This window comes from Lutjanus erythropterus, chromosome 13, assembly GCF_056507025.1.
Source record: "Lutjanus erythropterus isolate fLutEry1 chromosome 13, fLutEry1.hap2, whole genome shotgun sequence".
In the NCBI taxonomy this organism is placed as follows: domain Eukaryota; kingdom Metazoa; phylum Chordata; class Actinopteri; order Lutjaniformes; family Lutjanidae; genus Lutjanus; species Lutjanus erythropterus.
Genome location: NC_139329.1, coordinates 34,775,087 through 34,846,719, shown reverse-complemented (window position 1 = coordinate 34,846,719; position 71,633 = coordinate 34,775,087). Strand labels below are relative to the sequence as shown.

Below are 71,633 nucleotides of genomic sequence, written 5' to 3'. Positions count from 1 at the left end.
CTTATTACATTTAAACATGATTAGATTTCCTAAGAGCACATTTTTTGCTGTTAAACCAGATATTTGTAGAGTTGTTAGAGGTAGGACAGACTTGATAATGTTTATAGTGTGACATTGGTGCTCTTTGTTTGGGCTTGGTTGAAAAAAAAGTTTGGGGTTCTTAACTTATGAAATGCAGAGTTTGAAGTTCTCTTAACTGTATCTGCTCTTACTTGAAAGGTAAAAAAAAAAGAACAATTAAGACATGAGATGTATTTAAGGCCACAGGTGGAGCTATTTTATAAAACACAACTGTATTTTTCAGTTGCGTTTGTGTTTTTAAAATGTCTGTTCACATGAGAATATGAAAATGCACAAGTGGCTGCTATGAGCGCAAACAAAAGTGGAATGAGTTGCCGATTTTAAAATGTTTTTCACAATTTTAAAACATAAGCTTTGGTTTAAACTGTTGCATTTTCATGTTTACCTCCATGTATATGTGGCCTTGGTGTTGAATTGTGATGATGTTATTTAATTACCTCTCATTGTAAGCTGCTCTTAAATGTCCTAATAAAACGGCATCATGTTAAAATGAAACATTGTCACTTTCTGTGAATGGATGTGGAAACTACAAGCATATTAACAATGGTCTTAATTGTTGTGCCTCTTTTAAAAAGTCTTCTTCTCTGGCTTAAAACCTCCCCGTTCTGTAAATTGAAGCTTGTTCTTGAACTATTTGGAGAACATAATTTACATAATTTCCCTGTTCTGACTTCATATTACATATAAATCTGCATTTTATGTCATTGGTGTGAATGCATCAGCACAAGCTTGATAAAACTAGAGGTTGATTTAATCCCTGAATGGCACTGGACTAATTATAAAGTGGTCAATAATTATAGCAGATGAGATTTTTTATAATAAAACCTCAAATGACTTTTTCAAACCCTTTGTTAGCATCTTTCAGTTCATTGTTTTGTTTTCCAGCCTGCAACTTCAGTGTTTTGGATCCTTCTCACTGCTCATGTTGTTTTCCACCACAGCAGGCAGCTATTTTCAGTGAAAACCCACTGCCCACTACCTACTCAGCACCAAACAACAGACAGACACTAGCTGGTGAACAGTGTAGCATTTAGCAGCTGAAGCAACAGATATTTAGTGCGGAGCAGAGTGCGGCTGTTATTTTCATCACTAACAGATATTTTCCAGATTAATTGTTTAAAAAATGCTAGAAGTGTTCAAATTGTTTCTTTAGTCAAACCAGCAGTCTAAAATTCAGACTTCTTGACATTTTTGCTTGAAAAATGACTGAAACAATTAATTGATCATTAGAACAGTTGCTGAGTCTCAATCACTAATTGATTCATCAATAATCAAAAAAGTTGGCTTTTTATTTCATAATCGAGTCATAACTGATTAACTGTTGCAGCTCTAATGATATTTAATAATATATCAATGCTGTGTTTGCAGTGTCCGCTGGTCCCAAGTAGACAAAAAGCAACAAAACAGATATGTTATTAATAGATAAACCAAATTTGCTTTTAATTAATTAATGTGTTTGAAACTGTGCGGCCATTGTAGTCAGTTGTGTTATTATTTTACCACGTTCTTTCTAATACATCTTGTTACTTCTGTGAGCTTGGATCATTAAATGAAAGGTCACGTTAATTGCGGAGGAAAAATTCCAACCATGGCGTCACTGTCGTCCAGTGCCAGATCAGCATTAACAGCAGCGTTGTTGGCACCGGCAGAATTAACGGGTGAAACCACGGCTCTGTTGCTGTTGGGAAACATGTTCGAGATCATCCAGAGCAGCGGGTCAAAGTCTGTCACAAACACTGGATCAGCATGTGAAATCATCTAATGGCACTTTGTCCAAATAGGTTACAAAACCCACCGCAGTAAATCCACTCCAAAAAAGAAAAAAATCACACCGCAGTGGGAAGGTGTCAAACAAAAGCACCATGTCCACTTTTAACAGCTGTGGTTGTTCTTCTTCTCTAATCTTTCCAATTAAATCCCAGTGACTGAAATACTTCCATCCACACGAGTTACTGAGCTGAAATGCTGTACAGCTGTTTGTGGTTGTTTACTGTTAGTTTGCATGTGAGATTATGATGCATCGTGGTTTATATTTTAACTGACATTAACAAAACATGAAGCACAGTGAGCTGCAGATGGAGCTGTACATTTTGCTATGGCTCTGAGAATGGCTTTGTCTTTGTGCCTCAGCTTCTTTCTCTCTTACTCAAACCCATGAACACATATTTAAAGCCTGAACTTGGCCCCCAAAGCTCAGGCTATAAGGAGACAGAGAACAGAGAGAAGCATTGTTTGCCCAATCCATCTAATTTTGTTCCCCAAATCGCTTTATTGAGCAGATCAGGCCTGACTTAGCAGATTACTAGTCGGCTGCCTGCTCCTTCATCATCGCATCAGGAGGAAAACGTGTGTTGGTGACGTTAGTGCTGCCAGGGTCACAGAGAGGAAAATGGACGACTTCCAAACATCACAAGTCACCACGCGAAGTAACAACCAACTGCAGGGATGTTCAGTGTACAGAAGAGACAAGTGAAGGCTCATTTCTGCTCAACGTTGGACACGTATGGATACAGATGGAGCCTCCTGGCCTTTAATTTCGTCCATACTTGTGCACATTTTCTGAAAATCAAAGTTCATTTATCAACCCTTAATGTACGAAAATAAATGGATGTTACGCAATACATCGACTAGAGGGCGCCACTCAGAGTCAAAAGTTACCCCAAAGAAGAAGAGTCAAAAGTTTCTGACAACAAACACAGTAAAGCTGGAGGAGTTTGTAATAATGAACCTCTTGAGAAAGACGCAGAAGCGGAAGTAACGTTTTATGGCGGCAGTGCGATCGTTAAATACATCGCAACATGTGAATTTCTTCGTCGTGTCCCGTGGTTGTGTCTCGCTTGTGTCTCACTAATCAGGTTCAGCTGTGGACCTTTGTCGCAAAGAAGAATCTTTTTAAAACAAATCAGCATTTGTTTTGTCCTGATGGCTTAAAAGGTGCAATGCTGATGAGAGAGACCCGACGTGTTTGAACTCATTTCCTTCTGTGGTTCTCTGCATTTCATAATTTTGTATAACAGTTTAAAACTGTTAAAATATATAATATATAACTACTGGTGCATCATCGTCTTCTACCAGGGGTGCCCAAACCTTTTACTTTGGAGGGCCAAAAGCTGTGAAGCCCATTTCCACCAATGTGAAAAAAAACCTGTAAGTCATTATGATGAGAAACTTTCTATCACATATTATTGGCAGAAATGGGCTTCGGTAACAAGCAGATATCTATCATATTGTATTGCTAAGCTAAGATGCAAAATGTTACCAGGATCCCTCGTTCCTTTAACTGACTGACTTCCTGCGTAAAGTGTCAAACTTTATTGAAGGCCAGTATTTGCCTGCAAGCCCCACTTTGGGCAGTCCTGTCTTAGACATACTGGAGGACATAAAAGTCATAATAGGACATAAAATTGTGCAAAATTGTCCTCTCTAAAATAAATTTAAATGGGATCTAAGGAAATGTGTTCAGTTGATTGGTGGCACCTGAACGCCATGACTGCGACTCAGGCTGTGTTTGAGGATTACTCAGTAAATTAAAGCACGGAGGTTTAACTGAACTGTGAACAGATCAACCACGTCTGTTACTGATAAAACAACAGGAGATAAATGGGGCCACCTCATCTCTTACACACAGGCCCTATAAGTCCGATTTAAGGCCCTGCTAATGTTTCCACTGTTTTTGAAAACATTTCTTCAACCCAAAGGCAGAAAGATCATTTTTGTTTAGCAGCCTGAAGCAAAAACCACAGCAATTACTACGATGACAGTATCCTGCTGTATTTACTGTCCAGCGGCTCTTTGTTAATTTGTTTTCACGCACGCCTCTCTGTTGCTCAATTACTTGAGATTAAATCTAGACATTTTTTTGCTAAACCTCACTCAATTCAGATTAGGCACATGTGTGTCCGATTAGATGAAGTGCTCATAGAATTTACCACATTGTATAAACCTTTGCTCTCAGCTCCTAATGCTCGCTATAACACACAGTCCACACAGCACAGCTATCAAGGTGACGGGCATGTGCACAGTATCATTATGTTGTGTGTGTTTATGTGTGTGAGAACTAATCTGATCACAGGGAATTGTGGATAGGTTAGGGTCCATGTTAACTGATATGAATGCACCTAAGTCTAAATCCAAATCCTTGCGGTGAAGGTGGTGGTTATGGGCTTGTGTGTGTGCATGTGTAGGTATTTCTGGCTTATGAACACATGACAGATGTTGAGTTGAGATGTTTTGAAGCTTTCCTCCTCAGTCAGACGGGTGGGTTTCCAGTTTCATAATGTGTGTACATTTTAAAAACCCTTTAAACATATTTTTTAAATTTGCACCGTGTATATTCAGTGAACTGCTAAATTGCTGATTCTTTGTTCCTACTGTTGTATTTTTTAATTATTTCCCTTGGAGAAGTTTTGGGTTAGAATTAATGAGTCCAATCTGATGTCTTCAAACTGGTTGTTTTGTCCCACCAACAGTCCAAAACATTTGCAACAATACAGAAAAATAAAAGCAGTAAATCCTCAATTTTTTTGCTTAAAAGTACAGGTGACATAATTATCCAATTGTTGCATGTAAGTTTTCTGACAACTGATTTATCGACCAATTGCTGAGTGAATATAAGCCTGTCCATGTTGCAGAAGTTAGAGCACATGGACTCGCATCGCTCCAGATCTGATGGCGGCTACAGACCAAACTAGAACCAGCTTGCGGCGCCCGTCAACATGTCAATGACACGACCAGTGAATTGCATCAATACTCACGGGTCTGAACACGGCCATCTTCAAACCTTCATTTTAATCTCAACTACACACTTGTAAACTTTTGTTGCTGCATCTTACTTTTGTAACAGTATCGTGTTGAAAAATAATCTGTTGACAGAAAGATAAACAGACTCTGTGTCAGTTCCTGGTAGAGTAGGTGTCTGCTGGACCACATTTTGCCATGTTGACTCACAAGGTGAAATTCAATGTTTCGGAGAGGACGGGAATTATTGAAAGTTGATACAGTGATCTGTGACTTAAAACAAATGTGAGCCAGGGGTGTAAACCGGGGGTCCCCTGACCGCTTCCCTAGGTCCTACCCACCTGCGTCCAGCGCCCTTGCTTGGACCACACCCACCTTCAAACTTTGCCTTCATTTAAATCTCAACTACACTTTTGTAAAGTTTCATCACTGCGTGTGTGATGCTATCTGAGAGAATCTGTCCACAGACATACAAACACCTGGCAAATACACAAAACCACCTCTGCAGGTGTCTTCAGGACGACATTTTGCCATGATGAAATATTACCTTGATATCTTTAACCAGCCTCAGCTGACAGAGCTCATGCGTGCTTGTCACATGTACATCCTGATTAAAATGCATTGATATGAGGATTTTTGCCCCTGTTGTTGTTCAAAAAACGTACAAGAGGTCCATGAATTTGGTGGATTAGATTATTTTATTACATTTTGCTGCTAATCAATATCTTTTTATTTATTTTTTTCACATAGAGTCAGAGACAATATCATAAATACCAGGCCAGATTAAAGAAATCAGCTACACTTTGAAAAAAAATTAAAGTAATTCCTATTGTAATTGAGATAATATTGCTGCTGGTCCTGTTAGAGATGTCACAACATGAGAAGCGGACTGAACTCCCATTCATCCCTCCAAACATGTGAAACAGACCATTAGCACTCAGGCTCCCGTCTCGTCTCACGTTGCAGAAATCAAACTGGGAACCCTCAGTCACAATGGTCACTTTTCACTCCATCCAAGTCTCCTTGGAATGCAATCAAATCCTTCCACCCCCTCAAAGCACCTCTTACCTAAAGTTTATACTCAACATTACATCATACAGAGTGTGCACTGGCCCTGCCGTTCATTATGGAAACCCCTCCACCGTCACCTCCTCCCCCTTCTTTCCCACCCTCTGCCACTTTTATGCTGATTGAAAAGAAAAAGAAATCTGGCGGATGTAATCTGGTGTGACGCCACTAATCCCAACGCTACAAAACGTTGGTCCCGTCCGCATCGCTCCACACAGACCCCTGCGACTCCCCACCAGCGACTTCACATCTGCCTCAGGTAAGACTCGGCCTCCTCCTCTGACGGGCCACTTCACGCTTCCTCGGATGTCGTACAACTCTCAGACTCTGCAGCTCTTCTTGGTCCCACTGAAGTGGAATTGTTGTTATTGGAGCAGTTATTTTTACCAGGAACGTTCACGTTCTCTTAAGAAGTGGCATGAAATTTAAAAAAACGTGGATATTTGGCTGCTTTAGACTCCCAAACAAAATTTTCCTCTTGTATTTTGAGGTATTTGGGTGCTAAATCTAATTAAGTAAAGACTCTTGCTGGACATATCTTGCTCAGTAGGTGCATCATGGGACTAACTGGCAAGGTTCAGGGCTGCATTCCCACTGAGACCACCAATCCGAAAAATACAAGTGCTCTTTGCACTGCAGCTTTGGATTTAAGTGTCTACTGACGAGCAAATATTGAGTTATAATACAAAAGATATCTGTAAATGTGATGCAGGGGTCTTAAGAAATATACTACAGAGACACAGAATTGTAGGTGAAACATCGTAGTTTCTCCAAAGCTCAGCCTGCAAAATATCAGAGTGTAGGAAACTCAGAAATGAAGTAGCACTTTCCTTTATATCAGTCTGTTAATAACTTCATTTGTCCCCAGTGGGGCAGTTGGTTTTGTGGGCTGCATACATTTATCAAACATAAAGCACGTAAGTAAGACAAAAATACTTAGAAACATGGTAAAAGTACTCGATTAAAAAGTTGATGAGTTTGATATATAGCTGTGGATGTTTGTCTGGACAGCAAACCCATGAGAAAAATATGTAATATGTATAATGTTATGCACAAGCCATTTAAGAATTTCCTAACTATTATTTTCATTATTTATTAATCAAATTGTGATCTATAAAATTCAAATTTAGTGTGATGAAAATATTCAAATATGTACATCACAGTTTATTGAAGCACTGAAGTCTTCAAATTGCTTCTTTTTGTTTAAAACACAAATGTTTTCAATTTACTGTCACATATCCTGATATAATTAATCAATCAATGTTACTTATCTAATCCTTTACCTAAACAGGTAGTCTCACAGAGATCAGGAACTGTTCAAGTGAGATCTGTACAAGTACAAAGTTTTAAAATGTTCAAATGAAATAAGCAACCATATATATTCCATTTGTGTGCAACATGGTATTTCAACCCACATTTTCCAAATTAAGTGTGAACAAGGTTTACAGTTGCAGATATCTATCAGATATCTTATCTACTTTAAATCTACTTTATAGGGGTTTGAAGGAACATTAAGGTTAAGTTGTACTTATACTGGTTTCACAAATTATACAAATGGTTCTAAATTGTTCTATAGAGTTTATCTGCATGATAATAAAGAGTTTAAACCTCGACAACAAATGTTAGCTCATTGATTATGAAACCAAAAGACTCTCTACCTTCAATCTCATAGTAATTCATCCAGGAATGGACGAGTGCTAAATATAGCTGAATCAAGGTACCCTGTGATTGCAGAGAGGGTGGGATGAAGGGGATTAATGCGGAGTACAGTGTGTCAATTGTTTTTTTTTTTTTTTCATGTGAATCACAAACACCCTTTCATTTTCTTCCAGACAGTACAAAGCTGACCTAAAGAGCAGGAGCTATGGCTGTGGTTGTAAGTACACTTTTTTTTAACTGCCCTGGTCTGATTCTACATGGATTTCTGAGCTGTAACGGGGGGCATCGAAGCAGAAAAGGCTCACAGATAAAAAAGCAGCTACCGAGACAAACACCTATTCATCTTCCTGTAACTCAGCTGCAGCTCAACATTTCTCAACACCAAAGCCCATTGTTACAGATGCCGTCAACAGCTACAGTACTCTGAGCTACTAATCTCTGATCCCTGCTCCGGGTCCACTCGTAGTCCTGACCGTGTATTTACAGGTTTTACCGGGGCTCATGTGAGGCAGATTAATCAAACACTGAGGCCTATTGATAACGCTGCTGCAGGACTGGTGGACAGGCACTGTGGATTAGACATGTTTTAAACCTCTCACAGCACACCCAGGTCTTGTGAGAGCATTATATTGACACAGTAAGACATTCAGCTTTTGTCCAAAGCGACATTTAAGAGCAGAAAGCCGCCAGGTTCCCTGTTGACACATCGAGTCGTACTGCTCTTCCAAGCAATCAAAGTTTCTGTGTGCAGAAACACCTGCTGTCACATCATTAACTGTCATTAATGCATTAATGATGGATCTGTTTCATTTAAAGAACCAGCGTATTATAAAATGTAGTGGGATCTATTGAAGGGCTGCCTGTTGGCAAGAATGTGGTGATACAAGATATCAAGGCATGATACGGTATCAGGTGTTGCAATTTAGTATAATGTGATAAATTGCAATCTTGGGCACACATCCCAGGGGGACGAACGGGACGTGACCACCTCAACTTCATCGGTTCCTTGTGACTTCAGCAAAAAAATTATATGGACATGAATAACAATTATCTTGATTGTTGTAAGTCTAAAGTGATTCTTACATCTCCATCTCTAAAAATGTGTAACCTATACATCAAATTTAAGAAAGTTTTAATATTTTGTCCACTAAAAATACACGTGATAAGACTACGTCTATGGCTCCATGCCTTTTCCATTTAGATGGTAGCCAGTCATGAGTCTTCATAAGGCAGCTATAGGTGCTGAAATCCAAAGAAAAAGAAAAGTCTCAGCGGAAAAGAGAGAATATAATTGCAGCTCCAGACAAATTTCTTTTCTTTTTTTGGCCAAAAATGGCTCTTTTGATGTTGCAGACCACTTTTCTAAGTGGTATGAACACATACGCAACTTTTGTCTGGTGAACATGAGCACTGCAGCGTCACGTCAGTCAGTAGGTGTGGAGTCATCACAGGTTAATGATGTAAATCACATGGATGCGGATTGTGCCTGTAGACGGATGTGACTCAGATGCTTAGTGATGGTAATGATGATAGTTACTGAGAAAAAATATGTCCTTATTCGAAAACACCTGAACTTGAAAGACCGCTGGGAGGAGAGGGTATTTTAATACAATACAATCAATACAAAGACAGATTAAAACACTGTCATGAATATTTGCATTCAAATTACTTATTAAAAATATGGTGTTTTTGAGAATCAGTGCAGAGAGTAGTTCAGAATGGACAAACCAAACACTGGCTCTAGATACGGCCTGTCGTGTTTTACGCAGTCACCGTAGGTTGGAAAGGGAGGGTGAGGCGAGTCAGTTGCAGTCTGCAATCCCACTGCTAGATAGCACTAATCCTACACACTGGTCCTTTAATTGTTTTACTGAGTGAGTATCCACAGTACCAACTGGCCCTGGAACAACTGGCACAACTTAATAGAATGCATCCATTATTGATGTTATTAATAACATCCATCCTTTTCCTGCTATGATGAACTGTCCACCGTGGAAATTACCTATTCAGGTGTGGCCAACAGGGCAGCGGCCCGCAGAGACAATCATCCACAGCATGTGATTCAGCACAGTGTGACTCTTACTTCAGTTATCTGCTGGTAGAACAAGAGAGAAACAGTCTGGGCTCTAACAACCAGGACTCAGAGCCACCTTCTACTCATCACCATGACTCATATTTACAGGACTTTTTTGGTATCAGATTATGTTGGAGTCAAACACCTGCTCAGACGTGAAGTCTTTTTAATTACTTAATCAGAAATTTATGGATTTAAAAATAATTTTGCAGCCATTTATCAATGCAAATTGTTATGTTGCTGGTTGTGTTTAGACAGCACTAAATATTTAATAAGTGTGGCTTCTTAAATTACATGAACTATGTAGTGCCCAAAAAATCTGTACTCTAATCTGCACTCTAGATAACAGGCTGCTTTTTCCAAAAATAAAGTGACTCATAACACACATTTTAACTTAGTTATCACAAGTAAAGGGTATAACCAGCTGTGCCAGCTGTAAGGCCCTGGCAGCAGTGAGTGCAGACTGGTGAGCTACTTGGGACACACTTAAAATTATAATTCTAGCAAGATGTGTATTTATATTAATACCGACCCCTGTCTTTTCAGAGTGGAACTTACCGTATGGTGTCAGAGGAGGAGCAGGCTCTCAGGGCCAAGCTGGAACGTCTCACCGTCAAGGACCACGGACCAGTGTTTGGACCCTGCGCCAGCCTGCCAGACCACACCAAACAGAAGGTCTTGAACATCCATGATCTCTGATTATCAGGCAGATTAGAGATCAGATAGCTTTGCAAAACAGTAATTCATTGCACCTCTCCCTGCAGACTCTTATAACCCAACTGTACATCACAACTGTATCAAACCAAATATACCCAGAACATGTGCTAACTGTCTGGTGTGGCTCCCCCTGCAGGCCAAGGACGAGCTGAACGAGACAGATGAGAAGCGGGTGGCGGCCGTGAAGGAGCTGCGAGGAATGATTAAGGAGAAGGCAGATGCGGGAGACGACCTGGCAAAGGGGGTGCAGGACACGTTCGGAGAGAAACCAGACAGTTTGCTGGTCCGCTTCATCCGTGCCAGGAAGTTTGACGTGCCCAGAGCTTTTGAGCTTATGAAGGGTATGTCAGCAGAGGGACAGCAGGTTTTTTCCTCCACCAGAAAATCTCAATCTCTCAATCAAATCACATGAATAAAAAAGGCAATTATCAATATGTTAATCTGTAGTGTCTGAAATATTATCCTTAGTTTTTCAACAATATCTAACTTGCAAAAACAGACCTCACATGACATGTTTTGTTTTTTGAAGGCTATTATCAATGAATACATATTTGCACTGAGAAAATAATGTGTCAAAATTTACAGCTGATCATTTTCTTGCTGTAAATTTGCAGTGATTTAGTGTTTTCGCCACACATTTATCATTATTGTCAGGGTGAAAATAGCCTTTTAAAGCAACATTTAGACCATCATGAGGCACTAAAATCCACACTGATTAAAGTGCATTACCAGAAGAAGACAGCGTGACCCAACATAGCTTTTCACTGATTGGAAAAAAAACAAAAATGTGTCAGGGCAAACTATGCAGGGTTTTCCCACAAAAAACAGTACAACAGTATGTCTGCAGTTGACATCCTGATAAAGAGACTGAACAGTCAACTTTTCTGGTGTTTTTACAAACAGCAACTTGCAAATCCTACTTATTCTACCTTTAAATGATAAATTAATATTCTAAAGTGTTGGAAATTAAAATGAAAACTAGAGCTGCAACAGTTAGTCGAGTAATCAATTAATCGATAGATGGAAATTTTGTTCTTTTTCAAACAAAAACAAAGAAACAAAGTCAAACATTTGCTGGCTCCAGCTTCAATTCTTTGTCATTTCTGGCAGTTGGTGGGACAAAAGAAACAATCTGAAGATGTCACTTTGGGCTCTGGGAAACTGCTGTGCATTTTTCACAGTTTTTGACATTTTACAAACTAAAAGATTATGGAAATAGCTGAAAAAGTTGTCAATGGATGGCTAAAGGTGTGTATGTGTTCTCTGTGTTTCCACCCAGGCTACGTGCGTTTCAGGAAGGATTACCCCGAGCTGTTTGAGAATCTGACCCCGGAGGCCGTGCGCAGCACCATCGAGGCCGGCTACCCCGGCATCCTGCCCAGCAGAGACAAATACGGCCGCGTGGTTCTGCTCTTCAACATCGAGAACTGGGACTACGAGGAGATCACCTTCGATGAGGTGAGCGACTCATTCTCAGTGACCGCATATCCCACGATGCACCTGGGGAAGCACATTTCCAAACTTAAGTTAATCTCCTCATATAAATAAAATTACACAGATCCTTCGTGCCTACTGCGTGATCCTGGAGAAGCTGCTGGAGAACGAGGAGACTCAGATCAACGGGTTCTGCATCATTGAGAACTTCAAGGGCTTCACCATGCAGCAGGCGTCAGGAATCAAACCCACCGAGCTCAAGAAGATGGTGGACATGTTGCAGGTGGGAAAAATCTGAACTCATGTCATGGACTGTTTTATTACTATAGACAAATTACTGAGTGGGAGAGATGGATGTACTAGAGACAAAAACTCCAGATCAGAAGTCAAGTTTTCCTTTAAGTTTTCACATTGCTTAAGTATTTATATCCACACTTTTAAAGATTGTAATGGTAGAGCAGAGGTTCTCAAAGTTTTTATCACTGAGTTCCAATTTCAGGAGCCACCATGTGACTGAAATCTGTCGCAGGATTTGTCATTGGTCTCATAACAGTGTTTAACATTAAAATCTTTGAGCACCAAATTCACCTGTTTGCGGATCACTTTATCTGTCCCCGGAGGTCCAATGCTGTAAAACCTGGTCCATTTTTCCTGAAACCTCCTTTTCTCCTTAATCATAGAGCTTATTTCTCTACGGTGGCTTTTCTATCTGACTTCTACATTAAACTGCTGAAATGTCCACCTGAAAAAAAAGCACTGGCACTGATGACAGAGCATAATTCCTGCAAGAGTGGCAAGGTGCCACTAGTTGCCATGCAACCAGAAGCTGTCTACAAGTTATCATGAGAAAACGCTCATTTGACGCAGTAGCGGAGTGTTGTATTAAATGTAGGCTTTTGAAAGTGAAAGTATTAAAATGGAATGATTAAAATTCAATGCATGCATTTCATGTTACATTTCAGAGCCACACAGAATGTTTCTGAGGTCTGGAAAACATGTTTTTGTTTTCTTACTCTCTTATAATTCCACACAGAAGATCGTGTAAATTATTCCTCATGTGTGATTGCAGCTTGCAGATTTTCTCCACGTTTAGATTGGACAAAAGTGAAGAAAAATGCTTCCCCCTGCTAACACCAGGTGCAACTTGGCACAACATTTAACTTTTAAATGTAACAGTAGTCAAAAGTTTCACAGATCCTTGGTATGAGAAACGTCCAGCAGCCACAAATCAAACCAGTACAGCAGAAATCGGAATAATCAAGAGAGGTCTTAATACTTTTTCTTTTATTTTCTACAGGATGTGAGAATTTTATCAACTAAACCATCTTTCTTCTTCTTCTTCCTCCAGGATTCATTCCCCGCCCGTTTCAAGGCTGTGCACTTCATCCACCAGCCCTGGTACTTCACCACCACCTACAACGTGGTCAAACCCCTCATGAAGAGCAAGCTGCTAGAGAGAGTGAGTTAGAAAACTGTGAGACAGCGTTTCTTATTGGTGGAGCCTGGAGACCGGTTTCTTCTGATTCATGGAGCTGACTGTTGGCTGCTGACCACAGTAACACTCAAATATTCAGAATATCCCAATGTCCCAATTTCATGCCATGTTTAAGTAATTAAAGCTGGGGCAGGCAGTTTTTTTTTGGCATTACTGGACAAAAGTTCCATAATAACCTTTATGCATAATCTAATTCAAAATCTAGCCCCTGATGGGAGACTTTGGCCAATCACAGGTCGGTAAGGTAAACCTGGGAATGTCCGACTTGGGAATGAGTATCTTTCTCCAGAATCGGCTACTGCACCTTTAATGTTTCATCAGTTTTTCTGATATTTGATTCTGTTGCACTGAGTTTATGAAGACTTCTCAATTCAGTGTTATTATATTTCCACTCATTGACATGTTGGATAGTCCTGCGCTGAAAATTCCCACAGTCTCAAATGCCTCTAACAGCTGCTGCTCTTGCTCTAGGTTTTCGTCCATGGAGACGAGCTGGAAAACTACTACAAGGAGTTCGACGCTGACATCCTTCCCTCTGAGTTCGACGGAAAAGGCAGCAAGTACGACGGCAAGGCCACGGCAGCCAAGCTGTTCGACTAAACGTCCGCCCTCCTTCTGCGCCGACCAGGCGAGGAGCCATTATGTATTACACAACCCCCACAGACTGTGGAGACTCAAACCCAAACTAGCTGTGTGGTTGTAGGAAAAAAAAATATGAATGAAAGTGATTTTGTTTTCCAGAAGTCCTGACAAAGCACAGTCGAACAGGAACCACCCTCACTCTCTACTCTACAATATTCTGTTTAAGCCATTTATTTGACACTAAAGCAACTTACAGTTCCTCATTTTTAGCATTAATGACCAAAGCCAGATCTCTACCCATGGGAGGACTGGAGGCACAGATGGTTTTCCAACTTTTTCTTTTACCTTTGAGGCAACCATTGACTTCACCTCAAGCCAGATAAATGTGAAAATCCACTTGCTTAATCTGAAGACGGGTTTGAAATAGGAAGTTTATCATGATAAACATTTAGGTGACTTTATTTTTTGCCAGTTCTGTTATTTTTGCACAGTAAAGCAGTTTTGAAATTTCCTTGCTGGTGTGTTCAAACAAGCTCCACTATTCAGTTGGAGAGTTTGCTGGCAAACAGCAATGCTTTAATTACACATAAAGACTAAATTCACAATATTCTTCTCAATGCCCATTCTTTTACTGATTGATTCACAAACTAAGAGACCTCAGTACTCACTGAAAGTCCCCAACAAGGAAATGTTTTTGCTCACAACTGCACCACTGTGACTTAAAAAAAAAATAATGGTGACCAAATGTCCTCATGGTGGTGGATTGTCCATTTTAAGCAGATTTCAAGGTTTTGCAAGTTGATTTTCATGACAAACTCAAATGACTGGAAGCCAGAGGCAGTATTTAATCTAAAATGTCATAACTTGGAAAATATTCAGCATTACTGTGAAGTTTACATGGTTTCTTCACCACTCAAGTACATTTAAGTCAAAGTTGCAGTGGTTACCACCTGACTGAGATGTTCTGTCTCTCACTTCTGTTTTATTGTGCTTTGTTTGGACCGTTGTTCACCCACACAGCTTGTTTTAACACTGGCAGGCCCCAGCTCTCTGTCTCCACCCTCTGTCCCCCCGTCTCTCCTTGAAGTGCAAGGCTGATATTCCAACAAGTGCCTGTCTATCTTGTGTGTTTTAGTTTGTTCTTCAGAATGAGTATTATGAGGTTTACCCACTGTGCTACCTGGTGCACCAATAAGAATGTCAATAAATGTACAATAAACTGTATATAAATATGAGATGTTGTCTTTGCATCAATGTTTAGAAGCTGCACAGCGGTGCTTTGAGCTAAACGTTTCTGCATGCTAACATACAAAATGGTTCTCTTCAGAGGCTGAGGTTCTACACAGAACTCGAAGGGTTCTTTGAAAGACTAATGGTTCTATTAAGAACTCCTTTGGAAAAAGAAGTTCTTCAAGGATTGCTGAAATCAGTAAAGGGGTTCTTCTTTTGAATCTCTCATAGTGGGTTCTGGCTGAAACCTTTCATTCTTTATGTTGGGTTCTAAATAGAACTCTCTGAGAAGGTTCCAAGTAGAACAACTATAAATGGTTTAAACAGGAACCAAAAGTGCTTTTATGTAGACAAGCTAAAGAACACTTTATGGTTCTAGTTAGTAAATTTATTTCTAAAAGTTACTATTAAGGTCATGTTCCATTTCAGTCAAAACAGACCGAGGTTGCTGCTCCTGTCCACTGGAAAAGCTCTGCTACACTAAATGGAACAGGGCCCTTTAACATCCTGCTCAGCTGTTTTGAGCGCATGTTGAGTCACTAAGTCTTAATGAGAAATGTGTGGAACTTAACCTGACTGAGGCATCTCTACCGCTCAGTTCAGGCATGTTATGCTAAAGAAATCCACTAGGTGTCGCTGTGTCTTTAAATGGCACGACTCCTGACAGGAAGTTCAAAACAAAAGTCTCTCCTGAGTTGTGGAATCTGTTTGGTGTGATTTTCAAAGGTAAGCATGTTTTTTTTTTTTAACATATTATAGTGTCAGAGGTCTCACTGAACAGCCTGAAGCCTGAAACATTTACCAGCCAAGCCTCAGCTGCTTTTATTTCCAGGAAAATAAAAAAAAGATCAGATTGGTGCTCGGTATCAGTACACAAAGTTCAGGCACTGGTATCAGGAAAGAAAGATGGTATTGAAACATGTCTAGACATGATCAAACAGCAAACAACATGGCCAGGAAAGGAAAAGGTTGCATAGGAAACGATAAACAGAAAAAAAAAACAAAGTCTTTGTGAAAAATATTTATTAATCAGTGAGTTCAAATATGACTAATCAGTCATGGCTGCACAACATCAGAACAAAACACACGATTAGATTACAAATGTTACACCCAAAAGCTGACACGGTACACATACCATAGTGTCATTAAAGAACAATAGTGACTGTAAAAACAGTAAAGTGCTGGCAAAACAGTCCATGTCTGAAACAGTCAGGACATATTGCACATACAGACACAGTAGCTGCAGCTTGTATTCGGCTTTTAAAGGGCAGACAGAGAATTAAAGTTGCCTTAAATGTGGTGGCTGAAGTGATGATTAATAAGACGAGCGTGGACTTGGGTGGAGTCCACTGACAGGATGTTACTCACAGGAAACTATGATTGATTTCAAACATTCACACCACAGTGTAGGCACTTTTTTTTAAGAATAGTAATGAAAAAAGGCCAAAAATAAACCACAGAAAGCAAAAACAACTCTTGCACATAAACATCAACTCCGATTTTGTCCATGTTTGAGACATTAATCTGTGCGTTTCTCATGAAAATCACGAGGCAAGTTTTGTGTGGTAATTCTTATGTCTTCTGTGTTTTCATGTAACAAATTTTTACTTAACTCCTCTTGAGTTCGCTGTATTTATTCATCTGTTTTATGTCGCAAACTCCACCCGTCCTGTATGTAGCAATAAGCAGGTTAAAATAAATCCCTCAGAACCATGATCAGGTGTGAAACTTATCAGTTAGTCCTTGTTCAAAGTAATATCTAATATGAGATGTTAGTTGTATTTGACCCATGTGTCTTTTTTTAGGTGACATGCGGCCAAATTGCCTCAAAAAGTACAAACTTCATACTGAAAAGTGAAATGTGCTTTGGTCCATTTGTTCGGTAAGTGCATAATTTGAGAATCAATTGGATTTTATATTTCATACACTTACTGTTTGTGTCCCATTTGCACTTTCTTCTCTCCTTTCTGTTCAAAGTGTCTGTAAACAGTCTGACCCAGCAGCTCTGCCCCTCGGTCGGGTATATAGTCGTGTCCTGGATTGTCAAATTCTAAAAGGACCTTTTCTGTGGTGAAAATCAGAGCAGCATTTTAGGAAAATTAAACCGTCCAACCGTCCTCACGCTATAGCGGGAGGCATCAGTAATGACCGCTGTTAGCGGCTGGTTTCAAGGTACTGCAGAGCATTTCATAGAACAGGACAAGCTGACCTGGAACTGTAGTGAAAGGACACTCACAGAAAAACATCACTAAACCAATGATTAAAAAAACTCTGCATGTCTGCGTTTTTATAACTCCTCAAGGTCAGCAGCAACAATGCAGGCTGATGGTCCACTGCACACAATGGAAATGCAAAGTGAAAAACTGGAGAGTGGTGTCAAAATGAACAAAATGATGCCTCGATATATATAAATAAACCCAACTAGGTCTTATTTAACACATTTTTCCTGCAATAAAAATGCAAAATTCTCTTAATTGAGACAAAAAGGACCATATTTTATCATATTAAGAAAATCAGAAGCACAGTTTGACCTTAAATCACGTCATGCTGCTGCTTATCAGAGGTAGCTCAATGATTCATAAGAAGCCAAAACCAAACCTTTTTCTATATGAAGGCACTTAAATTTCACCGTGAAAGATTTTTCTTGCTTGCTTGCTTCTTTTAAAGTATATTTTGGTTATAGTTTTAAAGGGTAACTTCAGGGAATTTATTTAGACCAGACCACTAGAGATGGTGACTGATAGAGTCTGGTGGTTTTAGGAAGAGCGATAAATCTGCCGTTTCTGGTTAAACAAAAATGATCTTACTCTTTAAAAAATGTCTTTCCATGTTGGTGGCGGACACAAAAGTCTGAGCCTGTCAGTGGCAAAACAAGCTCTTTTAATAGATGTATGTTTTTACCTACATGTGGCTGACCAGCTGCAGCGGTCTCAATCAACACTGGACCAACTTCTAAAACTGTTGTCCCCACTAGTCACTCAGACAGAAGAAAACATGAGAAAATTGGGTCCATGTTAAAAAATACCAAAGTTACCCTTTAAGGCTTCAGACTGCTAAAAAAAGAGCTGTGTCCTTCACACTTCACGAAGATAATTTTCCAGTTTTTAGTGTGATTTATACTAGACATCTAATTTGTATGTAAGTTGACTTGTGTTCATTTGCAAAAACAGATAAATGCCTTTCTCAACCAGCACCACTTAAGTGCACACAAACTTGAAGAAACATGATTTATGAAAACTAAAAGTTTTTGAGATATCTTCTCAAAACAACCCAGCACCACTTTGACTGATATTCTCTGGAGTGCACAAAAAAAAGACATGACTTAGGAAAATAAATAAGAATATAGATGTCTGTTTTTGCAAATGAAGCCTTTGTTTAAGTATTTTAGAAGGTCTACAGTGGTAATTTATCACGCAGAAAAACACTTTTCTTTCTGCATGCAGGTCAAAGGTCACCCCACTGTATCAGCCTGCCGTTCAGACTCAAGAAGCAGCAGCTGCCAAAAACCAGCAGAGGGTGAACTTGTGTTACACTGGAGGTTAACTGAGAACAGTTCACCATGGAGTCAGATTACATTTTCCAGTATTATTATCTCATGTGAGTTTCAATTTAGGACTTTGTGTACCCATTTCCACTCAGCCTTGCTTCTCTAATCCATTTAGTGATGTCCTGCATTTCCCAGAATTATTTAGTAAACTGTAAGGCCATTAGTACAGAAGGCAGACAGAGTATGTACCTGTGTGTTTTTATAGATTTAGTCTATTGTTTCCTCTCTGTATGCTACCCTCTGAGTGTTGCCCCTGCGCTCTGCAGGTTCGCGTCCTTGTGGCTGCTCCTCTGGCAGGCCGGCCGGTCCTTCTCCCACTGGCAGATGGCGTCGGTGTACTCGACTATGACCTTATCCATCCAGGTGAGGGGCTGAGGGAACAGCACGGCGCCCTCAAAGAAGCCCAGGTGGCCTCCATGCTGGGTAAGGGCAAATATCACGTTGGGCATCTTTTCTACAGATAGAAGAAGAAGGAGTCTTATTCAGCAGTGTTTCTGTTTAATCATGACAAACAGCTAATTCAGGGCGAGACCGGGAAAATAAGTTGGGGCTGATTTGTCTGTGTACCAGCCTTATAAACTACTCATGCCATGGACCGATCATCAGAGACAAACATGACATCAGTTCAAACTGCACAGTCACTTGTATAATAAATATACAAACCCTCCCTGATTTCATAGCGCTATAATTGGCCCCGGATTTAAGTGCAACAAAGATTAATTTTTTTGCACTTTTTGCACTTCGTTGTCTCGCCTTGGTTTTCGGGTCAACCACCCCCAGTTATCTGGTAATTAAAGGCAGCCTGATCGTGTCGATGTGAAGGTAAATAATTAAGCTCTCTGCCGTGTGGGCGTAACGTTAAAATGGCTCAGTGACTGACTGTCAGGTCAGTGGCCAAAGACGTCCGGTTTCCGCACAGAAATGCGCCTGCCTCTTTCACTTTCTGTTACTCGACACCACCCTACACACTCTCTCCTGTTTATGTGTGGAACTACAAATGCACACCATTAAAGTGTGTGTTTGCAGGTGTGCATGCACATAAACACTCTGAAATTTAACTAAATATTTGTCGTTACGCTAGGCACTAAATCCAGGGCTATGTCTCTAACTCTTGTCTCCAGTGTTGCACAGAATGATGAATACTGTCAACAAAACTTCTAAATATGATCTCTGAAAAGGCACATTTTCAAGAGCTAAGAAATAATTTATGCAGTAGGCTTTAAGTGGGTTTTCCTCTATGCAAGAGGTCTATACAGTTAAGTGTAATCACTAAGTTCAATCTAAAAAAAACAAAACTGGAGATGATAACACCGTTCAAACTTAACTGACCTTATATAAATAATTACAACCCAGTTACTGTGAGTAAAAATTAAAAGAAAAAACTGTCATTCTGTGCATTGCTGTTTCTTTGAAGTAGAGGACAAGTTTAGAATTTCACTTGTCAGGGTCTAAGTCATTATTCACAGTGATTTACACATGCAGGGGCCAGTGCATGTGACCTGCTGAGGCAAGACCAGGCCACAGCCCCACACACACACACACACACACACACACACACACACACACACACACACACACACACACACACACACACACACACACACACACACTGCTCTATATATATAATCCAACAGCCCAGGCGGATCACATGGCCCTGAAAAATTCAACAAGACTGTCTGTGCTGGGCGGCGTTGAGCAGATCGCTGCAACAAGACTTTATCAACACTTAAGACTCCGGCTCCAGTGTCCACCTCCAGAGGACGGAGGACAGCGGGTTCATTTGCTCGACACTAGTCTGAGCTTGTCTCACTGCAAGGACAAGGTTTTACTGTTGAGTGCGTCGTTCTCTGGGAAACGCACAAAATATTCAAAACAAACAACGTATGAGCCGCGATAGCAGCAGTTTAGTTAACCCTTGCACACTGCTGCATAAAAACAAGACGCGTAGAGGAGGAGATCATGCTTGCATACTTAGATGAGACTGTTTTTATAACATGGAAATGATGATGTTTTATTTTCATAGGTTGCTTTAATATGTGACCTATTTTCTGATTGGTCTACCAAGGCAGGTTTGAAACTTATGCTGCATTCCATTTATTTTGGACGTGGGAAGTCAGAGCTGGGAATGACGTTACACCCAAGTTGACCATGTTCCAGTACAAGTCAGAAAACAAAGATGAAAGCCTCCATGAAAACCTTTGTTGTGCTTGATAACAATGTTTTGTGCATACAAGTCCTGCACCATCATGTCCACAGCTAGAAGTTGGACAGAACTGTGTTTACAATAAATAGTGTAATAGTGCATTAGTGCTCTGACTTTCTGATTTGGAAATCTGACTTCTGGGGGCATTCCAGTTAAAATTTCCAACTGGGAACTTGGATTTGATATTACTGAAACCTATGAATAACTATACATCATGATGAATGCTATATGTGATATGCACCCTTGCATAATACTCCAAATACTTCTATTGATGAGTAAAATCTTGTCAGCACAAACCTGCTAGTGTGCGTGGGATAGCCAGCAGTGACTGATGAACTAGTGGGTCGTCTGAGGAGTTAACCAGGAGCAGAGGAACGGTGACCTGGAGATGAAACCACAGTTAGTTTCTAAATGACTTTGGTCACACCCTGCTTCTGGAAGGAGCAACAGGCCGTGGTTACAGTAGCGGTGCAACAGTACTATAGTGGTACCAGTGGGAATAGCAACAGTAACAGTAGAAGTAATGGCGTGAGAAGCAGTAGTAGTAAGCCTGGTAACTTCAGCTGTTTTAAATTTTCATTTATTTAATTCAGTCATTCATAAAAAGACTTTTGAAATCAATGCTAATACAGCTTCTTCTGAGAGTTAGATGAAAAGATCAATACCACTCTTGTGTCTGTGCTTTTGGTGCAGAGTTACCAGTCTAATTAGTTTAGCTTAGCTTAGCATCAAGACTGAAGACAGCCTGGATCGGCACTGGTGGACGGTGAGGAAATGCCACGAAAGCGCCCTCTTGGATGCCCCTATGGTCGATAAAACATGATAAAGTGCCCTTTATTGTGCCCTTCCAGTAGCTAAAACATGGTAACCTGAACATGATTCACCAAAATGGTGCCACACTGCATACAGCTGGTGCCTTTTTTATTTTTCCACCACTGTGGCTCAAGATGTCAGTTTGTGGTTTTAAGGAAGCTGCAGAGGAAGTCAGGTTGCCAAGCAACCAGCAGAAACACACTGGTATGTCAGTAAATAATTACACCACATAACTTCCTGTAAAACCAGATACGGTGTAATGTGTGAACTGCTGAGTATTTGAGGCACTGGGATGTCATTTTTTGAGCTTTGGACAGACAGACTAACTGTGCCCCATGCTTTCAGTCTTTATGCTAAGCTAAGCTAATAGCCTCCCAGTTCTAGCAACATACTTAATAGGGGAATAAATCTGTTTCATCACAATACAGTATTATATAGATTCTCTGGACAAAAAGTCTGCCACGATACGATTTTAATGTGAATCAATTCAGGGGTCTTGATCAATATCAGACAATATTATAATGTCCATTACTTTTATGTCAGCTCACAAAAAGTAACTACATTATGATTCAACAATTTTATGCCTGAACTCTTCCAGACATTAGTGACACAGGCGTGCCATGGGAATTTCAAAATAAAGTCATGTCTTAAAGATAAATCTTCTCACCTAACTCTCAAAGAGAAAGCGTATAAGAGATTTTCCCAAAATGTCAAACTATTCTGAGCTATAGTAACTGTACACACATTCTAGTTGTAGCTGTAGTAATAGTAGAGGACTAGCAAGAGTAATATCAGACTTAGCACCACTTGTAGTCCTGAAAGTTGTAGAAAGGTTGGTCCAATGGTAGAAATGTAGTAGAGTGGCACTACCGCTAAAATACTGTATGTAGTACTGTATTGTCTGCAGCAGCAATAGCAGTTGAAGTGGTATTGACAAAGTAAAGCGCTCAAGCTTTCGGTGTACAAACATCACTTACGTTGTGCATGTAGTGCACACAGCTCTCCTTCTCGTAGTACTCCTTCACCGAGCTGTAGCCGTGAAATTTTCTGCAGTGCAAATCATGTGAGATCATCAGTAACAGAGATAAGAGCTGTCGAGTTTGGAGCAGCCATTAGCAGCCGAATCTAAATGAAAATGCATGTGACCTTCACCTCATGATGCTGTCATCGATTTGCATCAGGGACGTGGCTGCGTACAGTCTGCCCAGGTCTGCATCACCAATGTTGCTGGAGTTCATGCCAAGCAAACTGCTCCTGTTGAACAAAACAATAATTAGGGCAAGAAGGTAAATCTTTGTTACACTCATCCAAATCACAGCTGATGGAATTCACACTATTAGCCTAGTTTTTCAGCATGTGACCGACATCTTGGAATGATTTCTTTTCTAAACTAGAACAACAGACAGCAACTTTCCTGCTGTAGAAATCCACTCCAACAACTGACCCTTCCTAAGTCTCCTTTGTGCTCCGTGCTCCAATAACAGCTTAGTAAGCTTTAAATCCAGCGGAACCTCTGTCAAAACAGCAAACAGGAAAGAAGAAAGTTGACTGAGGTTCTGCTGGGTACCAAGCTTGCTCAGCTGCTATTGGAGCACAGAGCAAAAAAGGTCAGGACTTGGGAAGCGTTAATTAATTTTGAGAAACAACCCAATAAATCTGGAAAAAAGCAAGATCGCAGCTTTATCTTGTTACTTGTTGGCAGTCAGACTGTAATAAAACAATGCTGCAGTGTATTTATGATGAATGGCACTGTCGTAAACTTAAAGGGGTTTAGTGCATCTGTAGCTGCAGAAACTGTTGTTGTGCTTCTCACCTGTGTGACAGGATGAGCTTCTTCATGTTATCCGCCAACACAAAGTTGTAGAGCCTCCGACACTGATCCCACTGTAGGAATGTTTCCTGGGCTCTGCGCATGCACAAACACAAACTTTAAATTTAAATACCACTCAGGGGTCCTAATCAATGCGTTTTTAGTCACATCCAGTAGTGGCTCTGTTCATTTGTCCTCCATTCTACTAACCTGAGGGCGCTGTAACCCTGACAGACGCTAACACAGCAGAGCACTCGGTCCTGGTTCGATCTGTTCTCACCCAGGAACTTACAGACGATGTTTCCCCCGAGACTGAAGCCCACAACCACCAGCTGCGTCTGGGGAAAAGCGCGTTTGATGTAGCCCACCATGGCCGCAAACTCCCAGGTACAACCTGAACGAAAGCGAAACACTTAAAATGACTTAATCATTAAAAAAATCAGGATTTTATTTAAAGAACCACCCCTTCCCAGTGAAAATCTTTGATACTTCCTCCATTTATCATCTCCTTAATTTAGCGTTTCTCAGTGTGTTTCTATGTTGCAGCTTTGAGGCTGTTTACACTATTAACATGCATCCTGAGTGATCTTTTAGTACAGGCGTCCGTGCACCCAGCACACATTGAGGCAGCACTGACTCAGACCACATTCAGAGGTGGTCTTGGCTGCATTTGGCCACATTCTTTTAGCAGTGTGTACACAGTGTGTCCTGGGCCACAATGAATGACTGCCTACTCAACTGTAAGTAAACAAAACACAGCTTTCTGATTTCCATTTGGTCCACTGACATGCAAATTGTGTCTCTGGGATCTCTCACCTGCCAAGACAGGCAGGAGATTTTTGTGAACACACAGTTTGTAACTGATTTTATTATTGTGCTTAGTGTAGCAGGTGATTCTTCAACGTGATTGACGTCATTGATTACGAAAATGTTTAGGTTTGAACTGCTGCGTCCAGTCAGACTCATCTGGAGAATGAGCTGCAGAGAGCAAGCTTTGCTGCAATCATCTTAAGTGTGGGAGTATTTTAGACACAGACGCAACAGTTTGGCTCAGCAAACTGGATATGAGAAATGATCACAGCAGTACAACTGCTCTGCACCACTGACCGCTCTGTCCTCCTGCAGCAGCAGTGAGACAGCAGCATACTGTCTGTCCTTACTGTCAGGACTGTCGTGATACATCAAAGTTATCATCATGTGGAACATGTTTCTGTTAGTGGAAGTCACTTAAGAAGGATTTTCCAGATGTTTCTTCATCGCCTCCTTTTTAAAAGTGAGTCTGCACCGCTGCTGTTAACATCATGCGTCATCTCACATCATCTAATATTACAGACAGTCTGTAATTCACTTTAATTATTTTCTTTGTCGCACACTGATGCAAAACTACACTGCCACTGTGGCTCCTGAAGTCTAATGTAGTTGTTTACTGTGGTGCTGAACTGAAAAAAGGGACAAATAGTTCAGTCTTTGGACTGAACAGTCAAATGGACAGTAATGGACATTCAACTGACAAAACAGCCCTAGTGTTTATTTGCATACAGAGCAGGGAAGTGAAATCCAACCAAATGTGGTCCCTCAAAATGCACCTGGAGATGCCTTCTAATGCCAGATGTGGACTGATGTCCTTAGTACTGTCCACTTGTGGTCAGGTCACTCAAGACGCATGTTAATATCAGGTGTAAACAGCCTATTTGACTCCACGCTCAACATAACTGAAACCTCTGTTTTGTTTCATTTTGCATTGCTTCCCCTAACATTAGTTCCCCTGAATGAACCCACATCAAAAATGCAATGAAGTGAACTTCCCCTCCATGGTTTGGACTTGAACATGTAATCACACCCATATGTCACTGACTACCATGTGACGATTCCCCTGGTTACCGTAGGTGAACATGCGTGGCGAGGTGAGCTCCATGTTGGGCAGGGCTCCCAGGTGGTTGAGGACGGCGCAGCGGTAACCCTGCCGCTGGGAATAATCCACAAAGGTCCGAATGTAGTTCTTCTCGCTATGGTTACCGATCCCAGGGCAGATTACCATGGTAATGTCATCTGACACACACACACATGCACAGACAAACAAGAGGGAACACATGCATAAAGATACAAAGTGGAGTCATGTGTGGGTGTAAAATTGATGTTGTGTGTGTGTGTCTGCGCAACTTGATTTAATTGCCTGCTGAAATGCATGGCATTCACGCTCGGGGGAGTTCATTAGTGGTCTTCCTGTTCATGCATACTGTACTATCATCTGATTGTGACTTCTGATCCAAGCAAGCACTTAAAACTCAGGAGGAAAGACAGGTAAATAAAAAAACGTCTTCATGAAAAAACAAAAAAAAAACATGATAAGTAGTTGTGTGATTAAATCCTACACGTGCAGAAAATCCAATTGCAGCTGCTTTGGGACTTTACCAGATCATTTAGTATTTAGAGCTGCGACAATTAAAAAAATTATTCAATTAGTTGACAACTACTCCATTAATCACCAACTATTTTGAGGCGTGATTGATCATTTTATGTGATTTCTTAAAAATCCCCCAAATCTCTCATTCAAGCTTCTCAAATGTGTAAATTTTCTGGTTTCTTTTTATGTCAGTCAATTCAAATATCTTTGGGTTGGGGACAAAACAAGACATTTGAAGACGTCACCTTGGGCCTTGAGAAACAGTGTTCAACATTTTTTGCTATTTTCAGGCATTTTTCTGGACCAAACCAGGGTTCTACATTAATGTGTTTTTTAGTAGCCCGGTCAGGCAAGTGGGCTGGACATCTACTTGCCTAAAAAAAACTTTTACTTGCCTCTATACAAATTATTTCATTTATTAGCAGTTGTCAAATAACAACAAGGACTAAACTGAATTGTCATGTTCAATCTTGACCTGCAACCTGTAAAATGTCTGACAATAGTGAAAAATGTCCAGCCTCAGTTTTGATGTCTTTCAGTGTCTTGTTTTGTCAGATCAAAACCCAAAAACATTCAGTTTAATATGATAATAAACAGAAAAAGCAGGAAATCTCCATATTTGAGATTCTGAAAACAGCATTTTCTGCCATTTTTGCATGAAAAATTACTGGAACCCGTAATAGTTTAATTCTTCTTTTATCACTTGCCTGACCAGGCAAGTGAGTTGCTAGATTCACCAGCCCAATGTAGCATTTTACATCTTTATTGTAACTCTGCAAACAACTAATTGATTAATCAAGAAAATGGTTGACAGATTAATAGCTAGATAGTAAACAGTTAGTTGCAGCCCTACTATTCGTGTCTGACCTCCTGTGCTGTGGTCTCCAAGTGCTTCAAAAAGGTCAAAGGTCGCCGTGGCCCCGTCCTGCATCGGGAGGAACTTGCGGACCCCGCAGGGCGTTGGGGTGTTGACACGTCCCATCTTGCCATACAGGGCCGTCTGGAGGTGGCCACTCTTACCCCACAGCAAGGGAGGAATGTATCTGAAGAGAAGGAGGAGCTCCATATTACATTACAGCTGTAACTGCTACCCTGAAGATGTTTCAGCACAGTCTCAGCGAAGATTATCCCACTACAGACAGGCACACATACCGCTCTAACTATAGGAGGTGGCAGACAAATCTACAGACACCGGCAGCCATGTAACTGACCGGCCCAGCCAGCTGAGTTGAGCTAGAGAAGATTGCTCATTTGTGGTTGACATTTTCATATTCACAAATCACGTAACTCTAGACACCTTACTCCCACAGACTTGTAAATGTGTTCGAAGTAAGAGGGTATCAAGCCAACAAGATTTAACATAACTTTAAAATAACGTACTCTCTGAAGTGATTAAGCCAGACCCAGGTTCACAGGATCAACGTACAGCTCATCCATGTTCAAATACGAGCAGCAGTGGTTTCTTTGGCATAAAGATAAAGCTTGAGCATTAAGTTTATTTAACACATTCCTGAGTAGATAACTAATGCGCCTGCAGACACTCCCAATGTAAACAGAAAGTAACTTTTCACACGCAGAGCAGAAACTTAAACTCCTAGTTTAGCCCAGCCTGTTTAAAGGTCTTGGGGAGTCCTACTTCATATTTAAAAAGGGTGTTTAAAGCCTTTTGTGGCTCCAGAGCTGCATGAAAGCTGACACATTTTCCACTTGAGTCAGTGTCAGCTAGGTCTAAAGACTACAAGTCTGAAAATGAAAAAATCTAGAGGGGATTGATAGAAAGAAGTGAGTTTACCAGACTGCTGTAGCCCGCTTCTCATCTTCCGATGTTAGCGCTCCATCTTATGAGTTTTCCATCTAAAACAGACGTATATATACAAGGTGCAAAGATAGCACCTATTCAGTCCAATGAGAGTTGCCGGCCTGGTGCGTAAGGCAATGAAGTTTTCGAGCTTCCGGGTTTACTTCCTGGATATGTGGCCCACTGAATATGTGCAGTACTGTTTCTCTCAGTGGCTCAGCCCATAGACTTTACATTGTGATGGCGTCAAATGTTTTCAAATCGCTTTTCTCCTGTGTTCTAACTTTTACAAATATTATTATATTTTAGAAGGATTAGGCTTTTGGGGAAATGCTATTTGGGTTGCAGGGGGATTTTTTTTCACTGCAGTACTACTAGAGGCAAAGCTGAGCAGCAATGCCCTGTCAAGGATTTATGACTGACATTCACCACAAAGTTTTGTAGTACACATTTAGTTACATTAAGTTACCAAATGTCTAACCACCTAGTATACATATTTTTTCTGTTTTTGTTACATTTTATGTACTTCATTTATTAGTCAGTTTATACGAAAAATGTTCATGTCAAACATGTTATTTTATTGCTCTACGTCTGTTTTTCTCATTTTTGTGTAGGAAAACTACTCTGCTGGGCTTCCTGCTTAACAATAGAGAATGAAAACGAACTCTCTAAGGTAACATCAGGGTCTCCAGGTCAAATCTAATTCATTAAAATTATGTCATGTCCACAGTCGTCACTCCTACATTGTTCTTAATGATGCTGTCAGATGTTCCATTACTTCTTTTCACAGCTATCCTGAGAAACCATGTAAGTGAATCTTCGTCTATCTCCTCCATCGTGAGAATCTCACTCTCAGACACTGTGAGCTCGCTGATCTGTAACCCTGCTTCTGTCAGAGGCTGTAAGATAAACATCGACTTGTGGGATTATATTGTTTAACCGACCAGATCATCGGGTATCTCAGGTGATCAAAACTCAAATAACAAATTCAGAAGCCACCCATTGTTTCTAGTCTTTAAAACCGGGACTGGATAATATAAATAAACACTCACTCTTTGGTCAGCATGGGGCAGGATTTGAGCAGGTAGCGGCTGAGCGGCGTGTCCTGGTAGGTGATCTCTGGCGCTGCCGTGGTGCTCTTCAGGTTCAGGCAGCGGACGATGACGTAGAGGACGGTTGCCACCGCCGCCAGCTTCACGCCATCAAACATGGCGGGAAGCTCCTGGCCGAAGGTGTTCATGTCTGCGTCCTCGAGGATAGTCATTGTGGAGACAGGAGAGGACCTGTGCGCAGCATGTTAGGAAAGCACTTAGATGACTTATTAAGCTCTCACAGGAGGTGCAGTGCTAATTAGACATTAATCTCAAACATCTTAATAGCCTTTTGCCTTAATTAAATATCAGATAAATATAATATTAGAGCTGCAACGATCAACTGATTAATACAAGTACAAGTATAATTGTTTTTTAAAGAAAAAAATGTCTCTGATTCTAGCTTCTCAAATGTGAATATTTTCTGGTTTATTTACTTCTCTACAACAGCAAATAGAATATCTTTTGGTTGTGGGCAAAACAAGACACTTGGGGATGTCACCTTGCGCTTTCAGCAGTTTTAATCCTTTTCTAAAATTTTATAAACTCACCAATGATAAAGTACAAACTGAATAAAACTAGTAAAACTATTATTATGTTTGGAGGCCCCTTTGGACAAAATAAGTAGTGTTACCACCATAATTACCACTAAATATAACGTCAAAAATAAAATGATCTAAATATAAATCTCCTTCCGCTTCTATTTAACTGGTTAATGTACTACTCACTGTAACTTTTCCTGGGAAACTGTAAACAAAAGCTTGTTCAATCTGATTTCATAGAGCTGGTGGCAGGCAGTAAGAATAACGCAGATGGTCTTGTTTGCTCATGTAGGTTATATAAAGTAAGTAACAGAGTAATAAACTGAGACTGTTTTATAACCAGTTAAAACTCCTGACAGTAGCTTTAAATTAAAGTATTTTATCAGAAATCGGATTAAAAAAAATAATACAGATTCCATTAATCATAAAAATGCTGAATATCGGACCTGATGACCTCTATTATCAAACAGCCAGATTATCTACTGCTGCTGTTTTGTGGATGTCTACCTGACGAAATCTACACAAAACAGTCAGTAAAACTGAGCCTCCTTTATGTTTTTTTATTCATTTTGGCTGCTTATCTCAGTCAGCTGGTGCTTTAAGGTCCTACATGGGTAAAACAAAGGAGGAAACATGTTCTACTCACTGCCTTTTTATTAATTAAATCTCTTGAGGCTCTTTACGGTGCTACCAGCCAGGAGTGATAGTCTACTGAATTAGTTTATTTACCCTCCTCGACATACGTGCTGTGGTTACTCTCCTGAGAGAGCTGCAAGCCCTGAAAACATGTCTGGATTCTGATTTCAGCGGGAATTTTTGCTTTCTCATGTTTGTCTAAAGTCTGTGTCAGAATCTCTGATTCTGCAAACAGACGTCCCGCAGCAGGCTTACAATGTCTGGTACAAAATTTATATATTTTTTTTTAATTCTGTTTTTAATTGTTGTTTTCCACTCATTTTAGTTTCAGTAAGTTTCCAGAGTGAGTTTTCTTACCTCAGATTAGTTTTTATTGTTTAAAAATGTTTAGTTTTAGTTTATTTTCTTAAAATATAGGGGGGTATTTGTTAGGGGAGAGATTTAATAAGTTCAGAAGAGGTATTACAATATAAACAACACTTTGTGAAGGCAGTGACATATATGCACAACTGTCTCCTCATGCATGAAAAATATTTCCTGTATATTTCTATTTCTATTTTATTTTATTTTAGATAGTTTTGTAAGTACACAATACTGTTTCAGTTTTTCTCCCCTAAATATTAACCTTTCTTGACACAAAACTTCAGCTATTGGAAGCTTTAATTCAAAGCTCTGATACTTTTTTAGATATATTTTACTTTACAGAGATGCTCTCTATCAACTTGAACAGTTTTTACTCACCTTGTTGTCTGACTGTGAAGAAGACGCAGTGGTTGCGGTCCCTCCTTTTTGAACCTAAAGTCTGCTGATGCTCATTCAGTGCTGAAAAACACAGTTAAACCTACTTTACTAACAACTTACTGAATCCAGTGCGTCTGTGAAAACATTAAACAGACAAAAACGCTGGAAGAGAAACCAGAAAATGACCGAACAAACAGACAGCTGTGTTCAGGTTAGCTTAAATACGAGTCACATCAAGTGTGGCTGTCTCAGTTTCTTCAGGTAAAACTGTTTCTAAAGGTGGTCGAGGTGACGCTGAAGGCCCAAACAGACACAAAGACAACGCGGACATTACTGAAAGTGCATGATGTTTGTTTTAAAAGTACACAGAGAACATTTCCCGTCTTACCATCCTGTCTTTTCGGAGTCTGTCCGGGTTCTGGTCGGATCCACCCGGAGTTGAGCTCCGTCTGCGGACACCGTCTGTTTACAACAGAGGAGCAGACTGACCAGCAGTGAGCTCACGGTGCGTTCAGTGCTCTCAAAAAGCTCCGATTTTTGGAAATTCAAGAAGCCAACGATTAAAACAACAAAATTTTGCCTATTTTCAGATTACTTTAGCGCTTAAATGTTCATCGCATACACAAATCAGTCGTCGTGGCTTATGTATAAATTAAAATCTCTTGTTTTGAGTCATAACCTATTTGAGTTTCCGTCTTCGTTGAGGTCGTGCTAGCAGGATATCCGACATCGCCTGAAGAGAGCATGACAAACAGCGGTGTAGCTTACTTCCTAGTTTAGGGAAACTCTCAGTTGCCCAGTTTACAGTAACATGCTGTGGTTTCACTGGGCTGATTCACGTCCGCCTAATTATAGACCATTGTCGGCCTACATTTTATAACGACACACAAATATAATTTTCCGGTGCAGAGCAAATATCCGGATAATGTCCCACAGTAGCCTAATAATAATCTACAATAATTGAATAAATTCACACAAACTTGCCACAAAAAGACCGTATTGTATATGTAAATATAATATCGTGGGAGCGTATGTGATTCGACAAGAGATTAAACATGTAAGTATGACAGTGGTGGAGGAAGTTCTCAAATCTTTTAGGGGAGATCATAGGCAACTGTAACATTTTTGTTGCCTTTTTCTTCATAACTCACAGATTAATTTTAAAGTTTATTACTGTCTTTTGTACTGTGAACTATAAAATCTTGGTTGGACCCTCACAAATTCCACATCGTGGTGCTCTTTAGAAAAAAATTAGTCCATCCACACAAACTACAATTAAATTGCATTTTGGTCCCATTATTGCAAATGTCCTCATAACTTGGGAGCTAGTGACTAACCACAATAATTTAAAACAAAGTGCCTCTATCATACTCCAGCATTTCACAATTATAATTTGTTGCTTGGTGGACAGACGCTGGCCTATCCAATATGGTCAAATAATGGAAATTACTTACTGGGAGGGAGATTGATAAGGTATTATAAAATCACTAATTGCTGACATTTAGATGTGTGTGTAGATGACATGACATGACGTGTGTAGACATGTGCATGTGTGTGCAGTGTATATAAGTATGTGGATTGTGTATACAGGTGCAGGTGTGTGCCTGTATCTTTGTGCATAAGAAATTAAGTTCAGGTATACATGGATATGCATGTTTGTATATTATCTGCACCCTAGGTACTTCTGTATACATGCATGATATAATATGATTTAATTTAAGTTGAATTATTTTAAAAATGCATTTGTATATGTACACACATTTCCTGTTTGCTTTGTCATCATGAACAAATGAAAAGCTCTTCACAAAAAGAACTCATGTAGTAACCTACAGAAGTCATCTTTTGATGAAGTATCTGAATTTATCTGATATTTAATTAAGTAGAAATATAAAGTAGCGGAAAATGGAAATTGAATTTGAGTAAAACTACTTCGTTGCTTTCTGCCACTGAGGCGGGACGACAGCAGCATCAACAGATTCCTTTCTTTGTCATCACACGTTTAAAGTGTGTGTCATTAGACAGAAATTAGAGACTGTAATTTCCAGTCACACATCAGTCATAACCTCTTTCATTGAGGACTGTAACCACTGGAGGGCGCCATCCACTAATGGGACACACACTATGACCTGTTAGTATTCATTCAGAGTGTTCTTCATATATTTTTTTGGAGAAATTTGTTTATTGTCATTGTAAAATTGAGTATAGGTTTATTATAATATAATTACAGTTTGTTTATGGTGTAGGAATGCTGAATCTATGGAAACATATGATATCATAAAGCTGAATATTTTTGCAGACCAGCAGTGTGACACCAGATTCTGTGACCCAAATAGTACATCTATGGTAGGACAAACTACCCCCTAAACCTAAATCTGATGCTGGAAACCTATTCCAGGTCACAGAATCTGATGATGGGTCACAGAATATGGTCTCACTGACAGCATATAGACTCATCACAGTTTCATATGAATTTACCCCACAGTTACCAAACCACTAAGATAATATTTCAAATTTAGAGAGGATGTGTGAGGAATCACACAGTTAAACAGCAGTGTAGATAATGAAGTGAAGCTGCTATTGCTAGCCACTCATTTATTTTTATTTAATTATGTTTTACAAATACAGCCACGTGTCTTTGAATGCAATAAAGTCGCATACACTCATTTTAAGCAACACTGATGAAAAATGATTGTAAAACACCATAAGCTGAATTCAAAGATTTCTCCTTCTGCTATTTAACACCTGTTTTTTCTTCATGCACAATGTTCTGACCTCCTTATCAAACCGTGAGAATAGACACTATTGTCTTTAAAGAGATGTCTGCCTTCTCTCGATTATGATGGAACTAGAGGCACTCAGCTTGTGGTGTTCAAAGTGCCGGTTCAGTTATATTCAAGAGAAGGCAGAGATCTCTGCAGCTGATATGTCAAAACTTGGCTACTCATAGTGAATAAACAGCACCACAGGCCAGCGGAAAAATGTGTATTTTTTATTTTGGGGTGAACTGTCCCTTTAAAAACGATAATTAGGAATAAAAAGGGCCAGTAAAAGTTAGTAAAACATTAAGTACAATCATTAAAAGGTAAGAATGGAATAAAATAATAATTAAGACCAATAAAAAGTAATAAGACATGAGTTGACCTGTAGTCAAGCTGTAGTTCACTTTACATTGTATATCTTCACTTCAGTTTATATTGTTGCACTTATTTGGTCTGGTATCGTTCTACTGAACCTTTTGAGCAAAAACAGCTGTATGAAATATGAACATCAAAATGAGGTTTCGGTTGAATTGTAGCTTTTTGCGCTCTTCCAGGGAAATTATGCCACAGGAACGTGGCTCCCTCCCTTCCTCGATCATTTCACCTCTTTATCTGTAACGTTTACAAGAGTGAATCCTCTGTCATGTTTCCAGAGAAGTGAAAGGGGCTTGGTCTTGTTTTTGCGTGGGAGACGGAAGTGAAAATTCACTGACAATCATTTATAAATTTCTTGAGTAGCATTTCCCTTTAGGTACAGCGAGTATACCACGTTTTCACGAGGTTTGAGTTTGCAGGATTATGCTGCGCTCCACACTGTGGATCAGGATCAAACAGGCCTCTGTCATATTTAAGTTCCATCTAACCATCATTAACCTCATCCTCTGGCTCAGACTCAGTCATGAGAACAAGCTTTGTCTGTTACAGTACAGGAACATCAGAGGACGCTGCCATTGTGGAGTCTCACCACATTTGACGGCTGCTTTACGTCAAGCGGCCCACAGCGCACATGACTGTCTGATCTGTTCTTATAGCTACACGACTGTACGGATAAAGCAGTTTTTTTTCTCTCTGGCCTCTGAGTTTCACAGCTTAGGGATTTTGTCTTTCTCTGAGGCGAAAAATAAACCAAGAGGGGTTTAAATATCTTTGCTGAAACACACGTCAACATCACGGCAGCGTTGTCACTATAGGGAGGGAAGCAGTGACACTTTGGCTACAGGAGAAGGAAATCTCTCTTATCCCTGCTTTTTGCTGTCCGCATCAACTTTCCACATTTTCCCGAGCATTAGCAGGTATTTATGAGACATACTGTGGTTGTTACCTGCTGTTCGGCTAATGGCACCATTTTTATAATGCTCTCAAGCCTGAGTTTGAGAAAATGCTCTGTGCTGCTTCTAATGCGATGGTATATATGGTATGGTATGTATGAACTATTTTTATTGGACAGCAGAAAGTAGATACTGACAGGAAATGAGGGCAGAGAGACAGGCCTGGATTAATCTGCTGTGGGGACTGAGCTGTGTCCCCTACTGAACCACCTGTTTCAATCACTCTCTCCATGCATTTTGTATGTTTTATCTGGTAATAACATCCCCAATTCCCAAAAAAGAAAAAACAGAAAAATAGAATGCAATGATTTGCAAATCATTTTTTGATTCATATATGATATTCTTGCAGCACTTAAAAAAAAACTGGAAAGTTGTGGAATACTCAGAAAACTGAACTTTCAAAAAGGCAAACAGGTTAATTGGTGGCAGGTGATAATATCATAATTGGGTATTAAGGGGGCATCCTCGAAAATCTCAGTTCACAAACATGGATGGGTTTTGAGAAACATTGCGCGGGCAAATAATCCAACAGTTTAATTAGGAATTTAGGGATTTCACCATCTACAATCCATAATGTCATTAAAAGATTCAGAGGATCCAGAGAAATCTCTGCACGCAAAGGGCAAGGCTGAAAACCATCGTTGAATGTCTGTGACCTTTGACCCCTCAGGGTGTATAAAGGGTACTACATGGGCATGGGAACACTTTGGAAAACTGTTGTCAGTGAACACGGTTTGTAGCTGCATCTACAAATGCAAGTTAAGACTCTTCCATGCAAAGCAAAAGACATATCAACATGGGCAAAATACAACAATGGAGACCCTGGACGGTCGAGCAGCTGAAGTTGTATATAAAGCAAGAATGGGAAAGAATTTCCAGACGTCAGCGATACATTTTGCACCTGCAACACAAAAACATTTCTGATTGCGTTCAGTTTTGCTGCAGTATGACACGCTCTGTTCAGAATCTTAGATTGCAAGAGCATCTGCCTCCAATTACATGAGCCAGAGAGTACACTTGAACAAATCTGTGACCACTCCTCCACATCAGTGTTTTCCTCAAGATCAACTTCCCATTTTCTCTAAGTAGAAAGATTAACATCCTGAAAAAGCTTTCAAATATCTATCTATGGGAACTTGTTCAGTCAAAGTCTAATTCTGACCACATCTTAACTTCTCTTTTTCCATTTCTGCATAAACAGAAGCTACTGATACGTCATTTCCCAGAATATTCTTGGTTTGCCTTAACGTAAAATACTTGTGATAACCTTCTTTATTACATTTACACTGAATTTAAAGGACAGAAAGAGGAACAAACTTTTCTCAGTTCCATTTGACTTCCTAAAGTGAAATATGCTCCTTTTCATCTTTCTGTTTTTTATCTCATCAAGTCGGAGTTGAGGTCACAGAGTCCTTCACTTCCCATAATACAGTATATTCAGCCCCTGTTTGACCTGCTGCTCATCAAACTAATGAGCGGGAATGTACGAGGCGCTTGATATCGCTCCCCTGGCACAGCTTTGATGTGAAAAGGTCATCTGGAGAAGGTCTTTTTTTTTTTTTCTTTCAGCATGTGAGACGAGCTGCTATACGTTTCACACAGCATAGTTTGAAGACTCAGAGCGACAAACCGAGCATGGAGATGTGATGAGAACAGACCATCAAAGCACAGCAGCCTTTCTCTTCTGTATTTGAGCTGGTCGCCAGGCGTGAGATCACTTTAAGCTGTATTTAAATCACTTTGGCTTGTTACTAGGCTACAGAATGGTACATTTTACCCTGCCAATCAAAGCGTACAGAGTTCATCTGAGAATATTGTTGCTATGTGCCATGAAAAGAAATGTAAAGATGAGAGGCAGAATAATACTTCCAAAGCCATTAAGCAGGTAAGCTGACAATCATGTGACTGCTGTTATATTTAGTCTGCTTTTGTCTCCTAAATTTGGCGCAAGATGCAAAGTTACATCTAAACCGTATTCGTCCATTGAAGAGGAATGAGATGAAGAAAGAGCGATTGAATCACACCCATTAAAAACAATTCTTCGCCTCACGCCCACTCCCTCTGAGAGCACAAAAATCAACTCTGACCCACTGCTGGATCTCGGCTCAAGAAACGCCCACAGACGAACCTTTCAGCTTCATACAATAAAACAGTGGCCTTAATCTGCATTTCAGAGCAGGGATTCATGCATGACACCACCATGGGAATTTTCCCAGAACTATTAGAGAACAGGCATGCAACATGTTTACCATACAGGCTTCATCAAAAAGTGACCTTGCGGATTAAATATGCATTGATGTGACCAGCTACCGGCCTCTTTGAATGAATTAAACAGATTAAACACATGCAAAGTCTTAATAAGCTGCTGAACAGAAAAAATGTGGAAGGAAAAAAATGAATTGTATTAGGTGTTCATAAACTGACACATCTTGAGCACATAATGTTTGGACTTACCTGGGGGAGTCATATGTTTTGTCAGTCCCCTATTAATTGTCCCTACCAACTGTCCCCTATTAAGTAAATAAAGAGGCCAAGAAACCATGGCCTTTGGTTTTCTGTGTGTTGAGAGATTTACACTTAATTTGTGGCAATTTGATGTAACGCAACAAGCACGTTATGAACTAAAATAAAGTCTTAAAACTACATTCCCCCTAGAAAAGACAGGGCCACAACATTAGACAATAATACAGGCCCACTTTAAAACTGGGGCAAGCCATGCTAAAGAAAGATGGCCGATTGTTGAGTCTCATTCCCTGGTCGTCAAATACTGACATTTTGGGTTGGAAACTCTTTCTGAGCCACCTGCGTTAAGCTGGTATTCTACTGTCCGTGTTGGCGGATGCATGAGGATCCGCTAAGGTGCACTAGGGGTCATGTGATGTACCTTTCACCATCAAAGTTTGCACTCTTAGGCTCTGTGTGGACATCCATGTACCAGCCCATTTGTTGTGACCATGCATGCAAACTCATCTGTGGAGTTTTCCATGCAGCTATTACAGACGCCGATCTACTGCTTCCTCCAAGCGGACTCCAGAAAGGCGTCTGTGGGGTCCGCAGCTGTCCATGTGCGCGTCAGTTTGGGACTATAATAGAGGCCTTATAGAGACTTCTCGTGGTTCTGATTGGTCGTTTTCATTCAGGCACAGTGGATTCATGCAATGTCATTAGAAGCACTAGGAGGAGCCAGAGATTTAGTATGTCCCAGTACATAGTATGTACAGTATGTGTAGTACGTCAAATGCAGTATGCCAAAAATAACAGGATGTCCTGCTGCATTCAGTCGGATTTTGCAGTATGTAAGCCAGCATGCTGTTCTGGCTGTTCTGATTTACAGTTCTTTGTGATGGGTGTATGAGCAAGAGGGTCAAAGTTCAAGGTGCCATGTAGCAAGCTTCAATTGTGTACATGCATGCAACAGTACATATTTTTGAAAGGGCAGCTGCAGTATGCACAAAAAGTAAAAGGAAGGAAGTATGCAGTTTGGAATGCAGAGTATTTGTCTCATTTAATCAAATTACATAAAACCAACTGAAACACAGTAAAACTGGGATTCTGCCTGCGCCCTGAGGGGAGGGTCCTGGAGTAGCTGCCTGCTTTTCTGAGTTGGTAATCCAGCCTTGTTTATCACATGTGAAACAGTGTGATAACAGCGATAAATCCACCTATCACTCATACAGCTCTCATTTATTTCTTGTGTTAAAATATTAATTTTACATGTGCTCTTCAGAGACATAAATTTGATGTGGATTTACTACTTCACACATGATAAATTCGAGCAGAGTATGACATGAGGTGGACATACAATATTTCACATGTGAGAACTTTAAAAAGAAATGTGTCTTTTCTACAGAGGTGGAGGATATCCTTACCGCAATATTAATAATTTTACTTAAAGTAGTGGCTCCATAACTTTTTCTTATATGCCCCCCTTCAGAGGCTGAAAAAAGTTTACAAGTTTTCAAACAACACACGATTTCATTAATCGATCATTAAGAGGAAGGGGAAGCAACTGATAAAAATAGAATCCAAGTTGAATTTCTGTGAAATAAAGGTCAACATTATAGCATCACTGAACTCTTATTTGTTTATGTTCCTGACATAAATTCATTCAACCCCTCCCACCGACCCCTGTCGTGACTCTTTGTATGGCCCACCAGGGGGGCCCGCCCTACAGATTGAGAACCACTGACCTGAGGGACCTGAAACTCTCTCCATCACTGGGAATCAGGGCTGAAATTTAACACTTAATCTACTGCTTAACAAAATGGATTTACGCAGGTTTTATACATGCAAATCTGAGGTAGTTTTCTTCAATTAACTCGCTTCACAAATAAAGAGTTTACATACAAAGCATATGATGAACTAATGAAATATTACCAGTTTTATTGCGTAGCACTTTCAGCTGGATATTTTTCATTGTGCACTATAAAAAGAGTGAAAATGTTACCGAAGTAAAAGTCTGTAAGTACAATCAGCAAAATGTATGGCAACATTAATTAGCCTGTTATACTTTTACATGTTACATCATATCACTCAAGCATTAATATAAAAGCAGGATAATTCTTTTGAAGTTGGTTTAGGTGGTGTTAATTTTGAACTATTTTGTATCGGGCTGCAACTAATGATTTCATTATGGATTAATCTGCTGCAGTTTTTTTTATTTAGTTGTAATCAATTTGATTACTTGTTTGGTTTCTAAAAATTCACAAAACCGTGACACTTTGTCCCAACCATAGTTCAAAATTAAAAATTAAAAATAAATAAATAAAAGGAGAAGCAGCAAATCCTCACACTGGAACCATGAAAAGTTTTTGCATCCAAATGGTTTAAACAATTTAAAGATTTTTAATAATTAATCCTAATTAATTGTCTGACAATCAACTAATCACTGCCTCAATAAATGAACTAATTCCTTCAGCTGTACATGTTGTTGTAGAGGTAGTTTTTAATTCATCATGCATCGGTCATGTCAGAAAAGTAGTGACATAAAAAGTAAGTAGCATGAAAAGAAGACTCAAGTACAAATACTTCAAATTTGTATTTGAGTAAATTTGCTAGAACTGTGTTCCACCACTGCTATTTTCGTCCAGACTTTATTAAAGAACAGTATGCCCTTAAGTAACCTCATGGAAACACTTAATTAGGTCACAGGTTAAATGTGACTGCAATTACCAAAATAGTGGAGTAATTATTTTCCCTCTGATGGGTTTTATATTAAAGATCCTAATCAAGACATTCAATTTCACGCAGCACATTAGCCATAAACGCTCCTTTTGTTTCCAGGGTGATCTACTTCTTTTATTATTTTTTTTGTTCATGGACAACTAGAAGGAAGGGGGGCGGAGTTACAATTACAAGCCAGGCCGCGATTGGCTGAGAGCTGAAGCGCACGTGCTCCTGCTCTACGCCTGCTGCCTGGGAGTTTAGAGCCGCACAACAAGCTCGAGCCTCAGTCACGGCAACGTCCGGAGAGCCGCTGTCCTCTTTAACGGTCCGCACGTCCCTTTAACTAACGAACCGTAGACACACAACAGCTGACAGAAAAGAAAAACCGGCAGCTATGAAGGAGCAGAAGAGTTTTTTCCTCTGGCTGCAACTTTTCGCAGCTTGTCTGGTGCTGGCGGTGAACGGTAAGTTGGCTCTTTGTGTTTGTTTACAGTTTTAACGTCCCCGAGCGCGAGGCGGGTTATTGTCTAAGTTGCATTGTCCGTTAAAGTTGCTCTGTGAGTCTTTTCCTCTCACCCTTTTTTAAACGTGCCCCTCAGTGGAAACGTACTTGTCAATTTGCCGCCCACTTCGGTGTGTTTTTTCTGTTTTTTTTTTCTTTTTTATTCGCTGAGTGTTGTGTGGTAATGTGATGATTTAATCTCCGCCCGCCTGGCGCAAGTGCCACCGTCAATTCATCACCAAAGTAACGGGAGCAGCGGGCACTTTGTAGGTGGACAAGTTCAAGCGATCCTTGAATAAGTTGACAGGAACGTGTGGGAATGTGAGAAGTGAGACACTGTTTGGATCTGAAGCTGCAACAGTAGACAGCTGCAGCCAGAGAAATGGGCACAAAAACATCAAAAAGTGTATTTTTGTTGTCGTTGTTGTTACAGATTACAAGTACTTGCTCATCAAATGTGTCACAATAAAGTCGAAAATACTGGTATGAGAAAAAGTATTCAATTAAAAAGTCATTTTTACACATTTTAGGCTTGAAGTTGCCTCAATTTGGGTCTGACCTTAAAGGTACCATGTGAATCAGTTTACATGCAGCCTTGAGAAGTAAAGGGTACTAATATCTGTATCTGTACTGATACAGATATTAGGCAGAATGAAGTATGCAGAATATTGAATATATACATAAACACACATGCAGTACAGTGAGCCCTTAATAGTGTCAAACACTTGTGACAAAGATATGTAATGGAGGCAGGATATTTTATAGTTTAGCAATAAACTTTATTGTCCAAAATGATATCAGGACACTGAAATTAAACTTTCTCTGGTATTTTTCTAATAATTATAAATAACTATAAACACAAAAAGAGCAAAATATATGTATATATTAAACCTGAATTAAGAAAAACTATCAAATATACACAAAATTCTGCCTAAAAAAATCATATACACATCAGATTATATATATGACAATACTATTGTAGACCAGTATAGTTGTGATGGGCTAATAGCATGTAATCAGGATTACGTAATCGGATTACAACAAATAAGTAACTATAATCAGCCTGGATTATATTTGAAAAATGTACAGTTAGATTATATTCACATTGTCATGATTTACTTGATTACATTTTTAATTCCATCTTTAAAATATTTCAGTTTTAAAATTTTGATTTCTTTTGTGATAAGCGATGCTCTGATGACTCATGAAAAGCATGTCTTGCATACAGGGTTTCTTTGACAAGTGCTCCACTACTTTGTAGCTGTCTTTGGCTTGAGAAATACAAAACCTGATGGAAAAAATGCATTTTTAATTGCATTGAAAATGTTTTTAGATGTTTAAAGAGGAAAGTTTTTTATGAGATGCAGTATTTTCAGCGTTTGATTTTGAAGTAATCCAAAAGTATTCATTTGCCCTGGGAAAATCTAAAGGATGTGACGTTTGTGTGCGTTCCCAAGTGTCTTTCCTCTGTTCAGCTCCCCTTCAGCGCCAACAGTTTGCAACTCTAGCTAACGTTAGTCTGCTCATGCCAGCAAACAACCAGCATCCACCACAACACAAACTTTACTAACCTCATTTATTTGTTTCAGAGGACCAGTGTGTAGGATTTAGTGGCATCTAACGGTGAGCTTTCAGACTGCAAACACCTTGTCTCACCCTCCCCTCACAAGCATGTAGGAGAACCTATGGTCGCCACAAAGCTTGTATTAATCTTGATAGGCCATATGTAGAGCCAGTGTTTGGTTTGTCCGTTCTGGGCTCCTGTAGGAACACGGCAGTGTAGCGTGGTGGCCTTATTGTACTGTAGTGAAAACACAACGGGTCTTAATTTCAGGTGACTTATGATGCCAATAAATCCCTATAAATCTTACACAGTGGACCTAAACTGAAGAAAACAACATATTATTATGTATTTTAAGTATTTCAAATACACAAACACATCTTATTTTATCTGCCCAGCAAAAAACTCAAAAGTAGGCTAATCATACACATTTAGTCTGATTGAAATACTGTTCATCTCTATGTTCAGATACATTTTATAATCTAACAGATCAAAAAAATACTAATTTTGAATCAATTGTACACATCTTTTTCAGGTTTTATAGGCCAGGCGCTCATGTATGAATGTATGTTTACCTTAGGGCATTTTTGTGTAGAGAGCCCCCTTTTAAGGAGCGTGGCACATGCAGGCTGGCCATTATACTTGTCTAGTGTTAACCTCATGCCATTGGCGTTTGGCTTTGTTTGCATTTCCATGCATCAAACACATTTAGGCCGATGGACAAAGGCTGAAACGGCCTGATTCCCCTCCTGCCTTCGTTTTCTGCTCACAGACCAGTGGGAGAAGGCATCACATGTCACACAGGCTTGTTTTCCTTGGTATGATGATGTATTTTCCAAATGTACAAATGTTCCTTTTCCATTTACCAGTTTTTTTTTTTGGGTTTTTTTTTTACAGTGGCACAGGGCAGAATTCATGGCTTTGGTTAGCATTGTGTGAAAGACAGATTGTGTAATTCTTGTCACATGAAACATTTAGACTTTTGACTTTTTTGAGTTGACAAACAGCTCGACCTTTGACATGCTGGCTCCCTCTGGGATCCATCCTCACTATCAGAGGTCAGGCATATTTTCTATCCTTGGATTTATTTTTGAATGTGCAGGGAAGCATTGTCTAAAGTATTAACTCTAGCAAACCGTAGATCATATTACATAAGATGTGTGATTAAAATAGTCCTGCAGCATTGCATCTGCTTATGAAACATAAAACTTTCTTTAGAAACATACCCCTTGTTAACCTGTAGTTAACAAAAAGATAAATGCTGCATTTAACTGCAGCCTTACTAAATTTTGAGTCATGTGCACATGCTTTCCAGTGCTTGTTGATACACATTGCATGCTGTAGATACAAGCATGTGACTTATTTTGGAATGACATGAATTTTGTTTAATTTGGAGGTTAATGCAGGCATGTAACTTGGAACAGAAAGAAATATTTTCTTTTTTTTTTTTTTGTCCTGTAATGTCCTTTCGTGCCTGTGTGACAGACAGGCTGCTGAATTTTTCCTCGGTGCATCATAAATGTTTGATGCACTTTTTTGTTTAAATTGAAACTGAAAAAGCACGCAGCCCGAAGAGAAGCACACATCCCAACATGTTTGTCCCTCGATGTTCAGGAACAGGACTGCCTTGGAGAATAGGTGTGGTTTGTTGCGCTGACCACACTGTTGAGTCACTTTTCCGGATGCGGCCGCCAACACAGACATGCCAGTGAACTTCCACCCACAACAGCGCTCACTGAGACCTTTCCACGCTGTCAGGGAGTTGGGGGTGGGATGGGACTTGTTGCTGCTGTGTCATGCAGAATGTTTACAGGGCAGAATAAGAGCTGAGGGGAGAGGGTTTTTATCCCCTGTGTTTTACCTGATCAGGCTCAATTCAGCAGGTTGTAGCTCACTTGTCCAATCTGTCTGCTGCTGAGGGGAGAGAAGTGGAAAATGGCGTTCTGTGTCAGGGCTGAGGCTGTCTTTTCTCACAACAAGACCACTTAGGGTAACTGAGTGAACCAGGGCTAAATATAGCCAGACGCCGGGCCAATGGCATGGCAGGAGTGTGTGTATGTGTGTAATTTGTGGAAGGCAGGTGCATATGAATACTTTTCAGTTCAAATTAGTGCAGATTTGCTAGTGGGTATAATAGGTTTTGATTGCCAACGTGTCAACGTGTACTTAACGAGGAATTTAATTTTCTTCTAATGCGACGGATGCTCCTAATTTATTGGATGAATTATGCTTCTCGCCCTTTTCTTGTGCTTACAACAGGGCTCCAACTAACAATTACTTTCATTAGTGATTAATCTGTCAATTATTCTCTTCATCAATTGATTAGTTGTTTAGTCCATTAAATGTCAGAAATGTCTCCCAGAGCCCGAGTGACGTCCTCAGATGTCTTGTTTTGTTCTCAACCCAAAGATATTCAGTTTTCTGTCAGAGAGGAGTAAAGAGACCAGAAAATATTTGCATTTGAGAAGCTGCAATCGGAGAATTTGGACATTTTTTCCTAAAAAAAATAAGACTAAAAATGACGAATTGAATTTATTGATAATCAGAAAAGTTGGTGATTAATTTAATGGTTGATTAGTAATCAGTGAATCAATTAATCATTGCAGCTTTAGCTTACACTATTTCTTTTTCTGACTAATAAAGTTTCCGTCATTATTGCCTTACAAAATGTATTATTCTCAGTTTCATTCCAGTATTTTAGAGGAATTTGTACCCTGAAAAGAGCAATATTGTGGGAAAAAAATGAATACAACATTGTGTTTTGGCTTGAAAATGCTAAAATTGGGGATAAAATTAAATTAGATATTGAATATTGGTACAATATAATCAGAATGGATATTATATCATTAGTATATATCATAATCAATAGCAGCAGACATCAAAGTCCCATGACAACTGAACCAAAAGAGTGGAATGGAGCTGAAAAAAAAAAGAGTTAATTAATCAGGTGTCAAACAAATGAACTCTCCACCTTCCTGATAATTAATTAATTGCTAAAGCCTAAACTTATTTTAGGTTCTTTAACAGTGATCTTACCTCAGAACACAGGAGCTGCTGATGGGATGTTTAGTTAGTTAGTGTTATTGTGTGATTTTGATGTTTTAAAGGTTTAGTTTGGATTCAGCAAAGTCACACAATAACACAAACAAACTAATACATCAAGGCAGCAAACCAGTAGACCAGCAACTCCTGTGGTCTGTGAGATAAACTGACTGATTTTACCAGTGGAGTCTGGTTGAGTCAGAGAGAGTGATATTTGGCTTATTTAAAGGCAATTTCTGCCTGACAGCAGTACATTGCTTAGCTTCTGTGCTGATATTCTCCAAAGTATCGGTGTATTAACCGGCATCTACTGTAGATAATACACTGATTATGGACCTCATGCAATGTGTGGTAGTAAACTGAATGTCTTTGAGGTTTGGACTCTTCGTTGGACACAGTAAGACATCTGGAAAAAGTCATGTTCGGCTTTGGGAAGTTTCGATGAAGCCTACTGTAATATTTTCACATTTAATACACAAAACATTTAATCAAGAACAAAATATTCAGATTAATTGATAATGAAAATAATGGTTTGTTGCCGCCCTGTGGGTATTTTGGATGGAAAATCATATTTCTTGAGTGTCAGTTTCTGAATGTGTGTGAGAGAAATGTGAGTGTGTGTGTGTGTGTGTGCGCGCTCCATTGTCAAATCTGTCTCTTACCATCTGCCTGTATTGGGTCTTCCCTTCAGGCTGCTGTCTTCTTCAGCTCTGATGACTTTATTAGTCCTTTTCCCACCAGATCCCTCAGGACACGACCGGCTCGTTTTCTTCCAATTTGAATTTTGAATAGCTTCCTTAATCAATGTTTCATTGCAGTATGGAGAATCTTCTAATTTGGGCCACTTTATTAGTGTCTGCCGCCCCACTTTCCAATCTGCCATGTTGAATATTTTACACGCTGTCATGTGAGCTGAATACTGAGTCAAGGACAAACTCGTGAATCCAAGAAGAATACTTGTTTACATCTTTGGGCTTATATGATGAGAGAAAATTTAAAACTTTTTGCAACAGCGGTTTATTGATATATATAGTTGTACATGCAACTCCACTGATTTTAGACTGTTGCTGTGTTACTATTCCAGGCTCCATTTCAGTTACAGTACTTCAGAGAAAAGCTTGTTGTTTTGTTGATGGTGCGTGACGCCTGTGTGTATTTTTAGAGGCTGCCCGTTGTTTTTTTATTTTTTCGAAGCTGCAGCAGATGGCTATGTTGCTCTGGAGTAGCACATACAGAATACAGGAGGCTCACCTGCAGCTGGAGGACTGCTGGTCTCAATGTTAAAAAGACTCGGGTTATTTAAGGACACGGGTGGACTTGGCCTCGATAATTCCATTTCCCATTACACATGTCCAGGTTCCCTTCTCCTTAATGTCTCCAGCACTCAGTGGTGCAGTTTGACAACAGACTGAATAAGCAGCGGTCTACAGGTCTCAGACCTTCTTATTATTCTTCAGCACATCCTTAACAGTTTTAACAGGGACTGGACGCGCATGTTTGTGACGCAGGCTTCCCTCTGACTTTCTGGAACACTGAGTTCCCACACTTGCCTGCTAGCCTATACACTCCAGCATGCCAGTGTATGCGTGACAGAGCAGAGGGCAGAGCGTTTACTGTCTTCAGGCCTCAGGACACATCAGATATAAGCACTGACGTAACCACACAAATGCACATGCACATACTCAGAAGCATGCATTTATGAGCCCTTACACAACCACCAGGTAAGGAGCAAATGTATGGACCTTGACTTTGTAACCTCATTTCATATTTGCTTCTTTTCATAGCTCCCTTTACCAAGCTTTTTCCATCAAAGTCTTCTTAAACTGTCTAAGTGTATTATTTTGTGCATACTTCTGATTTATTCCATGTCATCTTTGATAAATCAAGAGTAATTTAGATGAAAGACATTCTTGCCCCGGCCCCACTCTGTGTATTTTCCAAAAGCGGCAAATAGCATGCTCTGTCAGTGAAACCTCTGTAAAACAGCCCAGAAATGACTTTGTTTTGCATCAAACTGATTAAGGCTTGCCTGCTCACTTAGATCAATTTAATCCGAAATGCTATTTTATCTCCATAACCAGTGGCTGTTTCTTTAATATAAACTGCAGTGAGTGTCCTCAGAGTCCACCCCCACTCTCTATGTCCTGAAATGCCTTCCCTGTCTCCATCCTCATTCATGGTGCAGAGCCCTTAAATGACTTCCTAGAGCAAGCCAGAGTAGTTTTACTCTGTTAGCCTTAATTGTGTTTTTCTCTTTCTCTCTGTTCACCTGGGCTCAGTAACAGCTGACTGACTTGGAGTGACTCCTTCCTCTGTGAAGTTCCCACATGAGACATGCGCGGCATGTGTTGTGCTGCCACTCATTTGCTTCCAAGAAGTAAACACAAGACTCGTCAGGGTCACTCATGCAACTCCAGCCATCTGGAGCAGCAAATGCCTGCAATCATATAATGGACCAGTGTGTAGGATTTGGTGTGAAACTCCAAAAATGCGAAAGGCCGTTCTGGGCTACTGTAGAGCAGCGTGGTGTCTTTTTTGGAAAACTGCAGATATAAACAGCTCATTCTAAGGCAATGAGAACACAACAACTTGTATTTTCAGCTGATTGTGCATTAATGAAAACATACTTAAGAATATTATGTTCACTTTCTGTCATATTCTGCCAATAAATCCCGTAAATCTTAAACACTGTACCTTTAACAGTTTTCTGGAAGCTTTCATAGCCAGGTTGCAAGTGGATGTGCAGAGGCAAAAATATTTCACCAGTACCTAAATGAAGTGTGATAACCGACTCTGTAAGATGATTGTTTGCATAGAAATATTGCTTCATGCACTGACATGATATCCAACCCCAGCCGTGTCCCTGTATCTGTGGCTCAACCTTCTGCAGAATCACATACGTAAACCTTGTTTGTGGGTCTCACTGGGGACTGAATCATTATGTGATTCTGACTCTAACCGCTCTCTGTTTTTGGTCTGGTATTTGAAGCTCATTCTTGGGCTGATGCATTATGGGAAAGGCACAGACCATGACTCATAAGGAGTGAGAAAAACACAATGCCCTGTGGAAATGGCGTGCCCTGCCAAACATAACTCCACATACCTTCCTAATCTGTCATTGTGGAGAAAGTCGGGCACTGTGTTGGGTACGTTAACACTGGTGTAATGTTGATAAGTGTGTTTTCACTTCATTATTAAATGCTGCAAAATAGATTTGTGTGGCTGCATCCTCAGATGACTCATGGCCTTCTTTTGTAGTTATCACAAGTAATTAGATAGAATATCAGTGTGTTGTTTACATAATGGAAGCAACTGTTATGTTGGTTCAACGGTTTACAGGTCCACACCCACATTTACTGAAATATCAAGACAACATTAACATGCTGAGGCTTGTTTTAATTGTAGTTCCTGTAATAAAAAGAGTCACTGCTTCAATAACAGCGTTGTTATAGAGGTCAGTGAGACCTTAAGTTTTGTGCTCATACTTGATGTATTTTTAGATAACTGATAAGTTCAGTGATTTTTTCTTTCTGTTGCAGCAGCTTAAAGGGTTAATTTACCCAAATAAAAGCATTGGTTGGTATCTAGCCATGCAGATAGTTTTTTTTTTTGTCCAGGTTATTAGATATGCATCCCTGAGATTTTATGCTGCTCCCAAAACAGGAAGTGCTGTTATACGTGATGAACAGTGTGTCTGAAAAGAGTCATACTAGTGTTCATTCACAACAACACAACAATTGCACTCGTTTTGGGTATGTACTGCATTGTGTGTGATTTCAGATGCAGAGATAAGTCTTGAGTTGTTCCAAGTTGTTGAGCACCACAAACTAAATTTTATGCACCTGCACTTTATTGGGTCAGAGGCAGAAATGTCAGAGACAAACATCTTATAACCTAACTGCAAAATTATCTGCAAGGCTACATTTCACTAGAGTTTAGTGAGGAAATATGTGTTTTTTCATATTAACTGACATGATCCTTTAACCTGTGGTGTGTCAGGTTGAACTGTTGAAATTGAAAGTGAGCTTATTTGTGAAGCAATGATTTCTCAAAAACACGAAACTGAAACTACAGCCACAGATTTCCCTCGTAACATAAACTTACTCTTATCTGAAACTGGATTTGTCTGTTAGCTGTTCAAGAGGTTAAGTCTCTGGTTTCCTCTGAAACAGCAGCAGAGCTTACAGTTGACTCGGGGTGGAAACCACATAACATAAGCTGCGTATTTTCTTTAAATGGTTGAATTCAAAGTCATTTCTTGTTCTCAGTGTGTCTCATGACTCTTGTGCAAAGAAAAATCTGCTAAAATCCTACCGTATTTCATAGAGTTAAGTGTGTAGTTATGAGCAGGCGAGAAAATAAACGCTCTATTCTTAATTCCTGTGTAATTTCATACAGATGTTGTTTTTACAGACAGTGGCATCACTTCGGGGATTTTTAAAGAGGCTCTGGTGGTTTGACCACTGTCTCTTGGCCGACCACCTTGACTAATACATCACAAATTTCATTTCCTCAATGAATCCAGGCAATCTCCCCCCAAATTACTCCTCAGTCTGGGCAGACCACAAGTGACAGTTAAAGTCTGGAGTTGTCTGTCTCTCTGGTCTTGTGATGTTATTTCAAGTTCAATAATCAGATTTTCTCAACAAGAAGTAGTTTTTAAACTTGTACCAATAATATACCCTGTTTGAAATATTTTTTTCAGCCAAATATCAGTATCTGATAGCTCAAAACATTTTTGGTTGGAAAAGAAAAAACTTATAGCTTATATAGAGACGTACAGTACAGCACTGCTCCATCTGTGTCTGCTCTTTAAGGTAAATCCCATTAGAAATACTTTAATAATGAATCAATTTTCTTGATTTTCATCTGTTATTCAATACCAAAACTCTCACCGTGTGCTTTGAGGATTTATGGCAGCTGACAGTTTTTATGGCAGTTTAAGATTGCATTGCAAATAGGAAAAGTTAAAATAAGATGCGGTTTAATCAAACTTACATTTTCATTTTTGATAGCAGAATTATTTTAGGAATTATGAATGACTGATATTAACATTTTTTAAAAAGGTCAAGCAGCCTACTTCGAGTATCCCGAGGGATACTAGTGCCCCTTTTTAAGAAACATTAAACTATTCTTGGAAGGTCATTTACTCAATATTGTTGTTTCTCAGCACCAAGAGGGTTTCCTGAAGGGAGCCGTCTGCCAACGAAGGAAGGGAGGTCGTGTTCCTTCCCAAAGATAAACAGACATCAGTTTTGGATGAGGATGTGTTGGCGTTGCCAGTCTAGCCTGTTGCCTAAGAGTCCCATGGGATGTGAAAGCACTTGAAGGCCATGACACTGGATACAGCACTGATAAGACTGGACATCTATGGGAAGTGCAATTCAGTTGATAAACAGCCAAACAGGATGCCAGCAAAGTGGATCTCTTTTTGTCTCATTCTCCCGTCTCTCTCAGTGTATATATATGACACAGTCTATTCCACATCTCCTTGATTGGTAATGGATAAACAGAGGCTGTAGTTTTACATCATAAGACAAATGCAGCCCATAAAGTACAGTATGGTCATTTAAGAGCTAGTCTGTACTGTTGGACAGAGTTTGCACTGAGTAAACTGCTGAAAATAAGAAAGACGGGCATGTAGTGTAGGGTTAGAAAGATGGGGAGGACACAACGATGCACAGGAAGTTAGAAGTCTCTTCAGAATGCCATTTTGAGCCGTGGTCTTGTGGCCTCCATGAATTACACCCTCAACGGTACTAAAACGCCACTTTCTTTTACTATAGAAGTCTAAAAAAAAACATTTATCTACTCCCACGAGCCTACTTTGTGTGAGGTGGGAAGAGGTACCCCGCTGAAATGTTGGAAAAAAAAAAAAAAAACAGGGTCAGAGATCCGTTTTAGCCAGTATGGCAGACACTGTGGTGCTGAAGCCACCAATTTCACACTTGGGGTCCAACCTCAGTTTCCTAAACAATTATCCAAATGATGAGTCTTGATTTGGAAATGTCCTCCCTGTCTTCACGGGTGTTAAAAACCTCCCAATTATTTACTGCCCCCACATTCTAAGTGTCAAAACAGGGTATAATTGAAAAGTTGACATCTAAAATGCTATGTGCTGTATCTATATTGAGAAGAATGTAATTACTGCTTTATTGTTCAATATATTAGTTTAGATGCTAAAATTCTAGCTAGGTTACCTCATGTATCATACTTGATCCCCAATTTTTAATGTTGTAATATTTTCCAAAGGGCAGAAATCTCTCTTTTGGAACCAAACTCTATCTGGCTGCAAATCATAGCTCATTCAGTCCTCATGCTTTTGAAAGCCACTACACGCCTCTTGATTCCTTCTTTCCCCACCCACTGCAAGCTGACATGATTTCCCTCGTGCACAGAGAGCTGCCAGATTGTCAGGGAGCAGTGATGCTGCTGGTAGAAGCGTCCAGTGTTTGTGTTGTGTTTACAGCGTAGTGATGGCTTACTCAGCTGTTCAGACCAGCACGTCCAACCTGCAGCAGGCTGTTTACTCTTTATTCAGCAGCACAGCGAGAGAATGGAGTGGAAAACTTAATAATGAGAGAAAACATTTTAGATGATACACTCTAAACATTTTTTAATCTTTCTCATTGAAAATGTAGTCTGGTTTTAATGCTTAAAACTTGCGCAGGAAACAAAAATGCACAACGCCAAAGCTACTCACCAGTTGGTACTGCCGTGATATCTGATCGTCCTCTTCCTGTCCTGAAATATGGGCCTGGAAATATCGGATGTTTGACAGGAAATGCTGAGCTGTCAAGCATTTATGAATGTGAGATGAAGTGTACAAACCACAACTGGATCAAACTGGCTTCACAACCAGTTTTGCAATATGCTTTTCCCTTACAGTAACTATCTTTCCTGTTTTTTTGACTGCCAAACCGCACATTTGAATAAAAGTGGCTAAAACCTCAATTGAAAACAACAAACTAGATCAAGTGAACTTAACCTTGGTTGAAAGCTAAATTGATATGATCTAAGTTGTCCTCGTGAAATATCACTCACAATCAACTTTTGGTCATCTAACTCATGTAAGAGTTAGACGACCAAAACACCGACGATTATTTCTCTGAATGCTTTATGTTGTGTACCTTGATAGTAAAATTGTGACTCTCCTCTCCCTGTCTCTCCAGGTGACTACTGCGAGGTGAATGTGTGCAGTAATGGTGGAACCTGCGTGACTGGGGCAGGAGCTCCGTTCATCTGTATCTGCCCTGATGGCTTCTCTGGAGAAACCTGCAATGAGACTGAGACTGGTAAGCCCCGCCTCTGAGGTTGAAATGAGTTTTTTTCCTTGCAAATTTAGGTTAGAAATGGACAGTATAGACAAATAAATCACCTGTTGGTACTTAGACTTGTTGCTGCTCTAAAACTGCATTCAGTAATTTAAAATGAGATTGACAAGACTGAAACAAACTCTAACCTAAAATATTAATTATATTTCTAAAATTTTCATAGATTTAGATCAAATTAGATCAACCCTGTCCTTCACCCTAACCCGACCCCTTTTCTGTGCCCTCCTCCTCGTCCAAAAGGGCCCTGCAACCCCAACCCGTGCAAGAATGATGCCGTCTGTGAGGTAACCGGTCACTCTCGCCGAGGTGACGTCTTCAGCGAGTACGTCTGCAAGTGCCAGCCGGGCTTCGAGGGAGTCCACTGCCAGAACAGTAAGCCTGTGCTTCCTCTTCAATAGCTTTATCATTTTGATAGGCCATTTTTCAGGTCATATGGCGCCACTGTAGTGTAATAAATGCATGGAAAGGCTGACTATGAATGAATATTAGAAGAATCTCATCATAGCATTGTAAAATATCAAGATCAGTGGGTATATCTTCAGGCCCATTCAGTTAGCAGCCTGAGGGCCAAGTTCAGCCGTTCAGCAACTTCAGTCTAGCCCTGTCATTGGGATTTAATGAAATAACCAGCTAACATGTTAACCCATTCATTCGGTATCTCTGTTGATAAGCACAGAGAAAGTTTTAACTCTGTTTAAGCAAAGGGAATTTAGGAGTCAAACTGAATGAAAAAATGTGTTAAATGCAACATTGTAGTTATAAAAACAAGCTACTTTTAATCTAGGATTACAAAGTTGCTTTCTTTTTCCAGTACTTTTGTACATATTTCTTTTCCAATTGTGAAAACTAATGAAATGGAGAAAAAAAGTAAAAGGGTGCATTGTTTTACGCACAATGAAATTCCTAACTTTTTAAACTCTGAATTTTAAAAAGTAATGCCAAGTAAACATCTCTTTGGGCTGTTTTATCCTTATTAAAAGTGTAATTAAGATTATTTGATGAGGTATTAAAAACAAAATTATTAATCACAGTAATTAGTCTTTATCATATCAGGGAAACGCCACCATTTTTGTATCTAATCCCTGTACTCACTACTTTCAGCCACAGCAGCACACTAAATTAAAAGTCTCACTGTTGCTGAGATACTAGTATCCTCCTTCTACCGACTGTTGATATACATTCTTACACAACTAACTGTCAAGTCTAATGAGTTCCCTGGTTATCAGTCCAACCTGACACACTAACATGCAGGCAGCTGCTGTGAGCACTGGCCACCCGACGGACAGCTGTTGTCCTTATGGGAGCCACATTCACACGTCACTCAGACCAGGTTGGTTCAATCAGGGTCAGCCTAAGAGAGGGAAGCAACGGTGGGAACATGTGCTGTGCTCCTCCAACTGCCTCCAGCCCCGCACACAGACACAGATGGCTACTGTTTGCCCGAGCAGGCGGCAGTGCACACAGTGGCCAAGTGTGCACAAAGAAGTAATTTAGCAAAAATCAAGTAGGACTTTTAGGGAAAGCCTCTTTGTGTTTTGTTTTTGATCATGTATGCCTTTTTATCCTAGGTGTCCAAGGAGCAGATTTAAATTCGCCAAAAGGTAACAGTGGACAATGAGACCTGAGGAGAGAAACATGTCTGTGTGTTTTTGTTTCTCGCTATGGTCTCTTTTCCTTCTTGGATCCAGGTGCTCTCTGTTCTTTTGGCTGCATGCAGTGGCTGAAGAATTTAGCAACACACACACACACATAGACAGCATGCACATACGTGCACACTCACAGAGAGGGAACCGCTGAGTTCAGCACTATCTCTCTTTGTTTCTGAGTCAAGGCTAGCAGCAAAACCGGCAGTGAGATAACCTCAGCATTGGACATGCCGCCTTTTAATCAGTTCACCCACCCTGACAGGAAGATGTCCTTCATACCAAAAGACTTGTCGTTCAACTCCCTCATGCCCCAAACCTCAGTGAAACTATACATATGCTTTCTCAGCCAGTTAAGCTGTTTCCAAGTCTATTTCAATCTAGAATTCCCCAGCCCATATTTATGCTGCAAACAACTCATTTGACTTGGGAAAAAAAAAACCAAATAAAGCGAAGCGTTTGCTGTTTGTGTTTCCTTTTACCCCTGAGAACCACAAATCACAGCTCATCAAATCCATACATTCACAAGTCCTTTGGCAGGTACTTTCAGCTAAGCTGCCAGAATGAGAGCCCTCTGCAGAGAAGGCATTTACACTAATTAGATAATGCCTCAAGGATAATGATGAGGGGAATTTATTTGACCGTGTTGGTTTCTGAGAACCCCTCTGAGGACTGCTGGGTCAGGGAGGTGCCCCTCCATTCACAGCTCCTGATGACTGTGTTGTGACAGTTTAAGTGCTCCCTAATTTGTGTGTGCGTGTGTGTGGGCAAGAAGTGAGGCTCATGGCAGCCAGCTCCTATGGTTTGTGTGAAACAGAGAAGGAGACGGGCTGTAGAAAACCAGCGACTGTGGTGAGCCCAGGGAGGTGTAGTGTAGTTAAACATTTAAGCAGCATCCTCACACTCACTTCAAACATGAAAGTGCATATTGAGGAACATATTTTGGTGCAGAAATTTATTAAAACGTTCAGGGACCAGTTGCAAAAATCATTTAAGTTACATAGGACTTTTCTTAAAGTCTGAGTTAAGGTTTCCTTAAGATAAAATCAGTTGCACAAAACATCTGCAAGTCTTCTCCCTAAGGTTACCTTAAAATGTTTACTTTACTATTAGAGATTTTCTGCTTATCTTGGTCTTACTCATAAGTAATCCCTTAAAGTTAGTTAAAGGAGAAATCTGTGATTTTTCTGTAATAAGTCATAAAACGTCCATGATATGTCATCTGAGATCAAAGAAACATTTTAAGTTGGATTACTCACTCCTCTGACATCATCGCTGCTCCTGCAGTGCTCCTGCAGCCTGCAGAGTTTTTCCCAAGTCTAGGATCTAGGGGGTGGGGAGAAACAACTCACTTCAACCATAGATCACATATTAAATAGGATTTCAACCTATTGAATATACTGTCTATGACTCCAACTTGCTTTTTGGACTGCTGTATTCATTTTTGCACTTGCAATTGCTACATCTTGCTCCTTTAAACTGTTTCACATAAGACCTTAAAGTAAGGAAAAAAAATATAAGTTACCTCTGACTCTATTTTAACTGCAACATGATCAGGTTTATGGTCTAAATTCAAATTTTACTTATTTTTTACTATATATTTTGTTGGATTTCTTCCTCTAATCAGTGATCTCCTTTTTGGTCAAAACAGACAAGTTGTCATAATATTTTGCACCTCCTGAATTGAAGCAATAGCTGTAGAAAATTAGCGCTGCATCATTTCTTTCAGTGCAGTAAATGCATTAAGATTCCTTAACCAAGGATAAGGGATTTTGTGCCACATCCTTAAGTAAATCCCTAGCTAAGGAGAAAATAAGCCTTAAAGTGTCATACTTAAAACTTAGTGTTTTGTGCATCCTCTCACTGATCAACTGTGAGGACACATGGAGGCCAGGATGAACTTTTTTTTTTTTATCAGAATACAGAGCCTGATAAGTAGGTGTTTGCAGACTGGAGCCAGCTGTAAGAGAGTATGTTGTTCTCACACAAAAGACTGCATCTAGAAAACTAAAAATAGAAAAACGCAAGAGTAAAGAAGTGGAAGATGAACTAGTTGGAAGAAGAGAGGGTAGAAAATAGCACAGTTCTCTCCTCTGTTGCGTACTGTCAGTTATGGGAAAGAAGTTAAAAACAAAGGACAAATTAGTTTTTTATCAACATGTAGTTATGGTGCATTTCATTGTTGAATTAATTTGTCCTTCAAGGGCTAAAATTCCTCTGAGAAACAGATCAAGAAAGCAAAAAAATCTCCACTGGAAAAAGCTTAATCACGTGTGCGCTGCTCATCCCACATGAACAAACCACACACACACAGCTCATGATCTCATATACAGACTGTTTAGCATACACATACACACATGGTTCATCCCTCGTGCCAGCCTGGCCAACAGAAAGTGGCGGTCCACGCTGAGCGCTCACAACGTCAGCGCTGCTACTGTTGCCAGGCGGAAAAGTGAACGTGGAGGCGGAACGGTGAATTAAGTCTGCCCTCCTGACAATGTCACACTCAATACTCAGGTCTGACTGCAGCACTTCTGACTGTCCTGTCAAATTGGCCTAAAAGCCTTTATGGGTTGCAGAGAAGGAGTGTGTGTGTGTGTTTCTGTGTGTGCGTGAATGTGCATGGGGGGGCTGAAGTATAGAGATGCTGAGAGAGAGAGAGAAAGAGAGAGAGATGTCAATAGCTGCTCACTTCACTTTGGCCCAAAGCAGATGGATGGAAACAGTGAGGGAAGAAGGAGTCTTTTTCTTTCTTACGTCTCTAAATCCCAGATATTCATTACGGATTAAGGCAGTTATTTGCGTTTGGAAGTTCACTGAAGGGGGTATGTGTGCGTGTGCCGCTTTCTCAGTTGTTTTGGGAGAGTTTTCAACTCCTCCCAGGATGTGGTAGTGTGGGCAGACTGGGCTCCATGCCCCCTGTGGAGTACAGGGTGTGTGTATGTATAATATATACGTGTGTTTTTGCGTGCGTGTCTCAGTGCTGTCATGGATCTGAGTAAGACTGGCATGCATTTCCTGGTTTACTACTGTCTGCAAGCTCGCTTGTCCAATTAGATTCGCATAGCTGCTCACCTGGAATCACAACATGATGTTAAGTAACAGAAACAGCTGTTAGTCAAGTCAGTTTTAATTTATAAATCATCACAGAGTCACAGGGAACTTTTCGTATAAAGCAGGTTTAGACTGTACACTTTATAAGCCCACTTGTTCTCACCAAGAGCAAGCACTAAGGTGACTGTGGCGAGGCAAAACTTGCTTTAAACAGCCAGAAACCTTAAGCAGAGCCAGCAGATCTTTTTTTTAGGTGTTTTGACAAGTGAAGCTAAATCTTCACGACAGGTAAACATCAACATGAAAACAGCAAGAAACTCATAAGGGCTGTAAAAACAATGAACCACAGAGGGTGCTCTTATATAAAGATGAAACCAATACAGCTGATATGACAGAGCTCTACAGTTTTAAGCTGTGGAAACTGAAATACAAGTAGCATCCCAAGCCAACATGGAAAGTGCCAAAAACTGCAGTTTGTTAAATGGCCACTTGAGGCTTTACTGCAGAAATAAACGTGTTTACAGTCTGGCACAAAAACCAGTTTAGGTCATTACAGCTAATTTCTTCGTTCATTACAACTGCCCTGTTTTGCATTACTGTGAGTGTGCTCGCTTTGAGTGGCAGGTGGATATGGTCACAAATCATTAGCTGCTAGGTAGCCACTTCATTTGGCTGCCTCACCTCCACTCGCGCTCCGACTCTGCCAGTTTTTGGATTTGCCAGGAGTTAGCATGGTCAGGTATTGCCAAGGTGGCAACAACCAGATCCACCACACTGTGAGCTTCAAAACGGATCTTCAGAAACCTACGGAGGACGTCACAGAGGCTCTGTCCACTATTTACAGTTGAGACTTGTTGTCAAGTGTGTTTAAATTACCATATTGATTAAAAAGAATCTTGCTGTAGAAAGCAAAGATTTATAGTAATCCAAACTCAGTGTTACCCAGGTCTGCTAATTTTTAAAATGTTCTTCAAAATAGGTTAGTTGAGCATAACCTTTTTTCAGCACTCTGTTATTCACTGATATTTTTAAGTACTATATGTTCAAGATGTAAGTACTGTATATTCACATCTGTAACTCGTCTTCTGTTGGGGGTTGAGCGTCTTGCTTGAGATCCTCCAGAAACTAGAACAACCACATTTGTGTAAATATGTGACCATAATGTGGTAGTGACTGACTGTAGATGCTCAGCAGGAGAAAATCCATCATTTGGAACTTCCAAGACTCAGTTGTTTTTTTTTTCATTCAAACCACAAAGTCATAAAGTCATGACTTTGTGGTTTGATGACACTTTACAGTAGTTTTTTGACTAAGATGTCATCTGAAAGTTTCCTCTGTATATTTGTTAGAAAGAAATAGAGATCTTCATACATAAATCTAGAAAAAATGTAGGGATCTATACTTACTCTTGCAAATATACATTCTGAGTGAGATGATCATATAACAACAACAAACATGCAGTTCACCCTTCAGAAATGCAGTAATATAGGTACTTAAAATGCTGCAGACATTGCACAGCTATCATTTACCACTGCACGGGATCTGATGTCACCATGCCTTGATCTCTTCAGAGTGAGCACTTAGAAACACAGCTTTAAATAATACGCTCTGTAAATATACTTTATGACATCAGAAGTTTCGTCTCGGCGCTCTGGATCCCTCCAGCAGAGACTGACACTCTGGCAGAGATCCGATTCAGGGCTATTCTTGGTGCCGCTGGCGCTCTCTGGTGTACTGCAGCCAGTCCACACAGTACACAGAAAATTACACATCTGAAAACCTTTCTTTTTTATAATAATGCCATTGTGGTTTTATCTGGTGACCACAGTGCCTTCAGAACACCCCCCCCTTGGTTGCTGTACCATGGCAACGGTGAGAGTGGTGATTAAAAATATGTAATTTCTTTATTTCATGTTGTCACTGGCTGCAAGAAAAGACTAACTTTTCATCTCTACAACAGTCTCATTGCAAATGTAATAATTATACTGTAATTTTAGTACTTTAAAACAGTGTTGGACAATGTGTTTGTGGGAATAAAAGATAACTTTTCTTACTCTCGTTCCTCGCAGAGTCACCGCTCTTTGACTTTACAGGGACGTGTATAAACATCACAGATGGTTTAATTTCAAAACTCAGTTTGAGTACCTTGTGGGCTGAGGCCTCACACTGTGAGTTTTGGAGAACGTTTCGTGTAACGCCGTCCTCTCTTCTCGCACTGCAACACAAAAGCAGGTTTGGCCTGTCAGACGCAGGCTCACACATTTTTTTTAGGCCCAAATCCTGCTGGCTGCAGCACAGATCCTGGACCTAGATAGCTTCGCTGATCACCACACGCTCTGCCAGCTGACCTTGGCTCCGCATCGATTAGGGTCGAGTTTCAAACAAACCGCATGAGATTTGTATTGGTTTTCGCTTCATGCTGGGACACATATTGACGCTCTAAATATTGTGGTAGTGTGCGGTTTCCTTTATAAGCTGCAGGGTTTGTTGGACACAGGCCACAGAGTGGTGGTGTGTCTAGCACATGCTCTGCCCCTCAAAATCTATGTATATACAAACAGTGTGCTGATGGCGGATACTGCTAAATAGGTAACGGCTGATTACATATCAGTATTGTTTTTCTTGGTTGACATTTCAGCGCTGCTCAGTTATCACCCTGATGCATCTCTGTGCACCATTTCATGAATAGACACCGTGAGTGTGTACATTTCAGGCCAGGTAAAAAAAAACAACAACCTACAAGCCACTAATAGTTGCAGTGTACCCACCTGTTCCTCTACCTGTCGCAGGGATGCTGTGTGCTCCTCAGGCTCCTCCCTCAGCTGATCCCCCCCCCTTGTTGTCACATAAATGGATTAGACCCTGGAGCTGACCAGGCTGTATGGTCCTCCAGATGCCCAATCCTCTTACTGTAGAGAGAACCACCAGCTGACGCACGTCAGGCCCTGAGTTTCCGTCATTCAGTACTGATATAGGTCTCGGGGCTTTAGGGTGCATCGTGTCTGATATGGGAGAGAGAGCTGGTGAGGAACACAGGGTTGGCTGATGGTACCCTAACATTTTGTCCAGTCAGCTTCTTAAAGTCTGAGATACCAAATACCTGGGTTCTTCTGTTGGTGCCACATGGAGAAAATTAATTGGAATTAATGTTTTAATCCTGTTCATGAAATAGCTGTCTGGATTCAATGAAACTTAATGAAAACTTACTCTGAAAGCAGTGATATATTTCCCTACAGGACCAATAGGGCCGAGCTTTATGCCTTAGAAATAATATCTGGATATTGTTAGGCTATCCCACAACAACATACAATTAATTCTCAAATAATGCAAACATATGAGGATCTTGTAGAATATGACACATTGCTGTAGATCAAACCACCCCACAGTATATAAAGTAGCTAAAATTTGCACAATCTTAAACATCTACAGTAGTGAAATGCAACATATACATCATATATAGTAGTAAACAACTAGATACCAGTACTACAACAGTATTGTAGGGATGACTGTTGTTTTCACAAAAATATTATGTATTACTATAAAATATAAAGTAAGTAATACTGACTTAACTGTATTTGATTATTAACCACAAGTCACACATTCTGCCGTTGTTATAGTTTGTAACAGTGTTTTTATTCCACTCTTAATCAGTATCCTAATTTAGAGTACTGAAACTTTAATTTCCTGTGGCCTCCGAAAAGCCTTTCATAAAGTCTTCGAACCCAAAGACGCCCTCATATCATGAATTTTTCAGCATATCTGGGTACAGAGAGAGGTAGCTGCTACCTATTGACTTGTTCCAAGGCAATAAATTGATCAAAGAGCTTATTTACAAATTGTGGGGCTCTTGATCTTTAAAATATTCAGCTGCCGCTTGTGTTGCTGCTGCTGCTGCTGCTAGAAATAGCCTATTTAATGTGATTTAGTATCCGTTCCCGGAGCTAGAAGTGTCATGACTGTGGACCTCGTTATCCAGAGTTTGTGGATGCACATTTCAAAATAACTGTATTCCTCCTGCGACTGTGTGAAAACGAATGTTTGGACACGGAGCTATTTATGGAGGGAGAGCATGTGGGTAGGGTGATGCAGCCGTGTGCGTTTGTTGGATAGTAACATAACATCGGTGCACCTCGGCCGTTTGCGTGTATTTTCCTCCATAATAACAGCCACTGAGGATTAAAGCTCCAGAGACTCACTGAAATCCCCCTTTTTGGTTTGCAGTCATCTAAATTTGAGCCTCGTTCCTTGTGTGTGTGGTCAATGTAGAGCGTGTTCAAAGCTGGTTTAGTCACACTGTCAGTTCTCGTGGGTGAGAGATGAAAAGGAGTTTGAGTTGATTCCCGTTTCATTCCGCTGATTCGTTTTCCTCTCCCTGACTCATCTGACAGACTTTGGGCCTGACATATAGTGTTGGCTGGGGCGCCATCCAGAGGCAACACAAAGGATTACATAACGCATTCCACTGAAATGGCCCTGAATGATGCTTGACTCTTCTTGTATCATGGAGCTGGTTCTTTGACACCAGATGTCTTGATCAAGGATACAAGAAACAAGCTCCTCTCTTTAGCCTTCTCTCTGTTATACATCCAGTCCTGTTGGCATGGCTTCAACTAACCCGAGTGTGAAGCAGCTGAAGAAATGTCAAACCTTGTCTTTTTAGCATGACATCTGATTGTCACTCACACTTCTAACTAACTGTGATCTGCTCTCAGACTGGCTGACCAGTGAACTCTTTATGTGTGACTAGAGTATGTGACTTCTCTCTCTGTAGATGTCAACGACTGTGCCGGCCAGCCGTGCGAGAACGGCGGCACCTGCAGGGACCTGGACGGAGATTTCAAATGTCACTGCCCGTCCCCTTATGTGGGCAAACACTGCCAACTGCGTAAGTGTGACCAGTCAGCAATTGAAAGTGACATTATGTGACCAATTACTATCATCTTAATTACTCCTAATACTTTCATCTGAAAACAACGAGTTTTACTGGGTATAAATTGTGTGTTTCACAAAAAAATAACAATTTTATTATTAAGTAAAGTGCACAATGTTATTTTTTTTTTTTTCATCATAATCGTTGTTTCCAGTGTTTTCCTTGATTATTTTTGGGGGCTTTTTTTGGATAGAGACAGCTGAAGAGTAGACAGGAAGCTGGGTAAAGAGAGAGAGAGAGAGGGGATGACACACCGCAAAGGGCCACAGGCTGGAGTCGAACCGGTGGCCGCTGCAGACAATTGACGGCCTCAGGACATGGGGCGCACGCTCTACCAACTGAGCTACAGGAGCGCCCCTGTTGCCAGTACTTTCAGTGAACATGAAGGAATACTTTTCATCAAAATTTTCGTTGACAATATTAACACTGACACATATACATACAGCCGCACAAAATCCATATGTAATGGTGTACTGCTGCTGGTGTTATAGAAATATATGTTAATGGAAAGAAGTACTGTCCAAGGAAGACGTTAATTTTGATGGGACTGGGACGGCAGCCAAGCTGCTACAGTTTAGAAAAATCAATAGGCAGCATAAAGAGAGTCTGCCAAATGGGAATCGATACTTTATTCATTTAAGCTGATTCAAAGCTCTGTATCATTAATGACTTAATGGTTTACACAGTTCAGTAAAAGTATAGCACACACAAGCTTTAAGGCTGAATGTGCATTTGATTTTAATTACCTCTCTGAGTATGTGACCATATACTCAGACATGTTTCTTTCTTTTTACATACATTAGCAGAAAAGTTATTTTAAAAGTAAAGCAGGTAATAAAGGTAGTTAGTTTTTCTGAGTACTAAGCAAAGTAGAAATATAATCACATTTATGAAGGTTATTGTATGCCAAATTCTCATGAAGGCCGCAGTGGGAAATCCTACCCTGACGTCAGACTCTGCCCCCCACCTCTCCCCTACAGGCTGTATTTCTCTGCTCGGCATGGAGGGAGGGGGCATCGCCGAGTCCCAGATCTCAGCCTCGTCAGTCCGTTACAGCATGCTGGGCCTGCAGCGCTGGGGACCGGAGCTCTCCCGCCTTAACAACAAGGGGCTGGTTAACGCCTGGAGTGCAGCTGCACATGACAAGAACCCATGGATAGAGGTCAGACATGTAGACAGATGAAGTGCATAGATGTTTGCATGTCGAAACACATTGTTCTGTTGTAGATCTACCTGCTAGAAAAAAAAATTTAATTATCAGAAAAAAAATATTATTGATGAATTAAATACAGTTCAATGTATGGTGAGGTTTTTATTTAAGGTTGTTATTTAAAAAAACAACTATTCACAATCTCCACATTCCCACTTTAAATGAACTTTTGGATATAAGTTGTCTTGTAAACTTAACTTACTAATGGCGGCTCTCTTTTCATAATTGCAGATCAACATGCAGAGAAAGATGCGCTTTACAGGTATCGTGACGCAGGGTGCCAGTCGCATAGGAACAGCCGAGTTCATCAAGGCCTTCAAGGTGGCCTCCAGCCTGGACGGCAAGACGTACACCATTTACAGAACTGAGGGAGAGAGGAAGGACCGTGTAAGGAGACACAACACAGCTCAGCAAAGAACAGAGTGCACTGTAGTCAATAAGTCCAATCTAAACTGATTTATTTTTGTCCCCCTAGCCTTACTGAAAGATGTGCCAATCAAAGATATATCAATCTAAATAAACAAAATACCCCACTGTGTTTCTAGAAGATAGAAATGAACCACTAGGTGGAGCAGTGACAGACATGTGCTACAAGTGCTACATGAACTCATCAGTTCAAGTAACAAATTAACAGTACAGTTGACAGAGTTTGTTAATTCCTCCTCTCTCTGCAGGTGTTTGTTGGAAATGTGGACAACGACGGCACCAAGACCAACCTGTTTGACCCCCCGATCATTGCCCAGTACATCCGCATCATCCCTGTGGTGTGTCGCAAGGCCTGCACCCTGCGCATGGAGCTGGTGGGCTGTGAGCTCAACGGTAAACTCACACAGAAAACATACCCACTACACCCACCCACACACACACACACACACACACACACACACACACACACTGTTGACTGATGTTTGATAGTTCGATATTTAGCCGCAGTGTTTCCTCACTAATTGTTTTCAGCCCTGAACACTCAGTGACTGATCGTATTTCAAAGGCTGTTGCTCAGAGGATTAGTAGCTTTGAGCACAGATGTGTATTTATTAAAACCATATTTCACAATAGTATTATTGGCAAGCTATCCTGCACATTGGAGGCTAATGATTCAGAGATGGATTGTTGGTCATATTCGTCATCTAAATGTTGTCTCCACAGCAGGCATATGTAAGCTAACACTTGGTTCTTTCAAGTCCTCTGTATTGCAACACATTTCTGTTCATCTTGCTGTTCTTTTTATGCGAAGCCAGTGTGGTTCTTTTGAACTCGCAGGCCTCATTACACTGTTGAATATTCGTCTCTCTTGATGCTCGTCTCATGTATCAGATCAGTGTCTGTTCTTCTCCCATCAGTCGTGCTTTCCAGTGCATGTGCATGTTTCCAAACTGGCTATATTAGGAGCATGTTTTGTTTTCAGTCACCTGGCAGTCTGGCATGAGATCATAGCCAGCATACATGTATTTTGCCCCTGTCTTTAACACCTTTGCATGTCAAATAATTGTAATATTAATTTGTATTTATATTGCGCCTTTCATTCATAACATGCAGCTCAATTTGCTTTTCAATGTGGCATCAAAAATTACAGCATGGCAATAAAAACAGGACAAAAGAAGAAATAATTTAATTAAAAATAGAATAAAAGATACAACAAAAGGAAGACAAATAAAAACATAAAAAAATTATGACATTAACTAAATTCCTGCCTGATTAATTAGATCTTCAGTTGATTTCTAAAATGTAACATGTCTAATGTAACTGCACAGGGTGTTCCACAGTTGTTTTGAAGGCTACTTTTTGGTTATTTTCCTACGTTTGAGTACATTGCATTAACTTTAAAGGCTGAGCTGGTGATATTCATTCTTACAGTATACCGCTCTCCACATCTGTGGGCGGGTTTTCTCTCAGAGTTTTCACGGCAGGCAAAACTAAGTACATTCACTTTAATGCAAAATACTCATGAAATTTTGTAAGGACAGCTTGACTCCTGAAGGTTATTGGTCTGTATTTAAACTCTGTTTAGTGAATCAACTGAAGTGTAAAATTATGTTATGAAAACGAGAGAGGATGTTGCATAAGCATAAGCTATATAATGCTAGACAGCAGAGCAGAAATTATGAACATTTCTCATGCATCTTTGACCCTGTGTTCATCTGACCTGCATGCCCAGCTGCTTCACTAACATGTTACAGGCTTTACAGATGTGCAATGAGCTCCACAAGTTTTTTTCCTCTTAAGAATCGGCGTTCTGGTCCTACTGAATATGTGAATTGACACAAAAAAGTATGAGAATACTTGCGTAGGATCACTGTTTAACTTAATATTGTGAGTGTGATAAATTTGAACCACAGATGGTGGAAATAAATAGTTGAAGGCACTATTAGATTCCCCCATGTGATCTCAGCTAAGCCTAAAGCTGCACATTTATGGTTCCAGCTGTTTGGCATATCTCTGTCCATTGCATCCGCTGCTCTTGTCCTCCACGTCACCACCTCTGGGTGTCTGCCTGCTGCTTTACATCACTGGCTGGCCTAGCCGCTTCCTGTCCACCCCCTTTCTATCATACTGTCTTTCTCTCTCTTTCCATTCCTCCTTTTTTCTGTCTCTTCCTCCGTCTCTCTGCCTGGTCTCACCTTCACAGTGTATTCAAACACTTCAGGTTGTTCAGAGCCGATGGGCATGAAGTCCCGGTTGGTGTCAAACAGCCAGATCACGGCCTCCAGCACCTTCTGCACCTGGGGCATCGAGGCCTTCACCTGGTATCCCCACTACGCCCGGCTGGACAAACAGGGCAAGACCAACGCCTGGACCGCCGCCACCAACAACCGCTCTGAGTGGCTGCAGGTGGGAGAGGAGGACGTGACAGAACTGCACGTTTTTCGGTTTTCCCACTGTTCTGTTTGTAAAGAGGAAGCTGTCTCTGTGTCCTCAGGTGGACCTGCAGTCTCCCAAGAAGATCACAGGAATCATCACACAGGGGGCCAAAGACTTTGGCTCAATCCAGTTTGTCACAGCCTTCAAAGTGGCTCACAGTGATGATGGAAGGACCTGGAACATCGTGAAGGACGAGACCACAAGGACAGACAGGGTCAGTCCAGCTGTGGCCAGAAACATACTCACAGATGTTGAGTAAAAAATATCAAAATCTGTATTTTTTTCTCATCCCAGAAATCATGACTTGGTTACTCAAGATAATCCACAGACTGTGAGCAGTTTCATGTAGGAACTACTTTCTTTATACTATAGACAGAAATGATATGATATGTTTGAGAAAAGGCAGATATCTCCAAAACATGACGATTCACACCAGATGGATAAATAGCACTACAGGCCAGGGGAAGGATATGTGTTTTTGATTTGGGGATGAAATGTCCCTTTAAGAACAGAATAGAAAACAGAGAAAATATCTGCATTATCTGTATTATGAGGGCTTGTAAGAGACATAATTGAGTCAACTAAACAAACAAAAATACATCTGATAGGAAAAATAATTATGATCATTGATCTACAATAAAGAATGTCTTGCTGGATTTTGGATTTTGTAAAAAAAGTAAAGAACACACTGCTTTGAAGCCAGTTTTGAAATTTGTGTGGTCTTAGAGGAAACTACAAAAATGATTAACCTCGTGTCTGATGTACTCGTCTACACACCTGGAACCAGTTATGCTGACGCTGGGTTTGATTAGTCTTCTGTATGCACTCGTTCATAACACATCCAAAAATCAATTCACCTGCCAGATGTGCACCAGAGTACAGCCAAATGAAGTCATTAAGGCAAAGGATGTGGAACATTGACAGTTTTGTCTGACTTAATCGATGAAACATTTATAATTGAAGTTCTGTTTATGATTTCAATCCGTCTTTCATGGAATAATGTCTGCATTTGTTTATGAGGTTGCATTGTCAAGGTTGTTTTTACGTGATTTTCCCTGTTGTCTGTACTCAGTTAACTTGATTTTCTATTTTTCATCACTATTCCTCCGTAAATTTGAGGCCTTCACTGACTTTTATCCTTGTTTCATTTTTCTGGAGCGCCAGAGGGTGTTTTCATATATGTAGGCTCTTAGTAACACTTTGGTTATTGCTAAAATAGGAAACAGTCCCTAAAAATATACACAGGTTATTGTCATACATATTTAATCTGTATTTAGCTGAGACAGCAGTTGATTTTAGTGTTGTCTTTAATTACTTGAATCATGAAAAATATGTTTGTACAGGTGTTGGAAATCCCTGAAAACACATCATTTAAGATTTTGGATAAAGCACTTGAAACTGCTTGTTATTGTAATTGCATAACTTTCACAGCAAATTTTTACCCGTCTATATAATTCACTTTTTAGATAAAGACATGAAATAAGTCAGATATCAGCTCATTCAGGTTTTAGAGGACGTCAAGTCTATAGTGACACATTTTAAAACATGAAACTTTGTTGTGTTTTCCTTTAAGTTCTTCCGTAGAATACTATCGCAAAACATAATTTTGGTAGTTTATAGCAACATCTGATTTAATGTTGTGATCATTAATCATTTTGAGTATATGTATATAAATGTGCTGTGATTTACCACAGCTGTGTAAAGTGCTGGAAAAGTTGAAAATTCATCTTGAAAATTCTTTAAAAGCACCGACAGTGATGTTCAGAAAATCTAGTTGCGTACAAAAGGTATTGCAAAATAAAGCAGAGAAAGTAAACAAGCTGCCCACTGAAGAAACCTGGCTTAAACTCCAAAAGACACCAGTGTTTTTAGTTGAAACAAGCAGAATAAATAATTGTTATCTGGGTTGTTAAAACTAACAGCAGCTCTGATCTGTGTTGTTCTGATTGGCTGCTTTTCTCTGTCCAGATCTTCCCAGGCAACAGCGACAACAATGTTCACAAAAAGAACATCTTCGAGCCCCCGTTCTACGCCCGATACGTCCGCATCCTGCCGTGGGAGTGGCACGAGCGCATCACCCTGCGAATGGAGCTTCTTGGCTGTGACGAGTAGCGTTGCCCTGGACCCTCCTCCTCCTCCTCCTCCTCCTCCTTTCTCTACCTCCTCACCCCTTCCCTCCTCCTTCTCCTCTTCCCTCCCTCCCTCCTCCCTCCTGAGCCACACCTGCACTGCCTTGCTCTCAGCCCTAGGGGGCAGCAAACACCAGAGTAGCACACCACCACCACCTTAACCCTGGCTGGTTTGAGGTGGGAGACGTTACCCTTAACCGCTGTCAGCAGCAGGGCTCTGATTGAGTTTCAGCCCACGACGTCCCCTCCTCTCCATTCGTTCCCTGAACTGATCGCTCATCTTTTCCACCTGAACCAAATCTGTGATCATTTCAGGGAACGGCTCTGGAGCTGGGGTTAGATTTTTACTCCACCTACCAGCTAAATCACAGGTGGTAACTCTTCATCCCTGTGTCAGAGGTCAGGGGTAACGGGACTGCTGCTGTATCAGTTGGTGCTGCCTGGACTCTGATCCTAGAGTTCTACCTGGAACATTGAACCTCCAAGACCCACGGCTGGTGATGTACATAAGCTCCACTTAACGGCTTGCACACGTCCTATAACCGAACACTTCACCTCCACACAAGACACACAGAATATATATATTATCTTCAGAAGATATATTGACACTTATGGTTGATTATTTTTCTTTGCCACGAAGTGAATCTGCGCATAAGAAAATCTGATTAATATATTGGCAAGTAAGTTTTGTTTTTTAATCTAGTGAGAAACATGCTTGTTGCTCTTTAGTGGGAAAAAACTAGAAGGTAACGCCAAAGTGTAAAACAAATTTACAAGCAAGTTTGACTTATTTTTGTCTTTATGAGAGACTCAGCATCTCAAGGTGACTCACTGCGTGTTCCTCAGTATTCCCAGTATTTCTCTGCAGTGGTTTGAACAGGAAAATCCTCAGTTCATGTTTCCTTCAGTGCATTTGTTTGAACTGCTTCAGAGGAATTAAAGGTCAGTTCACCCTGAAATCAAAAATGCATATTTTCCCCCGGCCTGTGGTGTTGTTTATCCATCTAAACTGTTTTAATGTGAGTTGCTGAGTTTTGGAGATATTGACTGTAGAGATGTCTGCCTGAATGGCACTCAGTTTATGGTACTCAAAGTGCCTAAAAAAGGCATTTGAAAAATGTGTCTTTTTATAAAAATCATGACCCAGTTACTCAAGATAATACACAGACATTGTTGTGAGCAGGAACTACTTTCTTTCTAGTGGAAAAGAAAGTTGTTCCAATAAATTCTACCCTAGAAAGAAAATTGTTCCTACATGAAACTGCTCACAAGAAGGTCTGTGGATTATCTTGAGTAACCAGGTCATGATTTCTGGAAACAGACATTACTGTTGATTTTTTTTAATGCTCTGATCACCACAAGCTGGATATCATCTTGTTCCATTATATTGGAAAGAATGCAGACATATCTGTGGCCAATGTTTCCAAAACTCTGCAGCTCACATCAAAACTATCTAGATGGATATATAGTCCCACAGGTGCATGGAAAAACATATATTTTTCATTTTGGGGTGAACTGTGCCTTTAACATCCTAACAAAGTATTTGCTCTGATAAAACAGAAAAGTGTAGCAGCCAATAACAGAAGAGCAAAGATCCCGCTGTTTCCTCATTTTTACTGAACATGTGTACAAAACTGTTTTCAAAGTTTTCCCAAGCTTCTTCTGTTTCTGTGTGAGGCCACAGCCTCATTTTGAGGCTTCAGGCCAAATCAGTGTAAAGTCATAAACTCATATTGTGCCAACGCCTCCCTAGATTTTTGTTTCTGCGGGTTTATTCAGAAAAATATAGTCAGTCAGTTTAACAGCCAAACAGATGTGATTTCAAAGCGCAGAGGAGACACCCTCACTGACAGACAGGATGTTATAAACAAAGGACAAAAAGAGTTTGAGATCATTGTTGAGTGAAGAGAGGAGACACTTTATTGCTCTCAAGGAAAAGAATAACAGCAGTTAGCTGAGATTTACACACGCTGCAGTCATGAGCTGGTATGTTGCTGCCATGTTCAGCCAAAAAAAAAAAAAAAAGACATCTTACACCAGACCTCATGTTTTGAAGTCGTACATTTCTTTCAGTCACCTGATCGCATTTTGTTTACATGTTATTCCAGTATTCAGATGTTATTGGCTGCTACAGCAGATGTGTATCAAATTTCATGACGCGGTTTAGTTAAAAATAAATGTCATGTTCATGGTCAGTTTACGGTTAGTTAGTCGCATCTTTAACAGGCTGTTTGAAGTGGAATAATTCTGGGAAAAAAAGCCTGTGTTGAGATTTTTCTCGTCGTCTGCGATTCAGATTTGGACACTTATTGAAATGGCCAGAATGACAGTATTAAATTAAACAGCGATCCAATAATTGTGCTTCTAATTGGTTAGCACCATAAACTGAGAGATTTAAGGAACATTTCACCCCAAAATCAAAACTATATATTTTTTTCTTAACTGTAGTGTTATTTATCGCTCAGATTATGGATTGTGTAGATTGGTGTGAGTTGCTGAGTTTTGGAGATATCAGCCATAGAGATGTCTGTTTTCCTCTTGCATATTAATGGAACAAGATGGCTCTCTGAAAAACTCAAAAGCCTCTTTCCAGAAATCATGACACAGTTACTCAAGATAATCCACAGACCTTGTTGTGAGCAGTTTCATGTAGGAACTACTTTTTTTTGCAGTAGAAGCTACATGAAACTTATTTTTTAATTACTTCAAGTTATTTTTGTTTTTATTTCTGTCTTTTTTTAAATTTCTTTGAGTGACATCTACTTAAATTACATTCAGTAGGCAGAAAGCCAATCTCCAAAGCTCGAACATATCATATTTCTATGCGTGGTATAAATAAAATAGTTCCTACATTAAAATGCTCTGAATTATCTTGAGTAACTGGGTCCTGATTTCTGGAAAGAGACGTTGCTATTTTTTATTTTTATGGCATTTTGACCACCACAAGCCGAGTGCCATCTAGTTCCGTTATATTTAAGAGAAGGCAGACATCTCGACGGCTCATATCTCCAAAAACTCAGCAACTAACAGCAAAATAATCTAGATGGGTAAATAGCACTACAGATAAGAGGAAAATATGTATTATGATTTTGTCTGTCCCTTTAAATCAATAACAATCCAATAATTGTGCTCCTAATTTGTTAGCATCCTAAACCGAGAGATTAAAAATAGCATAGAGGCTGCAAGTTTAAAATTTCTGATGGATGTTATCGTCTCAGGTCAAAGCAGATCTGCTCCTAATGTACAGTAAATGCTACTGAAACGCTACTAATTCACTCAGTCACTCACTCGGCTGCGCTTCTAGTTGTGATAACACAGTTTTGTTTTTTTTTATGCCACTTTGATGTTTGTGTTTTGACATTTAAAATATCCAAAAACCAAAAAGAAAAACCAAAAAAAAAACAGTATTGTGCATTGAAGAACAAACAGTAAAGATATTCATGTAAGAGTA

At 40.1% G+C, this 71,633-nt stretch overlaps 4 protein-coding genes across 7 annotated transcripts in view; 3 read left to right on the top strand and 1 right to left on the bottom strand.

The window, feature by feature from the left end:
* isg20 (interferon stimulated exonuclease gene) overlaps window positions 1-576 on the top strand; it is a 4,521-nt gene extending 3,945 nt beyond the window's left edge. Inside the window, exon 4 of the mRNA XM_084734923.1 lies at window positions 1-576. This exon is cut by the window's left edge and continues 459 nt beyond it. The gene's annotated coding sequence lies outside the window, so the exon portion shown is untranslated.
* Window positions 577-6,030: 5,454 nt separating this feature from the next.
* Window positions 6,031-13,912, top strand: LOC146316985 (retinaldehyde-binding protein 1-like). Its single transcript, XM_084734978.1, has 8 exons — window positions 6,031-6,145; window positions 7,719-7,762; window positions 10,166-10,294; window positions 10,473-10,677; window positions 11,616-11,794; window positions 11,895-12,053; window positions 13,119-13,229; window positions 13,737-13,912. Exons 2-8 carry the CDS (start codon window positions 7,751-7,753, stop codon window positions 13,863-13,865), a joined length of 924 nt encoding a protein of 307 aa, XP_084591104.1. The 5' UTR covers window positions 6,031-6,145; window positions 7,719-7,750; the 3' UTR covers window positions 13,866-13,912.
* Window positions 13,913-16,083: 2,171 nt separating this feature from the next.
* Window positions 16,084-31,199, bottom strand: LOC146316984 (monoacylglycerol lipase ABHD2-like). The gene is made up of 11 exons (XM_084734252.1): window positions 31,051-31,199; window positions 30,663-30,743; window positions 28,705-28,935; window positions 26,722-26,897; window positions 25,332-25,499; window positions 23,661-23,844; window positions 23,454-23,546; window positions 22,793-22,894; window positions 22,618-22,687; window positions 21,125-21,209; window positions 16,084-19,078 (listed from the first exon to the last, which is right to left on the bottom strand). Exons 3-11 carry the CDS (start codon window positions 28,914-28,916, stop codon window positions 18,858-18,860), a joined length of 1,311 nt encoding a protein of 436 aa, XP_084590378.1. The 5' UTR covers window positions 28,917-28,935; window positions 30,663-30,743; window positions 31,051-31,199; the 3' UTR covers window positions 16,084-18,857.
* An 8,982-nt stretch (window positions 31,200-40,181) lies between these two features.
* mfge8b (milk fat globule EGF and factor V/VIII domain containing b) lies at window positions 40,182-69,251 on the top strand. 4 transcript variants are annotated; one of them, XM_084733965.1, is made up of 11 exons: window positions 40,182-40,379; window positions 52,193-52,315; window positions 52,595-52,726; window positions 53,923-53,955; window positions 61,823-61,936; window positions 62,962-63,143; window positions 63,423-63,578; window positions 63,866-64,010; window positions 65,839-66,023; window positions 66,112-66,267; window positions 68,022-69,251. In XM_084733965.1, the coding sequence occupies exons 1-11, from the start codon at window positions 40,310-40,312 to the stop codon at window positions 68,163-68,165; spliced, it is 1,440 nt and encodes a 479-aa protein (XP_084590091.1). In that variant the 5' UTR covers window positions 40,182-40,309; the 3' UTR covers window positions 68,166-69,251. The 4 variants fall into 4 exon arrangements, with proteins under 4 accessions (XP_084590091.1, XP_084590090.1, XP_084590093.1 ...); XM_084733964.1 differs by having other exon boundaries at window positions 65,821-66,023; XM_084733967.1 differs by lacking the exon at window positions 53,923-53,955.
* Window positions 69,252-71,633: the final 2,382 nt, after the last annotated feature.

What these genes read in the sequence shown, in the direction of transcription:
- LOC146316984 (XM_084734252.1), bottom strand. Translation starts at nt 28,916, where the DNA reads ATGACTATCCTCGAGGACGCAGACATGAACACCTTCGGCCAGGAGCTT. An exon ending in GTGTGCACTACATGCACAAC is followed by an intron (nt 21,210 to 22,617) that starts GTAAGTGATGTT and finishes TTTCATCTCCAG; the next exon opens with GTCACCGTTCCTCTGCTCCT. An exon ending in TATCCCACGCACACTAGCAG is followed by an intron (nt 19,079 to 21,124) that starts GTTTGTGCTGAC and finishes TTCTATCTGTAG; the next exon opens with AAAAGATGCCCAACGTGATA.
- LOC146316985 (XM_084734978.1), top strand. An exon ending in AGCTTTTGAGCTTATGAAGG is followed by an intron (nt 10,678 to 11,615) that starts GTATGTCAGCAG and finishes GTTTCCACCCAG; the next exon opens with GCTACGTGCGTTTCAGGAAG. An exon ending in AGGAGATCACCTTCGATGAG is followed by an intron (nt 11,795 to 11,894) that starts GTGAGCGACTCA and finishes AAAATTACACAG; the next exon opens with ATCCTTCGTGCCTACTGCGT.
- mfge8b (XM_084733964.1), top strand. Translation starts at nt 40,310, where the DNA reads ATGAAGGAGCAGAAGAGTTTTTTCCTCTGGCTGCAACTTTTCGCAGCT. An exon ending in GGGAGTCCACTGCCAGAACA is followed by an intron (nt 52,727 to 53,922) that starts GTAAGCCTGTGC and finishes TTTTTATCCTAG; the next exon opens with GTGTCCAAGGAGCAGATTTA. An exon ending in GGTGGGCTGTGAGCTCAACG is followed by an intron (nt 64,011 to 65,820) that starts GTAAACTCACAC and finishes TCACCTTCACAG; the next exon opens with TGTATTCAAACACTTCAGGT.